The sequence below is a fragment of the Arachis ipaensis genome, chromosome B4 (genome assembly GCF_059453495.1).
Source record: "Arachis ipaensis isolate K30076 ecotype BB chromosome B4, ASM5945349v1, whole genome shotgun sequence".
NCBI classification, from domain to species: domain Eukaryota; kingdom Viridiplantae; phylum Streptophyta; class Magnoliopsida; order Fabales; family Fabaceae; genus Arachis; species Arachis ipaensis.
Window position 1 is genome coordinate 96,194,131 of NC_142439.1, and position 72,089 is coordinate 96,266,219.

The 72,089-nt window shown below is 35.3% G+C and overlaps 4 protein-coding genes and 4 non-coding genes across 8 annotated transcripts; 3 read left to right on the forward strand and 5 right to left on the reverse strand.

Moving 5' to 3' along the window:
* The first annotated feature begins 3,988 nt into the window (after positions 1 to 3,988).
* Positions 3,989 to 4,096, forward strand: LOC148568459 (small nucleolar RNA R71). The gene has a single exon (XR_015881760.1). It is a non-coding gene; the product is annotated as a small nucleolar RNA R71 (small nucleolar RNA).
* A 26,816-nt stretch (positions 4,097 to 30,912) lies between these two features.
* On the reverse strand, positions 30,913 to 32,552 carry LOC148568460 (uncharacterized). Its single transcript, XM_088483370.1, has 2 exons — positions 31,274 to 32,552; positions 30,913 to 30,947 (listed from the first exon to the last, which is right to left on the reverse strand). Exons 1-2 carry the CDS (start codon positions 32,316 to 32,318, stop codon positions 30,913 to 30,915), a joined length of 1,080 nt encoding a protein of 359 aa, XP_088339496.1. The 5' UTR covers positions 32,319 to 32,552.
* Positions 32,553 to 41,487: 8,935 nt separating this feature from the next.
* On the forward strand, positions 41,488 to 43,117 carry LOC107639450 (L-type lectin-domain containing receptor kinase VIII.2). The gene has a single exon (XM_016342945.3). The coding sequence runs from the start codon at positions 41,768 to 41,770 to the stop codon at positions 42,821 to 42,823; it is 1,056 nt and encodes a 351-aa protein (XP_016198431.1). The 5' UTR covers positions 41,488 to 41,767; the 3' UTR covers positions 42,824 to 43,117.
* Positions 43,118 to 45,258: 2,141 nt separating this feature from the next.
* LOC110271101 (small nucleolar RNA snoR109) lies at positions 45,259 to 45,365 on the reverse strand. The gene has a single exon (XR_002361240.2). It is a non-coding gene; the product is annotated as a small nucleolar RNA snoR109 (small nucleolar RNA).
* A 636-nt stretch (positions 45,366 to 46,001) lies between these two features.
* On the reverse strand, positions 46,002 to 46,091 carry LOC148568461 (small nucleolar RNA snoR27). The gene has a single exon (XR_015882754.1). It is a non-coding gene; the product is annotated as a small nucleolar RNA snoR27 (small nucleolar RNA).
* Positions 46,092 to 46,176: 85 nt separating this feature from the next.
* On the reverse strand, positions 46,177 to 46,269 carry LOC148568462 (small nucleolar RNA snoR26). Its single transcript, XR_015882755.1, has one exon. It is a non-coding gene; the product is annotated as a small nucleolar RNA snoR26 (small nucleolar RNA).
* A 2,491-nt stretch (positions 46,270 to 48,760) lies between these two features.
* Positions 48,761 to 49,708, forward strand: LOC110270684 (protein FAR1-RELATED SEQUENCE 5-like). Its single transcript, XM_088483351.1, has 2 exons — positions 48,761 to 49,140; positions 49,291 to 49,708. Exons 1-2 carry the CDS (start codon positions 48,761 to 48,763, stop codon positions 49,706 to 49,708), a joined length of 798 nt encoding a protein of 265 aa, XP_088339477.1.
* A 2,246-nt stretch (positions 49,709 to 51,954) lies between these two features.
* On the reverse strand, positions 51,955 to 53,902 carry LOC148568463 (uncharacterized). Its single transcript, XM_088484705.1, has 6 exons — positions 53,880 to 53,902; positions 53,274 to 53,790; positions 53,098 to 53,184; positions 52,859 to 52,987; positions 52,719 to 52,769; positions 51,955 to 52,134 (listed from the first exon to the last, which is right to left on the reverse strand). The coding sequence occupies exons 1-6, from the start codon at positions 53,900 to 53,902 to the stop codon at positions 51,955 to 51,957; spliced, it is 987 nt and encodes a 328-aa protein (XP_088340831.1).
* Positions 53,903 to 72,089: the final 18,187 nt, after the last annotated feature.

Below are 72,089 nucleotides of genomic sequence, written 5' to 3' on the forward strand. Positions count from 1 at the left end.
TAATTAAACTAAGTTCAGGGATAAATTTGAAACTCATGTACTTCTTGTTCTTTTGAATTAGAACATTTTTCATTTAAGAGAGGTGATGGATTCATAGGACATTTATAACTTTAAGACAAAGTTACTAACTACTAATGATCATGTAATGAAGACACAAACATGGACAAACACATAACATAGAAAACGAAAAATAGAGAAAGTAAGAACAAGGAATGAATCCACCTTAGTGATGGTGGCGTTTCCTTCTTGAGGAACCAATGATGTCCTTAAGCTCTTCTATGTCTCTTCCTTGTCTTTGTTGCTCCTCCCTCATTGCTTGTTGATCTTCTCTTATTTCATGGAGCATGATGGAGTGCTCTTGATGTTCCACCCTTAGTTGTCCCATATTGGAACTCAATTCTCCTAGGGAGGTGTTGATTTGCTCCCAATAGTTTTGTGGAGGAAAGTGCATTTGAGGCATCTCCGGGATCTCATGGTGATGAGCTTCATACGCTTCTTGAGCTCCCTTAGTGGGCTCTCTTGCTTGCTCCATCTTTTTCTTAATGATGGGCTTGTCCTCTTTGATGAGGATATCTCCCTCTATGTCAATCCCAGCCGAATTGCATAGGTGGCAAATGAGGTGAAAAAAGGCTAACCTTGCCATGGTGGAGGACTTGTCAGCCACCTTATAGAGTTCTTGAGGTATAATCTCATGAACTTCCACCTCTTCTCCAATCATGATGCTATGGATCATGATGGCCCGGTCTACAGTAACTTCAGACCGGTTGCTAGTGGGAATGATTGAGCATTGAATGAACTCCAACCATCCTCTAGCTACAGGCTTGAGGTCCAATCTTCTTAGTTGAACCGGCTTGCCTTTGGAGTCAATCTTCCATTGAGCTCCTTCTACACATATGTCCATAAGGACTTGGTCCAACCTTTGATTAAAGTTGACCCTTCTAGTGTAGGGGCGTTCATCTCCTTGCATCATGGGCAAGTTAAACGCCAACCTCACATTCTCCGGACTAAAATCTAAGTATTTCCCCCGAACCATTGTAACATAGTTCTTTGGATCCGAGTTCTTACTTTGATCATGGTTCTTGGTGATCCATGCATTGGCATAGAACTCTTGAACCATTAGGATGCCGACTTGTTGGATGGGATTTGTTAGAACTTCCCAACCTCTTCTTTGAATTTCATGTCGGATCTCCGGATACTCATTTCTTTTGAGTTTGAAAGGGACCTCGGGGATCACCTTCTTCTTGGCCACAACATCATAGAAGTGGTCTTGATGGGCTTTGGAGATGAACCTTTCCATCTCCCATGACTCGGATGTGGAAGCTTTTGTCTTCCCTTTCCCCTTTCTAGAGGATTCTCCGGTCTTAGGTGCCATCAATAGTTATGGAAAAACAAAAAGCTTATGCTTTTACCACACCAAACTTAGAATTTTGCTCGCCCTCGAGCAAGAGAAGAAAGAATAGAGGAAGAAGAAGAAGAAATGGAGGAGAGGGAGAAAGTGATGTGGTTCGGCCAAGAAGGGTATAGAGGGTTTGTGTTGTGTGAATTTGAAGAAGAATGGAGGGCTTTATATAGGGAAGGGAGGGGGGAAGGTTTCGGCCATATGGGTGGGTTTGGGTGGAAAATTGGTTTTGAATTTTGAAGGTAGGTGGGGTTTATGAGGTAGGTTTATGGGGAAGAGTGGATGGATGTGAGTGGTGAAGAGGTGACGGGGAAGAGGGATTGAGGTGATTGGTGAAGAGTTTTGGGGAAGAGTGTTTATGGGATTGTGTGAAAGAGGGGTGAGAAGAAGTGAGTGGAGGTAGGTGGGGATCCTGTGGGGTCCACATATCCTGAGATGATCCTGTGGGGTCCACAGATCCTGAGGTGTTCAAGGATTTACAACCTTGCACCAAATTAGGCATGTAAAATGCCCTTGCACACAACTCTGGGCGTTCAGCGCCAGGTTGGTGCCCATTTTGGGCGTTCAACGCCCATTTGTTGCCATTTCTGGCGTTGAACGCCAGAACCATGCTTGTTCTGGGCGTTCAGTGCCAGGATGCTGCCCATTTTGGGCGTTCAGCGCCAGAACCATGCTCTGTTCTGGCGTTGAACGCCAGGCAGATGCTTCCTCCAGGGTGTGATTTTTCTTCTGCTGTTTTTTATTCCGTTTTCAATTTTTATATTTATTTTGTGACTCCACATGATCATGAACCTATAAAGACATATAACTAAGAAAAATATAGTTAGATAAATAAAAATTGGGTTGCCTCCCAACAAGCGCTTCTTTAATGTCAATAGCTTGACAGTGGGCTCTCATGGAGCCTCACAGATGTTCAGAGCATTGTTGAGACTCTCCAACACCAAACTTAGAGGTTGGATATGGGAGTTCAACACCAAACTTAGAGTTTGGTTGTTGCCTCCCAACACCAAACTTAGAGTTTGACTGTGGGGGCTTGGGTTGACTCTGCTTTGAGAGAAGCTTTTTCTGCTTCCTCTCCATGGATGCAGAAAGGGATCCTTGAGTTGTAAACACAAGGTTGTCCTTATTCAATTGAAGGACTAATTCTCCTCTATCCACATCAATCACAGCTCTTGCTGTGGCTAGGAAAGGTCTTCCTAGGATGATGGATTCATCCTCTTCCTTTCCAGTATCCAGAACTATGAAATCAGCAGGGATGTAAAGGCCTTCAACCTTTACTAACACGTCCTCTACTTGTCCATAAGCCTGTTTTCTTGAATTGTCTGCCATCTCTAATGAGATTTTAGCAGCTTGCACCCCATAGATTCCCAGTTTCTCTATTACAGAGAAGGGCATGAGGTTTATTCCTGAACCAAGGTCACACAGAGCCTTAAAGATCATGGTGCCTATGGTGCAGGGTATTATGAACTTTCCAGGATCCTGTCTCTTCTGAGGCAATGTCAGTTGATCTAGATCACTTAGTTCATTGATGAACAAGGGAAGTTTAACTTCCCAAGTATCAATGCCAAATAATTTGGCATTCAGCTTCATGATTGCACCAAGAAACTTGGCAGTTTGCTCTTCAGTAACATCCTCATTCTCTTCAGAAGAGGAATACTCATCAGAGCTCATGAAGGGCATAAGGAGGTTCAATGGAATCTCTATGGTCTCTAGATGAGCCTCAGAGTCCTTTGGTTCCTCAGAGGGAAGCTCCTTATTGATCACTGGACGTCCCAGGAGGTCTTCCTCCTTGGGATTCACGTCCTCCTCTCCTTTTTTGGGTTCAGCCATGGTGCTTATGTCAATGGCCTTGCACTCTCCTTTTGGATTCTCTTCTGTATTGCTTGGGAGAGTACTAGGAGGGATTTCAGTGATCCTTTTACTCAGCTGGCCCACTTGTGCTTCCAGATTTCTAATGGAAGATCTTGTTTCATTCATGAAACTTACAGTGGCCTCAGATAGATCAGAGACTAAGTTTGTTAAATTAGAAGTATTTTGTTCAGAGTTCTCTGTCTGTTGTTGAGTGGATGATGGAAAAGGTTTATTATTGTTAAACCTGTTTCTTCCACCATTATTAAAGCCTTGTTGAGGATTTTGATCCTTCCATGAGAAATTTGGATGATTTCTCCATGATGAGTTATAGGTGTTTCCATAAGGTTCACCTAAGTAATTCACCTCTGCTATTGCAGGGTTCTCAGGATCATAAGCTTCTTCTTCATAAGAAGCCTCTTGAGTACTGTTGGATGCAGCTTCTATTCCATTCAGACTCTGAGAAATCATATTGACTTGCTAAGTCAATATTTTATTCTGAGCCAATATGGCATTCAGAGTATCAACTTCAAGAACTCCCTTCTTCATAGACGTCCCATTACTCACAGGATTCCTCTCAGAAGTGTACATGAACTGGTTATTAGCAACCATGTCAATGAGTTCTTGAGCTTCTGCAGGCGTTTTCTTTAGGTGAATGGATCCACCTGCAGAAGTGTCAAGTGACATCTTTGATAGCTCAGATAAACCATCATAGAATATATCCAGGATGGTCCATTCTGAAAGCATGTCAGAAGGACACTTTTTGGTCAACTGTTTGTATCTTTCCCAAGCTTCATAGAGGGGTTCACCTTCTTTCTGTTTGAAAGTTTGAACATCCACTCTAAGCTTGCTCAGCTTTTGAGGAGGAAAGAACTTGGCTAAGAAAGCCGTGACCAGCTTATCCCAAGAGTTCAGGCTATCTTTAGGTTGAGAGTCCAACCATATTCTAGCTCTGTCTCTTACAACAAAAGGGAAAAGCATGAGCCTGTAGACTTCAGGATCTACTCCATTAGTCTTAACAGTATCACATATCTGCAAGAATTCAGTTAAGAACTGAAAAGGATCTTCAGATGGAAGTCCATGAAACTTGCAGTTCTGCTGCATCAGAGAAACTAATTGAGGTTTCAGCTCAAAGTTGTTTGCTCCAATGGCAGGAATGGAGATGCTTCTTCCATGTAAATTGGAATTAGGTGCAGTAAAGTCACCAAGCATCCTCCTTGCATTATTATTATTTTCGGCTGCCATCTCCTCTTCCTGTTCGAAAATTTCTGAAAGGTTACATCTGGATTGTTGTAATTCAGCTTCTCTTAATTTTCTCTTCAGAGTCCTTTCAGGTTCTGGATCTGCTTCAACAAGAAGGTTCTTGTCCTTGCTCCTGCTCATATGACAAAGAAGAGGGCACAAAATAATAATAATAATAATATGGATCCTTTATACAACAGTATAGGGATCCCTTTGTGAGTGGAAGAAAAGAGGGAGACAAAGAATGTGATGTAAAGAAAGAAACACAACTGTAAGGAGGGTAGAGATGTGAGATGAGATGTTAGTAGATGCATGAAGCCAATAACCCTTAAAACCAAAAGGCAAGGGAAATAAAAAGGATCCCAAGGCTTTGAGCATCAGTGGATAGGAGGGCCTAAAGGAATAAAATCCTGGTCTAAGCGGCTAAACCAAGTTGTCCCTAACCATGTGCTTGTGGCGTGTAGGTGTCAAGTGAAAACTTGAGACTGAGCGGTTAAAGTCAAGATCCAAAGAAAAAGAAGAGTGTGCTTAAGAACCCTGGACACCTCTAATTGGGGACTTTAGCAAAGCTGAGTCACAATCTGAAAAGGTTCACCCAATTATGTGTCTGTGGCATTTATGTATCCGGTGGTAATACTGGAAAACAAAGTGTTTAGGGCCACGGCCAAGACTCATAAAGAAGCTGTGTTCAAGAATCATCATACTGAACTAGGAGAATCAATAACACTATCTGAACTCTGAGTTCCTATAGATGCCAATCATTCTGAACCTCAATGGATAAAGTGAGATGCCAAAACTATTCAAGAGGCAAAAAGCTACAAGTCCCGCTCATATGATTGAAGCTATGTTTCATTGATAGTTTGGAATTTATAGTATATTCTCTTCTTTTTATCCTATTTGATTTTCAGTTGCTTGGGGACAAGCAACAATTTAAGTTTGGTGTTGTGATGAGCGGATAATTTATACGCTTTTTGACATTGTTTTTAGTATGTTTTTAGTATGATCTAGTTACTTTTAGGGATGTTTTCATTAGTTTTTATGTTAAATTCACATTTCTGGACTTTACTATGAGCTTGTGTGTTTTTCTGTGATTTCAGGTATTTTCTGGCTGAAATTGAGGGACTTGAGCAAAAATCAGATTCAGAGGTTGAAGAAGGATTGCTGATGCTGTTGGATTCTGACCTCCCTGCACTCAAAGTGGATTTTCTGGAGCTACAGAACTCGAAATGGCGCGCTTCCAATTGCGTTGAAAAATAGACATCCAGGGCTTTCCAGAAATGTATAATAGTCCATACTTTGGCTAAGTTTAGATGACACAAACTGGCGTTCAACGCCAGCTCTCTGCCCAAATCTGGCATCCAGCGCCAGAAAAGGATCCAAAACCAGAGTTGAACGCCCAAACTGGCACAAAAACTGGCATTCAACTCCAAGAAGGACCTCTACACATGCAACACTCAAGCTCAGCCCAAGCACACACCAAGTGGGCCCCGGAAGTGGATTTATGCATCAATTACTTACTTCTGTAAACCCTAGTAGCTAGTTTATTATAAATAGGACCTTTTACTATTGTATTAGGTATCTTTGATCAGTTGTATGCTATCTTAGATCACGTTTGAGGGCTGGCCTCTCGGCCATGCCTGGACTTTCACTTATGTAATTTTAACGGTAGAGTTTCTACACTCCATAGATTAAGGTGTGGAGCTCTGCTGTTCCTCAAAGATTAATGCAAAGTACTACTGTTTTCTATTCAATTCATCTTGTTTCGCTTCTAAGCTATTCATTTGTACTTCAATCTGAATGTGATGAACGTGACAATCATCATCATTCCCTATGAACGCGTGCCTGACAACCACTTCCGTTCTACCTTAGACTGAATGAGTATCTCTTAGATCTCCTAACCAGAATCTTCGTGGCGTAAGCTAGAATGATAGCGGCATTCAAGAGAATCCGGAAGGTCTAAACCTTGTCTGTGGTATTCCGAGTAGGATTCAATGAATGAATGACTGTGATGAGCTCCAAACTCGCGATTGCGGGGCGTTAGTGACAGACGCAAAAGGATAGTAAATCCTATTCCAGCATGATCGAGAAACAACAGATGAATAGCCATGCCGTGACAGGGTGCGTTGATCATTTTCACTGAGAGGATAAGATGAAGCCATTGACAAGAATGATGCCTCCAGACGATTAGCCGTGCCGTGACAGGGCATTGGATCATTTTCCTGAGAGATGACCGAAAGTAGCCATTGACAATGGTGATGTATCACATAAAGCCAGCCATGGAAAGGAGTAAGACTGACTGGATGAAGATAGCAGGAAAGCAGAGGTTCAGAGGAACGAAAAAGCATCTCCATTCGCTTATCTGAAATTCCTACCAATGATTTACATAAGTACCTCTATCCCTATTCTATTATTTATTTTCGAAAACCCATTACTGTTTGATATCCGCCTGACTGAGATTTACAAGGTGACCATAGCTTGCTTCATACCGACAATCTCCGTGGGATTCGACCCTTACTCACGTAAGGTATTACTTGGACGACCCAGTGCACTTGCTGGTTAGTTATGCGAAGTTGTGAAGATATGTTTAGACCTTGGTCCTGTGCATCCGTTTTTGGTGCCATTGCCAGGGAATCAATTTCGAACAATAATTCACAACCCGAGTAGGATATTTTATACGCTTTTTGGAGTTAATTTCATATAGTTTTTAGTATGTTTTAGTTAGTTTTTAGTTTATTTTCATTAGTTTTTAGGAAAAATTCATATTTCTGGACTTTAGTATGAGTTGTGTATTTTTCTGTAATTTCAGGTATTTTTCTGGCTGAAATTGAAGGAGCTGAGCAAAAATCTGATTCAGGCTGAAAAAGGACTGCTGATGCTGTTGGATTCTAACCTCCCTGCACTCAAAGTGGATTTTCTGGAGCTACAGAACTCGAAATGGCGTGCTTTCAATTGCGTTGGAAAGTAGACATCCAGGGCTTTCCAGCAATATATAATAGTTTATACTTTGCTCAAGGATAGACGATGTAAACTGGCGTTCAACGCCAGTTCTCTGCCCAATTCTGGCGTCCAGCGCCAGAAAAGGATTAAAAGTTGGAGTTCAACGCCAGAAATGGATCCAAACCTGGCGTTGAACGCCCAAAATGGCCTTATGCACGTGAATTACTTAAGTCTCAGCCCCAGCACACACCAAGTGGGCCCCAGAAGTGGATCTCTGCACCATCTGTCATAGTCTACTCACTTTTTGTAAACCTAGGCTACTAGTTTAGTATTTAAACAACTTTTAGAGACTTATTTTGTATCTTATGACATTTTTTAGATCAAAAACTCTGTACTCTTTGACGGCATGAGTCTCTAAACTCCATTGTTGGGGGTGAGGAGCCCTGCTGTGTCTCGATGAATTAATGCAAGTAATTCTGTTTTTCACTCAAACACGCTTGTTCCTATCTAAGATGTTCATTCGCGCTTAACTGTGATGAAGGTGATGACCCATGACACTCATCACCTTCCTCAAACCATGAACGTGTGCCTGACAACCACCTCCGTTCTATATCCGATTGAATGAATATCTCTTAGATTCCTTAATCAGAATCTTCGTGGTATAAGCTAGAACTAATGGCGGCATTCATGAGAATCCGGAAAGTCTAAACCTTGTCTGTGGTATTCCGAGTAGGATTCTGGGATTGGAAGGCTGTGACAAACTTCAAACTCACGAGTGCTGGGCGTAGTGACAGACGCAAAAGGATAGCAGATCCTATTCCGGTGTGATTGAGAACCTGCAGATGATTAGCCGTGCGGTGACAGCGCACTTGGAATCTTTTCACTGGAAGGATGGATGGTAGCCATTGACAACGGTGATCCACCTACACACAGCTTGCCATAGGAGGACGTGCGTGCGTGAATCAGAAGACAGAGGAAAGTAGAGATTCAGAAGACAAAGCATCTCCAAAACTCCAACATATTCTCCATTACTGCATAACAAGTAACCTTTAATCCATGCTCTCTTGTTTATTCGCAATTCAACTGATCAATATAATTGACTTTCTAACTAAGATTTACAAAGTAACCATAGATTGCTTCAAACCAACAATCTCCGTGGGATTCGACCCTTACTCACGTAAGGTATTACTTGGACGACCCAGTGCACTTGCTGGTTAGTGGTACTAGTTGTGAAAAGTGTGATTCATAATTAGTGCACCAGATATCCTCCAGGGTGTTCTGTTTTTGCTCCTACGCATTCCTGTTTTTGTCCTAAGTGCCACACATGATCACAAACGTTAAAAAGAAGAGAAAAACTATGGGAATCAAAAGAAAATAAAATGATATGAAATCAAAAACCAAAATAACATAAAGATAAATTAAAGGTAAGATATACTATACATATGGTTGGGTTGCCTCCCAACAAGCGCTTATTTATCATCATTAGCTTGACGGACAGCTCCTTTATGGTGGTTGATAGGGGCTCAAATCTTCACCCCATGGTGCACGAAAATTACTTCACACTATGTAATTCCGCACAACTAACCAGCAAGTGCACTGGGTCGTCCAAGTAATACCTTACGTGAGTAAGGGTCGATCCCACGGAGATTGTTGGTTTGAAGCAAGCTATGGTTATCTTGCAACTCTTAGTCAGGATATTAATTTGTGGTTATCAATTGACTTGCAAATGAACAAGAGAGCATGAATTAAAGGTTACTTGTTATGCAGTAAATGAGAATATGTTGGAGTTTTGGAGATGCTTCGTCTTTTGAATCTCTGCTTTCTCCCTAACTTCTTCTTCACGCACGCACGTCCCTCCTATGGCAAGCAGTGTGTTGGTGGATCACCGTTGTCAATGGCTACCATCCTTCCTCTCAGTGAAAACGGTCCAGATACGCTGTCACTGCATGGCTAATCATCTGTAGGTTCTCGATTATACCGGAATAGGATTTGCTATCCTTTTGCGTCTGTCACTACACCCAGCACTTGCGAGTTTGAAGCTCGTCACAGTCATCCAATCCCAGAATCCTACTCGGAATACCACAGACAAGGTTTAGACTTTCCGGATTCTCAAGGATGCTGCCAATGAATTCTAGCTTATACCACGGAGATTCTGATTAGGGAATCTAAGAGATACTCATTCAATCTAATGCAGAACGAAAGTGGTTGTCAGGTACACGTTCATAAGTTGAGAAGGGTGATGAGTGTCACGGATCATCACATTCATCATAATAAGGCGCGAATGAACATCTTAGATAGGAACAAGCGTGATTGAATAGAAAACAGAAATACTTGCATTAATTCATCGAGACACAGCAGAGCTCCTCACCCCCAACAATGAAGTTTAGAGACTCATGCAGTCAAAGAGTACAAAGTTCAGATCTAGAATATCATGAGATACAAAATAAATCTCTAAAAGTTGTTTAAATACTAAACTAGTAACCTAGGTTTACAGAAAATGAGTAAACTATGATAGATAGTGTAGAAATCCACTTCTGGGGCCCACTTGGTGTGTGCTGGGGCTGAGACTAAAGCTTCTCACGTGCCTGGGCTGTTTTGGGCGTTCAACGCCAGGCTGTAACCTGTTTCTGGCGTTGAACTCCAACTTGTAACGTGTTTCTGGCGCTGGACGCCAGACTGCAACATGAAACTGGCGTTGAACGCCAGTTTATGTCATCTATCCTTGAGCAAAGTATGGACTATTATATATTTCTGGAAAGCCCTGGATGTCTACTTTCCAACGCAATTGGAAGCGCATCAATTGGACTCATGTAGCTCCAGAAATTTCATTCCGAGTGCAGAGAGGTCAGGATCCAACAGCATCAGTAGTCCTTTTTCAGCCTGAATCAGATTTTTGCTCAGCTCCCTCAATTTCAGCCAGAAAATACTTGAAATTATAGAAAAATACACAAACTCATAGTAAAGTCCAGAAATATGAATTTTTCCTAGAAACTAATTAAAATAAACTAAAAACTAACTAAAACATACTAAAAACTATATGAAATTAACCCCAAAAAGCGTATAAAATATCCGCTCATTACAACACCAAACTTAAATTGTTGCTTGTCCTCAAGCAACTAGATAAATAAAATAGAATACAAATGAGTCAAGAAATAATAATAACTCAGAATTTTTGAGTGAAGCTCAGATTCTAATTAAATGAGCGGGGCTAGTAGCTTTTTGCTTCCGAACAGTTTTGGCATCTCACTTTATCCATTGAAGCTCAGAATGATTGGCATCTATAGGAACTTAAAATTCAGATAGTGTTATTGACTCTCCTAGTTCAGTATGTTGATTCTTGAACACAGCTAATTTTATGAGTCTTGGCCGTGGCCCTAAGCACTTTGTTTTCTAGTATTACCACCGGATACATAAATGCCACAGACACATAATTGGGTGAACCTTTTCAGATTGTGACTCAGCTTTGCTAAAGCCCCCAATTAGAGGTGTCCAGGGTTCTTAAGCATACTCTTCTCTTTGTTTTGGACCTTGACTTTAACCGCTCAGTCTCAAGTTTTCACTTGACACCTTCACGCCACAAGCACATGGTTAGGGACAGCTTGGTTTAGCTGCTTAGACCAGGATTTGATTTCCTTAGGCCCTCCTATCCACTGATGCTCAAAGCCTTGGATCCTTTTTATTACCCTTGCCTTTTGGTTTTAAGGGTTATTGGCTTTTTCTGCTTGCTTTTTTTTTTTTTTGCAAGCTTTGTATTCACTGCTTTTTCTTGCTTCAAGAATCATTTTTATGATTTTTCAGATTACCAATAACATGTCTCATGTTTATCATTCTTTCAAGAGCCAACATATTTAACATTCAAGAACATCAAATTCCAAAGACATATGCACTGTTCAAGCATTCATTCAGAAGGCAGAAAGCATTGCCACCACATGTAATTAATCAGAATTTCTTGTATTAAAAACTCGAGAAATATTGCCTCCTTATCCTAAAGAAAATCTTCTATTTTATTCATGTTTAATGATGATGAGAAAAATAAATTATAGCTTAATTGGAGATAAAATCAAAACATAGATACTAATTACTTCTATATGACTCCTAAGGTAAAACTCAAATAATAAAAAAAATTATCACAGGGTTAAGGTTAAGATCAGAACACAACAACCTTGACTTTGGGAAGTGGATGCCTCTTTAGTCTGTGGAGTGCTTGGCCCTTCAAGAGATAGTTTCTGACGCTTTAGTTCTCTTAATTCACGCCCTTGCACTTCTTGTTCTCTGAGCAGTTTGCAAAGCATGCTGTTTTGATTTTGCTGTTTTTCCTTCATTTGGTCCATGGTTTCTTGCAACTTAGTGACAGATGCCTCAAGATGCTCCCAGTATTCAAATTGAGGGAGTTCTGGTAGGAATTCTTGCGCCCTCCTCTTGATGGGGTCATCTTGCATTTGTTGTTTTTCCATTGTGATTTTAGTGATTGGTTGCTCCACTGAGATATACTATGTTATTCCCATCTTTACTCTAGCATCTTTGCAGAGCATAGAGATTAGGCTTGGATAAGCCAACCTGGCATCCTTGGAGTTCTTGTTGGCAAGTATGTAGAATTCAGATGGGATCAGTTGATGAACTTCTACTTCTTTTCCCAACATAATGCAATGGATCATCACTGCTCTTCTAATATTGACTTTAGAACGGTTGCTGGTGGGCAATATAGAACGCCCAATGAAGTCTAGCCATCCTCTGGCGACTGGTTTGAGATCTTCTCTCTTGAGTTGATTTGGGACACCCCTCGTGCTGGTGGTCCACCTGACTCCAGGGATGCATATATCCTCTAGAATCTTATCCAAACCCTTGTTTGTTCTCATCATTCTCCTATTGAAGGAGTCTGGGTCATCTTTCAGCTGAGGTAGCTTAAAGATCTCCCTGATTTTGTCAGGGTAGATATGAACAATCTTTCCTCTGACCACAGTCCTATAGTCATAGAGGGCAGCTCCAGATATTCTCTGCCTGTCTGTTTGCCACAGATTAGCGTAGAATTCCTAAACCATATTCCTTCCCACTTTCGTTTCAGGATTAGCTAGGACTTTCCAGTTCTTGTTTCGAATCTGCTCTTGGATCTCCGGATATTCATCTTCTTTCAGATTGAACTTGACTTTCGGGATCACAGATCTTAGACCCATTATTTTGTAGTAATGGTCTGAATGTTCTTTGGTTAAGAACCTCCCTTGATTCCAAAGTGGTTTTGGAACACTCTCTTTCTTGCCTCTTGGAGTGGGTTGTTTTCCTTTAGGAGCCATGATCTTAGTGGGTATGGTTTAGTGATTACGGATAAACACACCAAACTTAGAGGATTGCTTGTCCTCAAGCAAAAGAAAAGAAAGGAGAGGGATAGAAGGAGAGCTAGTGTTGAATGGTGGATGAGAGGAAGGAGGCCGAGTGTGTTTTTAAAAGGGAGGGGTGGGTTTTCGAAAATAGGGAGAAAGATAAGATAGAAGATATGATTTAAAAAGAAATAAGTATGATAAGAAAAGATATAATTTAAAATTGAAGAGATATGAAAGATATTTGAAAAAGATAAATTTGGATTTTTGAAAAAGATAATATGGAGATTTTTTTTAAAAAAAAAGATATTGATTAGTTGAAAAGATTTTAGAATGAAAAGAGATAGATTTGTTTTGAAAATTTGAAAAAGAGTTGAATTGGATTGAAAAAAAAAAAAAGGATTTGTGCTTATGGATTAAGATACATTTGATATTTTTAAAGTAGGTTTTTTTTTAGAAATTAGGGATTTTAGAAATCAGGGTTTGTAACATGTTTATGCAAGAAATCATGAATTGAAACATGAAAATTAAGATTAAAATGAAAAATATGAAGAAAAAACGAATTTACCTCCTCCCCACCATCCTGGCGTTTGAACGCCCAAACGCTGCATGTTTTGGGCGTTCAACGCCCAACTGCTGCTTCTCCTGGGCGTTCAACGCCCAGCTGTTGCTTCTTTCTGACGTTGAACTCCAGGAACTCCTTTGTCACTGGGCGTTTTTCTGAACGCCCAGGACGCTGTAAATCTGGCGTTAAACGCCCAGAAGGAGCTTCTTTCTGGCGTTCAACACCCAGAAGATGCTTCTTTCTGGCGTTTAACGCCCAGATGGCTATCCTTACTGGAGTTCAACGCCCAGTGGATGCTTCTTTTGGGCGTTGAACGCCCAAAATAGACTTTTACTGGCGTTTTCTTGCCAGTGAGCTCTTTTTCTTTGTTTTGTGTGCAGAATCCTTCTGTAACCCTGTAAACTTATATAATTGACTCTTTACCTTAGTATCAATGAACTTTATATAAACAAATAAGATCAAGAATAGGGCAAAATGCTTAGAGGAAGTGATGCCCCATGGCTGGATTGCCTCCCAGCAAGCGCTTCTTTATTGTCTTTAGCTGGACCTTGCTGAGTTTTTAATCTAGCCTCAGCCTTGAGCACTCTTGCTCAATATTTCCTTCAAGATAGTGCTTGATTCTCTGTCCATTAACAATGAACTTCTTATCAGAATCAATATCTTGAAGCTCCACATAACCATATAGTGATACACTTGTAATCACATATGGTCTCCTCCACCGGGACTTCAGTTTCCCGAGGAATAGCCTGAGCCTAGAGTTAAACAACAGAACCTTTTGTCTTGGTTCAAAGATTCTAGATGACAGCTTTCTGTCATGCCACCTTTTTTATTTTTCTTTATAAAGCTTGGCATTTTCGAAAGCAGTGAATCTGAATTCCTCTAGCTCATTCAGCTGGAGCAATCTTTTTTCTCCAGCTAGTTTGGCATCAAAGTTTAGGAATCTGGTTGCCCAGTAGGCCTTATGTTCCAGTTCCACGGGCAGGTGGCATGCCTTACCATACACAAGTTGGTACGGAGAGGTCCCTATAGGAGTCTTAAATGCTGTTCTGTAAGCCCACAGAGCATCATCCAAGCTTCGTGCCCAATCCTTTCTACGGGTACTTACAGTCGATTCCAGGATTCTTTTTAGTTCTCTGTTAGAAACTTCAGCTTGTCCGATTGTCTACGGATGATATGGAGTTGCCACCTTATGGCGAATCCCATACCGGACCATGGCAGAGTAAAGCTGTTTGTTGCAGAAGTGAGTGCCCACATCACTGATTAGTACCCTATGGACACCAAACCTGCTGAATATATGTTTCTAGAGGAACTTCAGTACTATTTTAGTATCATTGGTGGGTGTGGCAATGGCCTCTACCCATTTTGATACATAGTCAACTGCCACCAGAATATAAGTGTTTGAGTATGATGGTGGAAAAGGGCCCATGAAATCAATACCCCATACATCAAACAACTCAATCTCCAAGATTCCTTGTTGAGGCATGGCGTAACTGTGAGGCAAGTTACCAGCTCTCTGGCAACTATCACAGTTACGTACAAACTCTCGGGAATCTCTATAGAGTGTAGGCCAGTAGAAGCCACATTGGAGGACCTTGGTGGCTGTCCGCTCACCTCCGAAATGACCTCCGTATTGTGACCCATGGCAATGCCATAAGATCCTTTGTGCTTCTTCTTTAGGCACACATCTACGGATTATGCCGTCTGCACATCTCTTAAAGAGATAGGGTTCATCCCACAATTAATACTTTGCATCAGTAATTAATTTTTTCTTTTGTTGCCTGCTGTACTCCTTGGGTATGAACCTTGCAGCTTTATAGTTTGCAATATCTACAAACCATGGTATTTTCTGAATGGCGAACAAATGCTCATCCGGAAAGGTTTCAGAGATCTCAATAGAGGGGGAGGACGCCCCTTCCACTGGTTCTATCCGGGATAGATGGTCAGCCACTTGGTTCTCTGTCCCTTTTCTGTCTCTTGTTTCTATATCAAACTCTTGCAGAAGCAACACCCATCTTATGAGTCTGGGTTTTGAATCCTGCTTTGTGAGTAGATATTTAAGAGCAGCATGATCAGTGTACACAATCACTTTTGATCCTACTAAGTATGATCTAAACTTGTCAATGGCATAAACCACTGCAAGTAATTCTTTTTCTGTGGTTGTGTAATTTTTCTGGGCATCATTCAAAACACGGCTAGCATAATAAATGACATGCAGAAGCTTGTCATGCCTCTGCCCCCAGTACTGCACTATTGGCGTGATCACTGGTATCACACATTAATTCGAATGGCAATGTCCAGTCTGGTGCAAAGATAACTGGTGCTGTGACCAGCTTAGCTTTCAGAGTTTCAAACGCCTGCAGACACTCTGTGTCAAACATAAATGGCGTGTCAGCAGCTAGTAGGTTGCTTAGAGGTTTTGCAATTTTTGAAAAATCCTTTATAAACCTCCTATAGAATCATGCATGCCCCAGAAAGCTTCTGATTGCCTTAACATTGGCGGGTGGTGGTAATTTTTCAATTACCTCTATTTTAGCTTGATCCACCTCTATTCCCTTGTTTTAAATTTTATGCCCAAGGACAATCCCTTCAGTCACCATAAAGTGACATTTTTCCCAGTTTAAAACCAGATTGGTCTCTTGGCATCTTTTCAAAACCAGTGTCAGGTGATCAAGACAGGAGCTGAATGAGTCTCCATATACTGAGAAGTCCTCCATGAAGACTTCCAGAAATTTTTCCACCATATCAGAGAAAATAGAGAGCATGCATCTCTGAAAGGTTGCAGGCGCATTACACAGCCCAAAGGCATCCTTCTGTAAGCAAATACTCCATATGGACATGTGAATGCTGTTTTCTCTTGATCCTGGGGATCTACTGCAATTTGGTTGTAGCCTGAATAGCCATCCAAAAAGCAGTAATAATTATGACCTGCTAGTCTTTCTAGCATCTGGTCTATGAATGGTAAAGGAAAATGATCCTTTCTGGTGGCTGTATTGAGCCTTCTGTAATCAATACACATGCGCCACCCTGTAACTGTTCTTGTAGGAACCAGTTTATTTTTTTCATTATGAACCACTGTCATGCCTCCCTTTTTAGGGACAACTTGAACAGGACTCACCCAGGGGCTATCAGAAATAGGATAAATAATCCCAGCCTCCAGTAATTTAGTGACCTCTTTCTGCACCACTTCCTTCATGGATGGATTTAGCCGCCTCTGTGGTTGAACCACTGGCTTAGCATCATCCTCCAATAGGATTTTGTGCATGCATCTTGCTGGGCTTATGCCCTTAAGGTCACTTATGGACCACCCAAGAGCTGTCTTGTGTGTCCTTAGCACTTGAATTAGTGCTTCCTCTTCCTGTGGATTTAAAGCAGAGCTTATGATCACTGGAAAAGTATCACCTTCTCCCAGAAATGCATATTTCAGGGATGGTGGTAATGGTTTGAGCTCGGGTTTAGGAGGTTTTTCCTCTCCCTGAAGAAATTTCATAGGCTCTTTCAATTCCTCTGAATCCTCTAGGTCAGGCGGAACATCTTTAAAAATGCTTTCCAGCTCTGATTCGAGACTCTCAGCCATGTTGATCTCCTCCACCAGAGAGTCAATGAGATCAACTTTCATGCAGTCTTTTGGTGTATCTGGATGCTGCATGGCATTGACAGCATTCAACTTAAGCTCATCCTTATTGACTCTCAGGGTTATTTCCTCCTGTTGGACGTCAATGAGAGTTCGTCCAGTTGCTAGGAAAGGTCTTCCTAGAATAAGAGTAGCACTCTTGTGCTCCTCCATTTCCAGCACAACAAAGTCAGTGGGAAAGGCGAATGGCTCAACCCTAACAATCATGTCCTCAATCACGCCTGATGGGTATTTAATGGAGCCATCAGCAAGTTGGAGACATATCCGGGTTGGTTTAACTTCTTCAGTTAAACCAAGCTTTCTGATGGTGGATGCAGGTATTAGGTTGATGCTTGCCCCAAGATCACATAGGGCTGTCTTGGTGCAATTACCCTCTAATATGCATGGTATCAGAAAGCTTCCGGGATCTTTAAGCTTTTCAGGAAAGCTTTTCAGGATGACTGCACTGCATTCTTCAGTGAGGAGAACTCTTTCAGTTTCTCTCCAATCCTTCTTATGACTTAAGATCTCTTTCATGAACTTGGCATAAGAAGGTATTTGCTCAAGTGCCTCTGCAAATAGAATCTTAATTTTAAGAGTTCTGAGATAATCTACAAAGCGAGCAAATTGCTTATCCTGCTCCTCTTGGCGGAGTTTTTGAGGATAAGGTATCTTGGTTTTATATTCCTCAACCTTGGTTGCTGCAGGTTTATTTCCTACAGAAATGGTTGAAGAAGCCTTTTTAGAGGGGTTGTCATCAGCACTTGTGTGTGTCTGATCCCTCACTGGCATTTGAGTACCAGAGTTAGAAGCTGGAGTGACGTTAGACGCCAACTCCTCATCTGTTCCTAGCGTCTGAACGCCAGAATTGTGCTTCTTTTGGGCGTTCAACGCCAGTTCCTTGCTTGTTTCTGGCGTTGAACGCCAGTCCTGAGCATAATCTGGGTGTTTAGCGCCAGTCTTCCACCCAATTTCTGGCGTTTTAACGCCAGAATTATCTTTCCCTGGGCTCTTACTGTCCTCAGATGGATTTTGGGTGGTTTGCTCATTTCTTGGCTTCCTGCTGCCTTGAGGTGGGGTATTTAATGTTTTCCCACTTCTTAATTGAACTGCTTGGCATTCTTCTGTTATTTGTTTTGACAGCTGCTGCTTTGTTTGCTTCAATTGTTCTTCCATATTTATATTAGCTATCCTTGTCTCTTGTAGTCTATCTTTGAATTTGGCTAACTACTGTGTTAGAAAGTCCAATTGCTGATTGAATTCAGTAGCTTGTTCAGCAGGACTGGGTTCAGTAGTCACTGTTTTAGCCTCTTCTTTCATGGAAAATTCGCTGCTTAGGTACAGATGCTGATTTCTGGCAACTGTATCAATGAGCTCTTGAGCTTTTTCAATTGTCTTTCTCATGTGGATAGATCCACCAGCTGAGTAATCTAGAGACATCTGAGCTCTTTCTGCAAGCCCATAATAGAAGATGTCTAACTGAACCCACTCTGAAAACATTTCAGAGGGGCATTTTCTTAGCATCTCTCTGTATCTCTCCCAGGCATCATAAAGAGATTCATTATCTCCTTGTTTAAAGCCTTGGATGTCCAGTCTTAGCTGTGTCATCCATTTTGGAGGAAAGTATTGATTCAGGAATTTCTCTGTCAGCTGTTTCCATGTCTTTATGCTAGCCCTAGGTTGGTTATTTAACCACCTCTTGGCTTGGTCTTTTACAGCAAATGGAAATAGTAATAATCTGTAGACATCCTGATCTACTTCCTTATCATGTACTGTGTCAGCAATTTGTAAAAACTGTGCCAGAAACTCTATAGGTTCTTCCTGTGGAAGACCGGAATATTGGCAGCTTTGCTGCACCATGATAATGAGCTGAGGATTCAACTCAAAGCTACTGACTCCAATGGAGGGCATGCAGATACTACTCCCATATGAAGCAATAGAGGGGTTAGCATATGACCCCAGAGTCCTTCTGGACTGTTAATTTCCACTTAGATCCATGATGGAGAAAGGGAGATGATGTAAAATAGAGAAGAAATATTTTATTTATTTAATTATTTATTTATTTCGAAAATAAAATAAATTAAAATAAAATAAATAAAAATGGGTGAAGATTTTCGAAAAAATGAGGAGAGAGAAAGTGGTTAGGAAGTTTTGAAAAAGATATGATTTTTTTTTAAAAAAAAGTTTTAAATTTTGAAATAAATAAATAAAAATAAATAAATAAAATCTGAATTTTAAAATTGATTTTCGAAAAATTGCTTTAACATAGAGGGAAAAGATATTTTTTTGAATTTAATGAGGAAAGAGAAAAACAATAAAATAACACAAGATCTAAAATTTTTAGATTTAATGCTCCTTGTTTTCGAAAATTTTGGAGGAAAAACACCAAGGAACACCAAACTTAAAAATTTTAAGATCAAGACACAGGGAAAACTCAAGAACGCCTTGAAGACTCACAAGAACAACAAGAACATGAAGAAGGAACACCAAACTTAAAATTTTTAGAAAACAAAACTAAAATTTTCGAAAAACAAAGGAAAATCAACAAGAAAACACCAAACTTAAAGTTTGGCACAAGATTTAATAGAAAAATTATTTTTGAAAAAGAAGATTTTGAAAAGAAAATACCCAATTACCAAGAACATAGACCAACGCTCTAGCCAACTGAATTATAAATATAACAATTGTTTTAAAGGAGTAAAATAAAAAAAATTTTGAAAAATTTTTGAAAAGAAAATAAAAGACTCTGACCCAAAAGACAAAAATTTCCTAATCTAAGCAACAAGATTCACCGTCAGTTGTTCAAACTCAAACAATCCCCGGCAACGGTGCCAAAAACTTGGTGCACGAAAATTACTTTACACTATGTAATTCCGCACAACTAACCAGCAAGTGCACTGGGTTGTCCAAGTAATACCTTACGTGAGTAAGGGTCGATCCCACGGAGATTGTTAGTTTGAAGCAAGCTATGGTTATCTTGCAACTCTTAGTCAGGATATTAATTTGTGGTTATCAATTGACTTGCAAATGAACAAGAGAGCATGAATTAAAGGTTACTTGTTATGCAGTAAATGAGAATATGTTGGAGTTTTAGAGATGGCTTCGTCTTTTGAATCTCTGCTTTCTCCCTATCTTCTTCTTCATGCACGCACGTCCCTCCTATGGCAAGCAGTGTGTTGGTGGATCACCGTTGTCAATGGCTACCATCCTTCCTCTCAGTGAAAATGGTCCAGATACGCTGTCACCGCATGGCTAATCATCTGTAGGTTCTCGATTATACCGGAATAGGATTTGCTATCCTTTTGCGTCTGTCACTACGCCCAACACTCACGAGTTTGAAGCTCGTCACAGTCATCCAATCCCAGAATCCTACTCAGAATACCACAGACAAGGTTTAGACTTTCCGGATTCTCAAGGATGCTGCCAATGAATTCTAGCTTATACCACGGAGATTCCGATTAGGAAATCTAAGAGATACTCATTCAATCTAATGTAGAATGGAAGTTGTTGTCAGGCACACGTTCATAAGTTGAGAAGGGTGATGAGTGTCACGGATCATCACATTCATCATAATAAGGCGCGAACGAGCATCTTAGATAGGAACAAGCGTGATTGAATAGAAAACAGAAATACTTGCATTAATTCATCGAGACACAGCAGGGCTCCTCACCCCCAACAATGGAGTTTAGAGACTCATGCCGTCAAAGAGTACAAAGTTCAGATCTAGAATGTCATGAGATACAAAATAAATCTCTAAAAGTTGTTTAAATACTAAACTAGTAACCTAGGTTTACAGAAAATGAGTAAACTATGATAGATAGTGCAGAAATCCACTTCTGGGGCCCACTTGGTGTGTGCTGGGGCTGAGACTAAAGCTTCTCACGTGCCTGGGCTGTAACCTGTTTCTGGCGTTGAACTCCAACTTGTAACGTGTTTCTGGCGCTGGACGCCAGACTGCAACATGGAACTGGCGTTGAATGCCAGTTTACGTCATCTATCCTTGAGAAAAGTATGGACTATTATATATTTCTGGAAAGCCCTAGATCTCTACTTTCCAACGCAATTAGAAGCGCATCAATTGGACTCCTGTAGCTCCAAAAATTCCATTCCGAGTGAAGAGAGGTCAGGATCCAACAACATCAGCAGTCCTTTTTCAGCCTGAATCAGATTTTTGCTCAGCTCCCTCAATTTCAGCCAGAAAATACCTGAAATTATAGAAAAATACATAAACTCATAGTAAAATCCAGAAATATGAATTTTTCCTAGAAACTAATGAAAATAAACAAAAAACTAACTAAAACATACTAAAAACTATATGAAATTAACCCCAAAAAGCGTATAAAATATCCGCTCATCACCCCACATGGTGAACTTTCTTCATGTGCTCTCATTTAATTCAACATGCTCCATGGACAGGATCTGGTTCACAGTATATGGAATGACTAGACTTCCTGTGAAGACAACTCTCATGCCAAGTGAGAAGTCCTCAGTTGGAATCTTCTTGTTCCTCCAGACCTTGGGTATTTTCTTCTTAGTGCCTTCTTCCTCAATGGTTGGTGATGAAGGCCCAACACCAAACCTAGGTTTGATAGCTAGGGGCTCTGTAAGGCTCTGCACTGAGAGAGAAGGCTAAAACACTAAGTGTTGCACAGTATTACCTCCTTTATCCAAGAGAGAGTGAGGTTTGGGAATCTTGAACAGAATATGATCCTCCCATAATCTCAGGATTAACTCTCCCTTTTCAACGTCAATTAAGGCCTTCCCAGTAGCTAAGAAGGGCCTGTCTAGGATGATGGAGTCGTTCCTGTCCTCTCCAATGTCAAATATCACGAAGCCTGCAGGAAGGTAAAGGTCTTCAACCTTTACAATGACGTTCTCCACCAGTCCATATGCCCGTTTCAAGGACTTATCTACCATCTCCAGTGAGATCTTGGTAGGCTGCACCTCTTGAATTCCCGGCTTCCTAATCACAAAGAGAGGCATAAGATTGATGCTTGATCCAAGGTCGCACAATGCTTCTCAAATGTGATCATCCCTATAGTACAGGGAATCAAGAAGCTTCCGGAATCTATCATCTTTGGAGGTAGCTTCCTTTGTACAAGGACACTGTATTCCTTGGTCAGCACCACAGTTTCATCCCCTTTCAGGGCTGCCTTTTCAGAAATCATACTTTTTAAACAGTCCATATAGGGGTTTTTTTTTTCCAACACCTCTGTAAAAGAGATATTGACTTGCAGCCTCTTGAGGACTGCCAAGAACTGAGTAAGTTGCTCATCATCAAGCTCCTTTTGCACATCTAGAGAGGGTTGGCCTTCAAGCTCCTTCATCTTTATGGGGGCGTGTATGAGTACACTTCCAGTCTCCTCCTGAGCCTTGTTCTCCTTCAGTTCCTCAACAACATTTTCCTCCTTGGATTTGGCCTCTTCTCCTATAGTGAGGGCTTTGCACTCTTCCCTTGGATTAACCTCTGTGTTACTTAAAAGATTATTGGAGGGTTCCTCAGGTAGCCTCTTGCTCAACTGACCTACCTGTATCTACAAATTTTGAATGGAAGACCTAGTCTCTGCCATGAAACTATTAGTGGTCTTGAAGAGGTTAGAGACTATTGTAGACAAGTCAGAGAGGCTCTGTGTGGGCGTCTCCATCTGCTGCTGAGAGGGTTAGAACTGTCTGTTATTGAACTTGTTTTGATTGGTTCCACCCTGATTATTGTTGAAGCCTTGTTGAGGCCTCTACTGATCTCTCCACCCGAAGTTAAGGTGATTCCTCCATCTCTAATTAGAAGTGTTGTAATAGAGATTATTATTGGGATTTCTGGAGGAATTTTCCATGTATTTCACTTCCTCCATGGTGGTCCAAGCATTGTCACCAGTGTCTCCTTCATAGGATACCTCTTGAGAGTTGACAGTGGAAACCTGCATCCCATTTAAGTGCTGGGAGATCATGTTGATTTGTTGGGACATAAGCTTATTCTGAGCCAAAATAGCGTCCAGAGTGTCCACCTCCATGATTCCTCTCTTTTGAGTAGTCCCAGTATTCACTGGGTTTCTCTTAGAAGTGTACATATACTGGTTGTTGGCAACCATCTCAATAAGCTCCTGCACCTCCTTAGGCGTCTTCTTCATGTGGAGTGAACCACCAGCAGAGTGATCCAGTGACATCTTGGACATTTCAGAGAGGCTATCATAGATGATCATATCAGGAGGGCATCTCCTGATCAGCTGCTTGTACCTCTCCTATGCTTCATAGAGGTATTCTCCCTCTTTCTATCTGGAAGTCTAGACTTCCACCTAAGCTTACTCAGCTTCTGAGGTGGAAAGAATTTGGTCAGAAATCCGTCGACAACCTTCTCTCATGTGTCTAGACTTTCCTTAGGCTGAGAGTCTAGCCGTAGCTTTGCTCTGTCCCGTACAGCAAAAGGGAAAAGTATGAGCTTGTAAACCTCAGGGTTCACTCCATTAATCATCTGCATGAAATCAGATATGAACTTGTTGGAGTCCTCCTGTGGGAGTCCATGAAATTGACAATTCTGTTACACCAGAGTGATTAGTTGAGGCTTAAGCTCAAAATTGTTGGCACCAATGGCAGGTATGGATATGCTGCGCCTATAGAAGTCAGATGTGGGTGTAGTGTAGGAGCCAAGGACCTTCCTTACGTCTCCTCCAGTGTTTGGATTAGCTGCCATAGTGGTATCTTCAGCTTCTTTCTCAAAAGATTCTGTGAGATTCCCTCCGGCTCTGCAAGCTTGAGCTTGTTGCAAACGCCGCCTCAAGGTCCTCTCAAGTTCAGGATCAGGATCAAGAAAGGTTTCCTTATCCCTATTCCTGCTCATAAATAATCAAGAAGCAAAGCAAGAAGAAAAGAGAAAACAGGGGTCTCTATGTCAGAGTATAGAGAGCTCCTTTGTGAGAAACTTTACTAAAGATATCAAATGAGATAGAATAATAAAGAAAAAACATCGAACATAAGGATGGGGGAATTAATTCAAGGATTTTTCGAAAATAAAGGAAAAGGAAGAGGTTTAAAAGTTTTTGAACAAAAGAAAGAAAAAGAAAAATTAAAGAGACACCAAATCTTAAATTTAAAATAGGATAATTAACTAACAAGATTTGAGAATAAAGATAAAAGATTTGATTTGAAAATGTTCGAAAATTTAGAGAGAGAAAAAGTCAAATAAAGATTTTGAAATTCAATTTGAAAGAAGAAAAAACTAAAGGAATGCCAAACTTAAAATTTGAATAAAGATAGGATAAGATAACAAGATTTGAAAATCAAGTAAAAGAAAAGATAAAAGATCTAAGATTAAGAAAGATAAACAAGATATGATTAAAGAAAATTAAATTTTAAAAACAAAAAAATTACTAATGGGACACCAAATTTTAAATTTTAAACCAAGATAAGAAAAAGACTCAAGAATTTTCGAAAATTTTAAAAGAAAAGGGATTTTTTTTAAAATTTAAAAAGAAAAGAACAACATTAAAAAGACACCAAACTTAAAATTAGAAATTAAGTAGAAAGGAGGTAGCAAAAATTTCAAAAATCAAAGGAAAAAAAATAAACAAGAAGGAAATCAAAATTTTCAAGAAAGCAAACAAAATCAAATTCGAAAATCAAGAAAAAAACAATTAACCAAAACTACTAAGAAACACCAAACTTAAAATTTCAAACAAAGTACGAAAAAAAGAGAAAAAGATTAATAAGATGAATTTTCAAAATATTTTTAAGAAAATAAACAAAACAAGGTTCAAAAATTTAAAAAGGAAAAACAATTAAATGAAAAAATAGCAACGGTACCTAATCTAAGCAACAAGACAACCGGTTGTTGTCAATCACGAATAATCCCCGGCAACAGCGCCAAAAACTTAGTGCACAAAAATTAACCTCGCACAACTTCACCGGCAAGTGCACCGGGTCGTCCATGTAATACCTCACGTGAGTGAGGGTCGATCCCACGAGGATTGTTGGATTGAGTAAGCAATAGTTATCTTGCTGGACTTAGTCAGGCAAATAGTAAAAGATGATGGTTGTTTGAAATCACTTAAAACAATATAATAAGGAAAAGCAATAAAAGGTTGGTATAGATTCAATAAAGAGAACAGTTAAGGTCTCGGAGATGTTTATCTTTTCGGATTAGTACTTCTTACTAACTATTTTAACAATGAATAATTCATTCTATGGCAAACTGTAAGTGATTAAACCCCAATTCCTTGGCAACTTAATATCCTCTAATCCTACTAAAACGCCACAGACATGGTAAATTACTTCTGAATCAGAGTATGAAGCTCAGCATTCTAGTCTATACCACAAAGGCCCTAATCACCCCAGATCCCGGCTGAAAAGATGTTCCCATGTCCCCAACGAGTTGTGGATTAGCCGTCTAGGAGGTGTATTCTCAAGCTTCGATCCCAGTTATCCTTTCGAGACTCACCAGAATCCATGTAGAAAAAGGGTAATACTTCTATTCCACCCAATTTCATTTAGATTAAGAACAAAAATACACCTTTGAATGGAATCAAACATAGATTAAAATGGGGAAGTAATAATATTAATCCATAGAATAAACAGGGCTCCTAACCTTAATCAGGAGGTTTAGTTGCTCATGACTTATAGAGAAAGCAGTTAAAAGTATAGAAGATCTGTGTCTAAATGTGTGTTCTTAAACCTAAGTGATCTCCTCTTTAAATAGTAAAATCTAAACCTAACAGATGTTAATTTAAATTTAAAAGTTACAAGGATAAGATAAGATAAGCTAAGGAGTGCTAAAATCCACTTTGGGGTCCACTTTGGTGATTGTTTAGGCTAGTTCCTGGCGTTCAGTGCCAATTTGGGCATTGAACGCCAATAAGGGAGGTGTGCTCAATGGTCCTTGCTCCCTGGCTGGCGTTGAACGCCAGTTTTGGGTGTTCAACGCCGGGGCTTGCTCCTCTTTGGGCGCTAAACGCCAGGTGTGGATGTTTAGCGCCATATTTGGCAGTGATTCTCGAAAAGAAGTATAGACTATCATATATCGTTAGAAAGCTCTGGAAGTTAGCCTTCTAACACTATTGAGACCGCATCAATTGAACCTTTGTAACTCATGTTATGCTCGTTGGAATGTAAGAAGGTCAGGGTTGACAGCATCTGCTATTCTTTCTTCGTCTCTGCACAAGACTCCGCCAAATTCGCCCGAAATTTACCTAAAATTATAAAAATAACACAAAAACTCAAAGTAGCATCCAAATATAAATTTTGCACTAAAACATAGTAAAACTAATTAAAATGTAACTAAAAATACTATAAAAATAACAAGAAAAAGGGTATAAGATACTCACGCATCAAACAGTTCTTCAAATCTTTTACATTTTTTGTTGTTGGAAATTTGACACATTGTGGAGACTACCTATGAAAACAAAAGACCCAAATGTTTTACATATATCGCACAAGAACTTATAAGAAATCCCTTAATGTTATAGCACAAGAACTTACCATATTATCTATATATTCTCTGGGTTTCAAAGACATGAAGTGAAATCTAGCTGCATGCCATTGAGATTCATGGTTCAGCACAAAAATATTTTCCTACTTATTGCTCGTCCTATCTTTGTTATTCTTAGTATATGTGGCTTAATTGTAGCATTTTTTTCTTGAGATCCTCTATTAGTTTCTTTCCTTTATCAGAGTGTTGAACTTATTATGGAAGCTCAGACTTCGCTATATATCTTCTAGATTTTTTTTGTTGAATTTGTCTCCTTAGCATCGTCCAATGCTGCTGCAATCCTAACATACATTACCTTAACCAAAATTTCTATCTCTTCAACTAACAATTGGCTCTCTTGGGTTCCAATTTTTGGTGATTTTTTCATGTTGGGTGGTGGCTCAACCTCTTGGGTAATGGCAGGTTTAGTACTTGATCGACTTATGCCAAGGTCAAATAATGGTGCAGAAAAGTCAATATCCAATGCAGTGTTAGCAACCATCAATAACCTAGCTTTCAGATCTTGAACTTGTGGAGGACTATAAGATAACACAGGAACGTATTTAATATAGCACCAAAATTCATTATGGCATAGCACCAAAATTATTAAAAAATAAATTTAAGTAGAACTTATACATTAAGAGATTCTTTTTGTTGACATTTCTTTGGGACAGATTCCTCAGGAGCTTGTTATTAAGGTTATGGAGGACTAGAGGTAGAGATTTTTACTTGTACTTGTTCTTGTTGATGATAATTTGGAGGAACAATTGCTTAAAGTGGCACTCTAACAAAAGCAAACAATAAAGAACTTAATATTCAGTAAACATTTAGGCATTTAGGTGCGATTCTAAACATATTTTGGTGTCCATCATTAACTCAATAACATTAAATATGCACATTCATTAGAATAATAAAAAGTAAATTAGAAAATTGACATATTCAGGAGATTCACTCTAGCTTTGTTTTTGAACCACAACCATATGTACTTCTAACTAGACTTCTTTTTTAGTAGTAGGGGCATTTTCTTCCTCAATAAGATTAGCTTCCTCCAGAATTTTTTTTGCACGTTTAACATGAACAGTATATAAATTATGTCAACATAGCAATTCAAGTATTGAATATGAATACAAATTTTGTTACATGAGAACTTATAAGGCTGCAAGCTATAAACTCCTTTTTTTTTTTGAAAAAAATCTTACAGGAATTTTTTGTGAATTTTTTCTAAGAAAAAAAATGAAATTATAAATATCAACTAAGATATTAATTGAAGTGTTTGAATGTATTGTATTATAAAATGTACAGGGAATCAGCCTCTTTATAGAGGAATTACAGAAATAGAAATAACTAGAAAATAGGAAAGAAGGAAAAAATACTAGCCTAAAATAAAGGAAAGATTTCTAATCATAAAATCCCTAAAATTAAGCTAAACCCAAAAAGGAAAAGATTTATAATTAATTCTATTTACATAAGATTCATAAAAGGAATTAGGAATCTGATTTTGATTTGATTTAGTCAACACTCCCCCTCAAGCTGGCTTGAAGATATCATTCATTAACAGCTTGCTTATTATGCTATCAAAAGTCTTCTTAGGTAATCCTTTAGTTAGAATATCTGCTAATTGTTCCGTGGTTGGAACATATGAGATGCAAATCTGTCCTCTCTCAATCTTTTCCCTGATAAAATGTTTGTCAACTTCAACATGTTTAGTTCTATCATGCAACACTGGATTATGAGAAATGGAAATTGCAGATTTGTTGTCACAATACAATCGCATTGGTGGAGAAATGGAAACTTTTAGTTCTCGTAGGATTTTCTCTACCCATATTGCTTCACATATTCCATGAGCCACTGCTCTAAACTCAGCTTCTGCACTACTTCGTGCCACAACACTCTGTTATTTACTCCTCCAACTAACCAGGTTTCCGCCAACAAAAGTACAATACCCAGATGTTGACCTTCTATCCATGACATTCCCAGCCCAATCTGCATCTGTATAAGCTTCTACTTGAAGATGTCCATGCTTTTTATAGAGTAACCCTTTCCCAGGCGACCCTTTCAAGTACCTTAGGATTCTAAAGACAGCATCCATGTGTTCTTGACCAGGTGAATGCATAAACTGGCTTACCATGCTCACAGCAAAGGCTATATCCGGACGTGTATGGGATAAATAGATTAGCCTCCCTACCAACCGCTAATATCTCCCTTTGTCCATTACATTTTCTGGTTCAGCTGGCTTCAATTTTAAGTTAGGCTCTATAGGTGTTTCAGCAGCTTTACAACCAAGTAATCCCGTCTCTTTTAAAAGATCTAGGATGTACTTTCGTTGGTTCATAAAAATGCCTTCCTTAGACCTTGCAAATTCAATTCCAAGGAAGTATTTTAATGAGCCAAGTTCTTTGATTTCAAATGCTTTGGCAAGCTTCTCCTTCAAGTCTTTTAGCTCCAAAAAGTCATCACCTGTCAGAATAATGTCATCCACATATACAATTAAGATGGCAGTTTTATTAGCTGCTGAATGCTTATAGAAAAGTGTATGGTCAGCTTGGCTTTGAGTATAACCAAGTCCCTTCACCACCATTCCAAGTCGTTCAAACCAAGCTCTTGGGGATTGTTTCAATCCATAGAGAGATTTCTTTAGTTTGCACACTTTATTCCTCCCTAGTTCAGCTTCAAATCCAGGTGGAAGTTTCATGAACACCTCTTCCTCTAGTTCCCCATTCAGGAAAGCATTCTTTATATCCAATTGGTGTAAAGGCCAATTGTAATTCGCAGCAAGAGATAAGAGAATCCGCACAGAACTAAGTTTGGCAACTGGAGCAAAAGTCTCTCGATAGTCTACTCCATAGGTTTGTGTATATCCCCTAGCTACTAACCTAGCCTTATACCTCTCTATGCTTCCATCAGCATTGCATTTGATGGTAAAAACCCACCTGCAGCCAACCAATTTTGTATTCTGTGGCAGATTTACAATCTCCCAAGTTTCATTTTTCTTGAGTGCATGCCATTCTTCCATCACTGCTAATTTCCAGTTGGGATCATCTAGTGCTTCCTCTATGTTCCTAGGCTCAAACAGATTTGTAATTTTAGAAGTAAAAGCTCGATGTTTTTGAGAGAGATTTTGGTAAGAGACATAATTGGAAATAGGATGGTTGGTGCTGGTTTTAAGTACCTTTTTGGTGCAGGTTCTGGTTTCTTTCCTAAGGGCTATTGGCAAATTATTATTAGAAGTGACAATTTCAGATTTACCTAGAAGTTCCTGAAGTACTACAGTTGAGCCGTCTTCCGGGTTTTCAGATTGGGTTGGTACAGAGATGATGGGCTGGTCTCTAGTCTTCTTGGGATATTTCCGAACATAACACCGAAGCTCCTTTTCTTGTGGTATTTCTTTTTCTGTTTGGATTCCAACTAATTCTGGCACAATTTCAGAATTGGTTTTCACATCTTGTTTTGCAATTGTTTCAGAATTTACTTGATTAGTGAAAGTTGTATCCTCAATATGTAAGATAGGAGTAGGTAAAGGTTCATGCAAAAAATTTTCTTCCCTTAGACTCTCCCCTTGAAGAGAATTTTTTTGAAAAAAAGTTTCATGTTCCAAAAAAGTAACATCCATACTTACATGAAATTTCTTGGTGTGTGGATTGAAACATTTATAACCCTTTTGACTTGGGGAATAGCCAATAAAAATGCATTTTTCTGCCCTTGAATCAAGTTTACTTTGATATGAAGGTGTATGTAAAAACACAGTGCAACCAAATACTTTTAAAGGTAAGTCAGAATGCAATCTACATGCTGGAAAATTCTTTTTGAAAGTATCCAACGGTGTGCAGTAATTTAACACACGTGTGGGCATTCGATTTATGAGATAGGCTGCTGTTAGAACAGCATCTCCCCATAAATACTTTGGAACATTACCCTCAAACATAATGGCACGTGCTACTTCAAGAAGGTGTTTATTCTTCCTTTCAGCAATGCCATTTTGTTGGGGGTGTATTGGGGCATGTAGATTGATGTTGAATACCTTTCTTTTGAAGAAATTCACCAAGATTTTTATTAAAGTATTCAGTGCCATTATCACTTCTTAATATTGAAATTTTTGTGTCAAATTGTGTTTCTACCATTGTTGAAAAATATTGAAAAATTTTAGAAACCTCAGATTTTTCATGCATGAGATAGATCCAACATAGTCGTGTGTGGTCATCAATAAAAGTTACAAACCATTTTTTTCCAAATTGAGTTGTTATTTTCGATGGACCCCATACATCACTATGAATCAAGTGGAAAGGTTTAGATGCATGATAAGGTTGAGAGTAATAAGGAACTCTATGACTCTTTGAACGAATACAACTTTCACATTTAAGTAAGGAAGAATCAATATTTTTAAACAAACTTGGAAACAAGTGTTTGAGATATGAAAAACTAGGGTGTCCTAGTCTATTGTGCCAGAGAATTATTTGGTCCTTTATAGGCATAGAACTTATACCACTAAATCCTTGAGCTATTTTATCCTCCGAAATATCCTCAAAGTGATAAAGCCCATCCATCATCTTAGCACTGCCAATCATCTTCCCCGAAGTCCGGTCCTGAAAAATACCATGAGTGTCAAAGAATGTCACAGCACAATTGGAATCCTTGCAGATTTTACTAATAGAGAGAAGATTACAAGAAAGCTTTGGTACATGTAGGACATTTCTTAGGTCAATGTTTTTGGACAGTTTAATTGTACCTTTTCCAGCAATAGATGAAAAACTACCATCAGCAACTCTAATTTTTTCATTTTCAAAGCAAGGAGAATAAGTTTTAAATAAAGGGGAGAGGCTGGTCATATGGTCAGATGCACCTGAATCGACAATCCATGGTGCATTCAAGTTTGAGGTGCAGTTAAAGGACATAGGAATACTAAAATTACCTGTTTGAGCCAAAGAACCACTAGGAGTACTAGACACAGAACTGGAATTTAACAGCCTTATGAGCTGCTCAACCTGTTCCTTACTCAATGATGATTTTTCAGTCTCATGAGCAGTTGGGGTAGAGCGTATTTTGAGACCAGGTTTGCTGCCTTTAAGGTGTGCTGGTTTTCCATGAATCTTCCAGCAGGTTTCTCGGGTGTGACGAGGTTTATTGCAGTGGTCACACCAAAGATTGGAGGGGTGCTTCTGATTTGATGAACTTTTAAGTGCAGCAGGTGCCATTAAAAGTGCATTAGACTCCAAAGAGGTCTGTTCAGTCTTGCCTTTTCCCATCATCACAGCTCTACGAGTTTCCTCTCTTCTAACTTCAGCAAATACTTCTCCAATTGAGGGTAGGATTGCTCTTCCAATAATTCTGCCACGAACTTCATCTAGCTCCACGTTGAGGCCTGCAAGAAACTGGAATATCCTCCCTTCTTCCACTGTTTGTTGGTGGTGTTTGGCATCAGCGGCTGAATTCCACTTGTAGTTATTAAAGTGGTCAAGATCCTGCCACACCCGCTTCAATGTGTGGAAATATTTGGTGACATTGTCACCCCCTTGTTGAATTTCTCTAACTTTTAGAGTAAGTTCATAAATCTGGGATTTATTCCCAAGATCAGAGTACATCTCCTTGACACTATCCCACAATTCTTTGGCTGTGGTATAGTACATGTAGTTACTGCTGATATCCTCCTCCATTGAGTTCACCAGCCATGTCATCACCATAGAATTTTCGGTATCCCACACATGATATTGTGAGTCAGTGATGTTAGGCTGGCTTCGCTCACCGGTGAGATATCCAATCTTCCCTCTTCCACGGATATACATCTGAACTGATTGAGACCACCTAAGGTAGTTTGACCCATTGAGTCGAAATGTGGTGATCTGAACTGAATGGGAGTCACCACTAACTAGTATCCGTTGCTCAGATTTTAAATCTGATGGAGTAGGAGTGGTGTTCTCCTTCTGTTCAGGATTAATGACTGAGGAACTGTCAGCCATAGCTATAAATCAGAGGCACAGTGCAGAGATCCTGCTCTGATACCAAATTGAAGTGTTTGAATGTATTGTATTATAAAATGTACAGGGAATCAGCCTCTTTATAGAGGAATTACAGAAATAGAAATAACTAGAAAATAGGAAAGAAGGAAAAAATACTAGCCTAAAATAAAGGAAAGATTTCTAATCATAAAATCCCTAAAATTAAGCTAAACCCAAAAAGGAAAAGATTTATAATTAATTCTATTTACATAAGATTCATAAAAGGAATTAGGAATCTGATTTTGATTTGATTTAGTCAACAATATTCTTATTAAATACACAGTAACTTTATATTTAAGAAAGAAATAAAATGGTAAGAGAAATGACATGGGATTACTTGGTGCATTTATAGACCCCTGAACGCTTGACTGTGTTTGAAACACAGGATTATTTTCACTCGACAAATTGACAGGTGATATTTTAAGGACAAAATAAACACTCAATAAGATTAGAGAAATAACATCAGTTTTTAGGAGATTTTAGTAAAGAAAGAAAAAAAACATTATAAGATATTAAATCTTACATTTCTGAAGAATCATGACGAACTTCTATTGAGCCTTGGCCACTTTTTAGTTCTTTAGGCTTAACAACCATTCTTTTTTTTTTTTTTTTTGTCTTTCTTTTAGGAACATCTTTCTTTTTGGCTTGTATCCTAGAAAAGCACAAAAATATTAGGCAAATAAACACAATAAATATTAACAAATGATACTGAAAAATAATACTTACTACGCTTATGTAGGCTTATCTTTTTTTCTTCATCCTTCTTTCTAGTTGTCTTTTTTTATTTGATTTTTCCTGGATTTCTTCTGTTATGACAATACATAGAAAAAATTTTGATTAAAAAATAGAATATATTTTTAAATAAATAGATCATTTCTGAATCTTACTTTTTATCAGAATCAATCTCTGAATTTAAAGATGAGTCCACTATAACAGGTTTCTTGTTTTTGGCTTTCATTCTGGAAAAACACAAAAACATCGGGCAAATAAATACAGTAACATTTACATATGACACCGAAAAATAACACTTACTCTTCTGCAAGCTTATCATGTTTTTGCTTCATCCTTCTTTCCGGTTGTTTTCTTTTCTTTGGTTTCTCCTACATTTCTTGTCTTCTAACAATATATAAAAAAATTATTGAAAAATAGAATATATTTTTAAATAAATAGATAATTTTTCAATCTTACTCATAGTTAGAATCAGTCTCTTTTTCTGAAGATGAATCTAATATGATATTTTTTTTTCTTTTTGTCCTTTTTTTCTTGTTTTTCTTCTCTCAACTCTGATCTTTTTACCATATCCTAAAATAGAAAATTATTTAATTATCATATTCAGTTTAAAGAAATGACACTGAAATTTTAAAGAAATAATTTTTTTTACCATTTTACATTTTTCTTACATTCAATTCTCTTAACCAGCTTCTCCCTTGTCCAATGTGCCACCCACAGTGGTTCAAGTGTTATATTTGTTAGTGTATCAATAAATTTGAATTCATGAAAGTATATGATCATTAGTGAAAAAAGACACCCATTAACTATGTATTTGTTCTTATTCCTGTGGCTTTTGATTCTAATGAGGAAGTTGATTACATGAATAGCTGGATTCCATTCTTATATAATGTCAACATAGAGAATTACTGGCATGTGAACCGGAAAAATTTTACTTACTATTGTTGGCAACAAGAAGCACTTCTGGATGAATAGAATGAATGTTTTCTTAAATTTCAATTGATTTTTGTTTTCATCCACACTCATTTGCAGCAAAGACTATGTCAAAAACAACAAAGAAGAACCTTTGATGCTTTCAACAATCTGCTATTGCTCCTTATTGATGTCTTTATAGATAATTTTTTCAAAAATAATCTCATACAATAGTACGGAAATAAGTTAATAACACCAAAGTAATGTAAAAATAATATCGAAATTTGATTGATAGAATAGATTACAGAAGAGAATTTTTACCAGTTGCATTAAACAAAGGTCATCCTTTATCTTGGTAAGGGTGATCTTGATTTCTCTATACCGTGTGTCCAGAGAGCCTTCATATAAATCAAAGGAATGAGCTAGTTCTTTTAGAAGTGTGCGTATTACATTTAAGCTTGGGATATGTCTCAAAGCACTAAATTCCAGTTCATTCACAAGAACTTTCTTTTCTTCACACATTTTTTGCTGAATATTTTAGATATTGTTCTTGTCGATTACACAAATTATGAGTTTTCTGCAAATAATTAAAAATTATTATATAATATATTTATACAATAAAAATAGAGTTGTTTTAATATGAATAAAAATTATTCATATGTTAGTGCCTCCTTCTTTGAGATGCTCTTCTCAGCAACTTCCTTCATTATCATTTTGGTAGTAAGGAATAAAAAATTTGGTTAATACATCCAAAATGCATTGAAATTATTTAACGATGACGATACACAAACTCAATTCAAAACAAGCACACAAACAATATTCAATTATCCACAAAAAAATATGCATATAAATTTTAAATTTAGAAAAGTCATCAATATGGCTTAAATGACACCAGAAACACTACAATTATTTTGCATAAATTAATTACACCAAATCCAAGTCAATGAGAGCAAATGTATTTTATTTAAATTTAGAATGCATTGAAATTACTTAATGATGACAATATACAAACTCAGTTCAAAAGAAACACACAAACTAGAGTCAGTCATCCACAAAAACACATGAATATAACTTTTAAATCTAGAAAAGTTATCAATATAAGTTAGATGACTACGACCTAGCACAATTATCACAAAATCAACACTATAAAGAGAATTATTGTTCGTAATTTCTACTTTATTACGAGAATACAAACTGAATCTACTAAATACACAAAAATATGAGTATCTAGTGTTTTGCGCAAGAGAAATCGAAAAGGAAAGAAAAAACAGAACATAAATCGACGACTTAGGTTTTGATTACCTTCAATAGTGCTACGGTGTTTTTTGTTGAAGATTTGAACCTAGCGCTGAGAGTGTCTCTGAATTTTTGCAGAGATTTTTGAGAGAGTTGTGGTTTTAAGTTTCTGTGTTAAAGTTATGATGAGTTTAGAAATCATTTTTCATATAAGAGAGCGCAACATGCTAAACATTAGCAAGGAGTTGGTGCATGTGTAACACGATCTCATTAGTAAAATTGGTTTTTGTGGGACTTGAATCAATTTAATTGGACTTAATTATCAAAAAAATTTGGACATATAGCATAACTGTTAAATTAAAAGGTGTTATTATATGCGTAGATATTACAACAATATGACCTTGTACATTTAGCTGTACTTTACAAGTAATATTAAAATTTAATAACTACCATAGGCACAGGGACGGATATACGCGGGCCTCGCCTCCCCCAAACTTTTTTAAAAAATGATTAATAGTAATATGTTATTATGATTTTATTTTTTTTAAATTTATTTAGTATTTAGTCTAATATAAATAAAAGTCCAGCTTAACCTAAATATTAATTATTTTTTTAATATCTAAAAAAGTAAGTAACAATATTAAAAAAATCTGAAAAGATATTATTACTAATATTTTTAATTAAATAAAAAATTTTAAATTCCATAAAGTAGATTTTTTTTCTTTTTGTGAGCATCCTTCTTGATTCATTTCGTATTAATTATTTCTGTTTCAACTATTACAACTGAGAGATCTTTTTCAACGATGAATATTGTGAAGAATAACTCATAAACAAAATGAAACGTTAATTTATTGCTAATTGTCTTTTCATTATATTGAAAAAAAAATTGTTGAAAAATTTGATAAAGATTCTATTATCGATAAATTTTATGATACGAAGAATCGACCACTTCATTAATAAAAAGTACATACATATTTTTTGTACTTTAAAATATATTCTCTATCGATATATTTTAGTAATATATTTTACATTATATATTTTTTTGTATAATTTTTTAATATTATATATATTATTGGCTCCTCCAAAATAATATTTCTAGATCCATCCTGCTATAATCATAAGAATTATCAAAGTCTTCGTATATTATAGGAAAAATAATGAGAGCTAACATGTTTAAGTTAATAATTCGTCAATATTTTTTCTTTTAAAGTTTTCTTTTCCTCTTCTTAACGTTTTGTTTATTTTCTATTTTATTGATTGATCAAAATAATTAATTTTAATAGTATAACCATATCTAATTTCTTTGGGTAATTTATCTTAATAAAATTATTGGAATCTAAAATTACGACACAAATATCTTCGTTAGAATTTGATTACACATCTATCCTATTTGAATCTATATAAGTCGAATCAGTTAAATTCGATTGGCACATATGTACGTATAGTGAAACACAAATTCAATTTATACTCGATAGCTCGAATCTATATATCTTATCTAGCTTATGTTTTTATAACAATTATATATTTGTCGTTATTATTATATGTTACATAATAATTGTATACTTTTTGCAGTTATTTAAAAAGTTTGTATCGATAATTGTGTAATTATCGCTAAAAGAGTACAAGATAGTTAATATCTAATATCGATAAATATGTTAGCGATTATTTTTATTATTACTAAAAATAAAATAAATAACCATTAAAAATAAATTTTCTAATCGTGAAAGTTAGGGGTGTGCATGATCCGACCCGATCCGAAGACCTGACCCAGCCCCGAATATTTTAGGGACTATTTTGGTGTGATTTCACTGGGTCTAGGGTCGGGTAAGGGTCTCAAAAATAGACCCGGTTATTATTTCGGGTCGGGTCCGGGCCATGGCTCGGGTCACCCGAAGTTGGTTCGGTGGCCCGGTCATCATACACAATTAATATTTTGTGTTATTAGTGATGGATTATGGCTATTCTTATGTGAAATTTAAGTATTGTAAACCTTAATATTTTGTGTTATTAGTTATTATAAGACTATAAGTTAATGTTTTATGTTTAAAATGCATAAGATTTTAGACTAATGTATAATATTGTGTTATTTATATTGATTTAAATATTTGGTGTTATTAAACAATATTAGTATTGATTATGGTTATGCTTTAATTTTAGAGAAGAGTTGATTCTTGTTATATTTTTCTAAGTGAATTTTACCATGTCAAATAATGGTTGGAGTCTTGGAAATTTGGATATTTTCACATGCTAGCTTATAAGAAGGTATCAAGGTAATGTAGTGTTAACGGCCCGATTTTCACCCGGTATAATCGTGGCCCGAAAGTGTATAGGTTTCATCGGGTCTAGGGCCGGGTTCGAGTCTAATAAATAGGCCCGGTATATATTTCGGGTCAAATCTGGATCACATCAAATCCGATTTCACCCGATCCATACACACTCCTAGTGGAAGCTTAAATAACTAAACATTCTTAAGATACGAAGTTTATATTTTAATAAATTTGTTTTAAATGTACAATAATAACCTATTTTTTTTTTTCTTAATATAATGTTTTCCCATACATACCTTAAATATGAAAGAGAAGTTTCATTCGATCCAGTACTCATTTTAAATGCTGAAAAGATACCATACATAACATACATCCTCACATATATCATGTGAAACTATTTAAAACCACTAGTCTGAAAACATCATCATTTCACCCAAAGCACCATTCCCATGTGTTTAGTCTCAAAAAACTGAAAAACCATCAAACGTAATATTTGATTAATTAAACATTAGCGCATACTACAAACAGAATAAGGAGAACAAAAACGTTGAATATCGCAAATTTATTGTACAAGAACTATAAGACGTTATGTGTCCTTGGTCCTTGCTATACATTTTTTTTTTTTTTCCCTTAAGTAGGAAACTATTATTTCTGCCCCTAATAAAAGATTCGTTTCCAAGATATCAAGGAGGTGGTTGTTTTTAAAAATGAACTCAATTTGACAAAATGTGTCATTTCTATAAGTTGTCAATTCGTGATTATCATAATTTTTTTTTCTTTTTGGGATAACATTTAGATGGTTATTTAGAAATGTTAATTAATACTCAAATTTGTTCTTCAAGATATAACTAATTCGTTCTTAAATTTGATTCTAAAAAAAATTATAAATTATATTAATCTTTGAAATATAATTGTAAGTCAAAATACTTGTTTTGTCAGTTAGACTATCACATGTCACATGATGACTCAGTAGAACTAAATAAAAAAAATAAAAAACTACTAATAAAATGTACAACTTAATATAAAGTTTCATTACTTGTTGAGCCACAATTTTTCTATGATAATCGAACATTGTATAAAAGTGCTTTAACTAGAACACTTGATATCTAACACTTTGAATAACATCAAATGAAAAAAAAAATTGATATTCCACTTTTCTGATGTGCTTAATTCATAAGCTCATGTTCACTAGAATAAAATTTATAAGTTCGCTCAAAGATTGCAACTACTAAATATGCATTATAAGAGGATCATTGCATTCAAAAAATACACAATTACAGTTGTATCTGATAGTTGCATTCGAATAAACAACAGATGTTTGCTAGCAATTTGAGTGTGTGAGAAACGAAATATGATCACATTATAGTGTTTGGAGATCTGATATTTATAAGGAAGTCTTTTTTTTCCATTACTAATACTTAAGGTTGTGAAAGGTTTAATTACGTAGTTTTGTGAAATTTTTAATTAGGTCTTTATATATTTTTTTTAATTGAGTTGTTACACTAAATTTTTTTTTAATTAGGTCTTTTTTGCAGTAATTGACTTAATTTTATAGGGACCTAACTAAAAATAAAAAAAAAATTAGTATAGAGACCCAAATAAAAAAAAAAGTGTATGACCAAATTAAAAAAAAATTAGTACAAAAACTTAATTAAAAAAAAAGTACAGAAACCTAATTAAAAATTTTGCAAAACTATAAAAATCATCGGAATAATTAAACCGTTGTGAAATAATGGTAGACTACACGTATTTCGCTACCTTAATTACGAAGTAGGATATACTCAATTTCTAATGTATTTTGCTGGTTACATGTATTTTGCTGACTTGTTAGCGAAATATTATCGATTTTGAATTGAGCCTATTTTGCAATTTTTACTACAAAATTGGAGTAATTTGTTTTAGTGCATTTTGCATACTAGCCCAAATACCCTCACAATATAATACATAAAACTGAAAATGTTTCTCACTTTATCCAAGTTAATAAATAATTTTTTATTTAAATAAAAAAAGCTTCAACCAAATTGGTGTAAGAATTTAGACAAAGAAATAAATAAAAAAACTGTAATAATTATATTACTCCAACTAAATTGAGGCTTTAGCTTAACATAAATAAACGATCGATTTAGTAAAATTTTTTTTTTGGAAGTAATCCATCGGAGCTAGTTTTTGAAATATAATTTTTTTTATAAGTTTTAATATTTATGTTTCGTAAATCAAACAAAAATGACTTGCAATAAATATGTAAACAACAATTATGTTTGATAAAATAATTTTTAAATTATAAATAAAAAAAACCATAATTGATATAAACATAAGGATAAATTTAAATATTTATTACATTATACATGAGATTATATTAAATTTTTTTACTTTAATAAATACAAACTAACTTTAAAAAAGATATTTTTAAATATTTCAAAAGTACTTCTAAATTTTAAAAATTTTAAATAAAAGTACATTTTTTTAATTTATCAAATATAAAATAAATTGATTATATTTTTAAAAACTACGCCTACTTCTCCAAAAAGTTTAACCAAATCAATTCTAACTTCAGGTCTCATTAAAAAGAAGGAAAAATTATATGTTACAATAAAATATTTTTAATGATAGAGCATGTTTAATTATTTTTTACAAAAATTTATGTGCATAACTGACTTTCACTAACAATATTGGATATGCATTTTAAATTTGTTACATGCAATTATAATGCACTAGTGATTTAATAATAATAATAATAATAATAATAATAATAATAATAATAATAATAATAATAATAAGATTAATCAAAATGACAATTTGTCAAGTTCTAACTAAAATATTTTATTTTCATGTTTTTCCAATATAATTTTTATAAATTATATATAATATTTTAGGAAAAATTTATGCACTAAACTTTTTCTTATATTAGAAATAGAAATAGATATCTCTATGTAGCATTTTGTTAGTTATTTATTCTTGATTCTATACAATATATAATTTCTTAACATTATAAGTAAAAGTAACTGCTTATGAATAATTGTAGGGTGTACAACAATTTCCCAAAAATAGTGAACATTGACAAGGAAAGGGTGGAAAAGGCCACAAATTGCAAAGAAGAAAACAAAAGATATATGATAATAATAAAATAAAAATCTTTATTGTTCTTGCTGAGGTTGACCGGTGTATAGCTCGTCCGTCGATGAATGTCTTCAAGCTTCTCGTCGGGATGAGTTATACGTCGGCAAGGAGAGAACAAGAGGGTGGGTACCTGCCTGCAAAAGACACTCCGACGCTCAAGTCAATAAGTGTTTAAGAGGTATAAGAATAATTCTATGAATATAGAATGTAAGACATGAAATGAAAGTTATCATGTGTTATGTTGTGTTTATAATAATTCTATGAATATAGAATGTATTATTGAGATTAGATATAGAAGGTTCTTTTTATAGGTATAAAATTGATGAATAGAATTGATGTTATGACCGTTTGGTCATTAAGATAGAAATGATGGTCATTAAGTCGGTAATGAAGGTGTCAGTTACAAACAAAAGAATGAATGATAGTTAACGCCGAGTTATAACTCATAATGCATAATAAAGACCGAGTTATAAGGTGACGGATCATTTATTATATTCCATTGTTCGGCAACCACAGAGGGAAAGTGTGGTGAAGCACGAAGTTGCAGAAAAAAGCAGTTAAAAACTTTTTTTTTTATGAAAAATATTACTTATACTCTAAATTTTTAGTCTTTAGTATTTAAATAATATTATTTAATTAATTTAAATATTTATTCTTAAAAAAAATTATTTATTTTTTTATAAAAAATTTACTTATTTTTTAGAGTTTTTTTTTAAATTAAATAATAGATAATTTTTAAAAAATATCTAATTACATTGGTTTTTTTTGTTGTTCATAATATCTCCGAACTCAATAGGTGAAAGACTATTTTTTGGCAGATAGAAATTCCATTTATAAGATACTGCATAAAGCGAAAATCGAAGCAGTCAAGTAAGTTGCCCACTCGACGATCCCACTTAACCCAAATTGATTTACTATTTCTGTTAAAAACCTTTTATTTAATTTTCACAAACCTCCAAACCCAACAACTTGAACTTCTCCCAATAATATTCTTTACTTTCTCGGCTACTTTCTCTTCTCTTCTTCACTCCACAAACCCTAGAAACAGAAAAGGAAAAGAAAAATTCACCTTTTTTTATGCAAATGGGATTAACTCACCAACACTAGAGAGCCACACACTTCAAGATTCAGCTCAAGCCCATTTCAATTATGGCCTCATTTTCCACTTCTCACTACATCGTTGCCTTCACATTCCTCAACTTGTTCCTCAAAATCCAAGCTTTGAACCCAGTTCCATCTTTTTCGTTCTCAGACTTCGGAAAAGATCCAATTTTCAAGCAAAGTGTAGCACTTTATGGTAATGCAAGGGTTGTCAATGGCGAGTCTGAGGTTATGCTCTCTGGGTCTGGTAAAGTGATGAGAAAGAACCCCATCAAGCTTGTTGATGCTGCATCAAAGGGTTTGGTCTCATTTTCAACCTACTTTGCTTTTTCAATTTCCTTCAATGAAGGTGGGGATGGCTTGGCTTTTGTTATGGTTCCAAGTGGTTCTGAAGGTGAGTTTTTTGGTAATAACTCATCAGGGTTCTCTCTTGGATTGAAAGGAAAAAGCGGATTCGATGTTGTTGGTATTGAGTTTAGTATTGCAAATAGGGGTTCTGCTAGTTTTAATGTGGCCATTAAGGTTGGTGATTCAGTTCCTGCTAAAAAAAGCAATGTTTCTTCTGTTGTAAGAAGTGGTGAAAAAATGCATGCTTGGATTGATTATGTTGCAAGTTCTAGGAGATTAGAAGTTAGATTGAATCAGTTTGGTCATTCAAGGCCATATGATCCAATTCTATGGCATTCAATTGATTTCCCAAGTGTTTGGGAGTCCAAAGAAATGTTTGTGGGATTTAGTCCAGTGAAAAAGGATGATAATATTAATAGCTCTCAAGCATGCTTTCTCTATTCGTGGAGCTTTGTTTTGAGGATTTTCCCGCATTGGATGCACTCTGAGCCCATCGATCCGAAGGTCCTTGCTACCAAGGAAACTGAGGCTCCGGTGGTGAAACCAAAGAGTGACTGCCTTTTGAGGATTCTTGCTGCTATGATATTCGGTGCCGGATGTGGAGCTTTGACAGCATTTGTTGTGCTTTATGTGTGGACCATCTTCGGCAATAGACGTCCGGTAATGCCGGAGGAGTTTGTTATGCAGCCAATGGATTTCGAGTACAAGAAAGTCGACGTTGTTGTAGATAAACCCATCAAAGGTGCTAAGGAGTAGATCTGCAGGAGGGAGCTAATTGCGCCATTCACAGTTGTGTTGTAAATCAATGTTGCTTGTATTCAGGTTTTGTTTTGTTGTAATCTTCTGGGAAAGAACTGGTTAGTTTACTTTTTCCTACGTTATTGTCTTTTGTTAAGATAATTGAGATCCAGATCCAACTCTGCATCCAATATTACATAGCTTACCCCTTTTTTGTTTATCAATATATTGTGTAATGTTGCTGATAGAGATTTATATATATGGTTATCACTAATAACCACAATCAATCTACTTATTCAATGTTGATTGGCCCATAGTACATTAGTACCAATGTGGATTTATATTTATTTGCTTAGGGATGCAAATATAAGAAAATTATGATACATGGATGAGTTGCTTCTACACAACACTATCTCCTTTGATTTGTTGAATCCTTTATGTTGATGTTATGTTGTTTTCCATTTACTGACACAGTAAATTAACTCAAGCATTGGTTGCCATAAAAAGGTGCAACAGTGAATGGAGTATTGATGTTAAGCATGGTCTGATCTGAAATTGTATTTTTTATCTTAAGATATTCATATTTAGATAGTCTTGTCTGTAACTTGATTTCTGGTTTCTGAAATAACATAGCCTTTCTGTACTCTTTCCTTCACCAATCTTAGTAATGCAACTATCTTTTGAGAGTACCAGAATTTCGATTTGTTTGTGCACTTCATAGTGCCTGTTGCTAACATCTAGCACACTTGAAATTAAGTTTTTTTTGGTTCATGAGACGCATGAAACATCAAACATTTTAGTTGCTGGTCTTTTTGTTTTAGTAAATTCCTTTAAAGCATCCTGCAAACCATTTACTTTGGATAGTTGCTTGCGGAAGAGAATTTGAATCTGCTTGACTGCTTGTGATAAACCTTTTTTGGATGTAAGTTTTATATATTCAAAATTCTAAGTCAGTAAACTTGTTTCCCTCAAGGTGGGGGTTAGGTACTAGAATCAATAGTTAGTTTTATATTATCTGGTTTGGTTACTTACTATATTTTTTTATTTGAATGCAATTGTAGGAATATTTTTAGTTGCCTGCTTCCTTTTGGCATGTTTTTATCACATAGTTTATTTATGTTTAGATTTGAGTTTTGAAGTTAGTTTCTTGTTCCTCGGTCAGCTTCGGTCGTAACACATCATCACATGGGTTTGGTATTTTCTTACCAAGTTGTGGCTTTATCATAATTCACAAATGTGTGTACTATATGTTCTGCCTTCGTCAATTAATGTTAACCATGTGACGTTGCTGGCTATGCTCGTCGAGAAGGTGGTGGCTAAGCGATTTTGATGACTTCATATGCCATTTTTAGGTCATCTATTGATTGCTTTCTATTACAGAGAATTTATTCATTGAAAGCAAATTACAGGTTGAACCAAATTGGTTATTAGTTTACAGAAACATTGAACTGTCTAACAAAACTTGCCTTCATAATGAAATAATAGAACTATAAAATATCTAAACAATTAGTTTCTTGGGGAAGAAGAATCAAGACATTTAAATTCATGGTCAATACTTGCTGCCAAAGAGATGATATCGGATGGATATACATGCTTATTTGCAAAAGATCTTGTCTATTGAAAATTCGCCACAAATAAACCAAGTTGGGTTAGTCGAATAGTCAATTTACTCATCAGCTGAACAATGCCATGGGAAACCCAAAAAATATTCCCCACAAAAATTAAGTGATCAACATTTCTCCTTTGTATTTACATTGCATTTGAAATAATACTAACCAACATAGAACACCCAACAAATGCATTGAACCCTGACCTCAACACCAGATCCGTCCAAACATATTTTTCATTTCAAACAAAAAACAACTAAAAAAATCAAATTTACATCAATTACAATTGTATTTAGTTGGCAAATATCAAAAGCTTTGTCCAAGATTCAACCGTTTTCTCAAAACAAAAATTAGAAAAACAAAAGACAAGAATCAAATATTGCATCGCATCAAATTAAAATCAATAGGTATTCATTTTCTTGAATCAAAATAAAGCAGAGCAATCTTAATAATCACTACATTTTAGAGTTAAAAGTCGGGTATAGCATAACATTATCAACAATATTTAGAGAAACGAATGGGACTCTTAATTTTCAGAGGCATTATCACTCTAAGGCTACAAAAAGAAGACTAACCATTATCATCCTGGTCAATTGATCATCAGCAATCACCAACCACGTTTTTTTAATCTATTTCTCATAGACTATATTTTCGAATTAATTTATGAATAACAGATGTAGCAACTTTTTTTTCTAAGAGTTTACTAATAACTGAAATCTACAAAGCAAAAATATGTAAGTACTAGGCAGGGCTGGGATTGAGGTGAAGTGAAGGTAAACGAGGCTGGTAGTCGTAGAGGTAACTTAAAAAACTACCAGAACCACCCCATAGCTATCCCTATTGAATGAGTGTGAGAAGCTCGGTAAGCAGATTTGTCGACGAGACCCAAAAATGGATCTAACAACAACCGGCCAGTAAACTTCCCTAACCGAATTTCAATTTGGCTACAGCCGGAATGGCACATTCAAGATGAAGAGTACTGAATTCACCCTTCCCTTGGTACATGTAGCCTACATGCATCTTTGACCAACAAAACTGAAATTAGATAAACTCGTTCATATTAAAGCATGCAAATTATGTTCTAGAAAGTATCGTTGTCTACAATTTTTTTTTTGTCATTCTAGACAATATTTAACCTTAGTTGGCACGGATGGCAGCACCTTAAAGAATCACTGAATTGTAGTAAGTCATATTACAGTTAGCTTCAGTTCCTTGGAAAAGAATTGCAAATACATTACAGTTTCTAACTGCCACTGTTGATCTCATATCTTAATCCAAATGTATCAAACACTAAAGACAATGAGGACATAAACTAGCAATAAAAACATAGTTCCTATCAATATCCGTTTGAGGCCTAAAGAATAACAGTTCTATCAGCGAAATAGATTCAAATCAAAGATATAAAATAGAGGTTCGAAAATTAAATTAAAATCTAAAAAATCAGAGTATCACACACAAACATGTCACTTGACATAACTTTCACTACCAATCATCAAACATTCGAACATCCATTTACCAAAGCATTTATGGCAACGATATTTAACAGCGAAAGGTAGTTACGTGATTAGGAATGAACAGGGTAAATAATCGATGGATCTCAGCAAGTTATGTTATCTTCAATTCCTTTAGGAAGTTTCAGATAGATAACGCAGTTTAAAAAATAACATCACGGATCCAGAAAATCCAACCACCCAATTCCTTTAACGAATAAATCACAATGATAAATTTTTTCGATAGTGAAAATGAGATATTGATTTGTAAACAGAGCACCTCAGAGAAATAATTCCCCATAAGCTTCTTCACGGGTAATCAAAGTGCAAGGATAACAATTTTGAATTTGCTCATCACTGATGCTCGTATATAACACTAAGAATCAGAAGTAAGTAAACATAAACAGTAAAACTTTGAGGATAGCTTAAATCTGAAACAAGGAACTATAGACTTAGATCTCATTCTTCGAATTCCGAATGAATGCTATGCGCCTCGGTGCTTATGAGGTATAAGATGTTGGTTTAACACTTAAAATATTGGGTTTAGGGTTTTCTGAAAATTTATAGAACTCTGGGGAACCCTAGAAGGTGTTTGGTCCAGCTGATATTGTATTCCTCTCCAAAATTCCCAAACGAATGAACGATTCGTGTTTTTTTCTTTTTTTGTTATTTTATTTTTTAGTGTATGTGTGTGTATTTTTCTTTTCGATCGGGCAAATATAGGCAAAAAAAAAAAAAAAATTTACATATGATTTAGTGGGAGGTAAAATCACAAAAATGAGAATCGTTAGTGTTTTTTAAAATATGAAAATAAATAGAACTTGTCTCTGAATTGTAAATTTTAATTTAAAATTTTAAAAAGTAAATTTACAGACCACAAATTATTATTTTTAATTTTTAATTTTTGAATAGTGAATTCACGCTTCAAAAATTATCTTTTTTATTTTTTAAATTTTTAAATATACAATATATCATAATTCTCATATTTCAATAAATAATAATATTTTTTTTTAAATCACAAATCTCAAAACTATATGATAATTAAAAAGTATAAAGGTATATATAAGCAAGTTTTGATAATCGAACGGGTTAATAAATTAGTCGAATAACTAGTTTAATAAATTAATAGTTCAACTGAGGTTAAATTGTAATTGAATTAGTTTAATTAAATATAAATAAAATTATTAAAAATTTAATATTAATATTTAAATTAATATTTTTAAATTAATAAAATTTAAAATTTTATAATCTTACTTAATAATTTATCTATAATTTATCGTTAGAAATTTATAAATAAGTTCAAATATCAAAATTTATAACTTCTAAAAATTAAAATAAATATAAATAATAAATACAAAATATTCTATCATCAAAAGTAATAACAATAAGGCTGCTTTTATTTACAAGCATAGGACACAGAGACAAGAACACAGAACTATAAAATTATGTTTGGCATATGACACAGATATTATATCTAGAGATATTGAATTAGTGTATTTTATATCTTTCTTAACAGAAATGATATAAAGACACTGACAAAAGACAAACTTATTTTTTTATTTTTTATTATTCGTATCAATTTTTCATAATTATATTTTTTATCTAAAGCTTTTGTATGAAAAAAATTAATTATCAATTAGACTTTCATAATTTATTTTTTTATATTGATTTTATCACTAAACAAAATACAAAAACATTAATTTTTGTATTTTTGTTGTTTGTATTTTATTCTTAATATCCTGTCTTATCTTGTTCTTACAACCAAACATAGCCTAATAAAAAAGTTTTCATATAAATAAAAAATCAGAAAATCTCCACATACAAATGTTTCCCTATACAAGTCTTATAAGTCCTCCATACTCCTTATCCCTAAAACGCGCTTCTCTCTGGACGTATGTTTCACGCGCCTGTTTAACAGATTTTTCAATTAAGGAACGTGCGAATATATAACTTCCTTTTTCAAAAGGATTTCGTTTCTTTTTTTGAATTTCTTCTCCGTTTCCTTGCGTTCTCTCCTCGGTCTCTTTCGAGCGTTTCTCTGTGTCTTCTTCTTCCTCCTTTACCTGCGTTCTCGCTTCAGTTTTTGCGAATTGTTTTGCGTTTGAAGATAATGGATGATTTAGCTTCAGATTTTCAGCTGAACCAGAGCGAAGTGGATTTTGAGACTGTATCCAATGAAGTTCCTGAGGTGTGATTTAGATTGAGTTATTAATTGAATGTGAATTTGAATTTGATTAGTAGTTTTTTTTATTGTGTAGCTGAATAATCTATGTACCTTTGCTGTGATATTTTCTGTTTGTTCTTCCTTATTTCAACTGAATCTAATGCACTAGTTCTCCTTAGAATTAAAACAATTTTTCCATTTTATATCAGATATTCGGGTGTAGATCAGACAAATTTGGGTGCATTGAAGGAAATTTTGGGTGCATTTACAGTTTGTTACAGTTTATTATTTTAGTTGAATTTTTTCGTTTCTGTTTTAATATAGTCTATTTTTTTAGTGTATTTTTGCAGACCTTCTGTGCAGTTGATGACCAGTTTGTTCCCAAGGTTGGGATGACTTTTAGAACCCTTGACGATGCTGCAAAATTCTACAAGGATTGTTCAAAGCTTGCAGATTTTTCTACAAGAGTTCGGTGCACAAATAAGAAGGAAACGAAATTAAGAATCAATTGATTACATGTACTAGAGAGGGAAAATGCAAATCGAAAATATCTCCGACCGAGAAGACGAATCTCTCAGTTGGTTTAAATTATCCTGCAAGAATTTATATACACGTATTGAAGGATGTTGGTATTTGGATCATTTCGAAGGTCGTGTTGCATCATTCACATCCTTGCTGTCCAGATCAAGCACAGATGCTCAAACAGCACAGGGAACTAAGCTTCTCCATGCGTCGTACAATAGAGAATAACGAGGAAGCCGGTATCAGACCTAGCAAAACTTTCCAATCATTTGTTGCAGCAGCCGGGAGTCACCGCGAGTTAAATTTTATCGAAAAAGACGTGAGGAATTACATCACTAGAGAAGTGCGGAATGTTTCGGAACAAGAGGATACAAAAGAATTCGGGAAATACTTATTAAGAATGAAAGAGAAGAATCCGAATTTTTTTTTCGAGCTTGAACTCGAGGACAATCAGTCCATTAAGCTTGCTTTTTGGGCAGATGCAAGGAGCAGAGCTGCCTGTGAGTATTTTAGAGATGTTATTTCATTTGACACCACCTACAATACAAACAGGTAACATGGTGTTCTGGTTTATGATGCTAAATTAATGTTGTTTTATGAATCTGCTGCAGAGGTGTATATTGGCAGTTTTTGGGTGCACAGAATCATTATTCGGGTGCATTTTGTAGATAATAATTCTGTTTTTGTGGTAATCTGTTTCAGGTATAATCTGGTTTGTGATTTTTTTGTCGGGGTGAATCATCACGGTCAGTCAATACTTCTTGGATGTGCTTTGATGAAAAACGAAGAAATTAAATCATTCAAATGGTTATTTCAATATTGGCTTCATTGCATGGGAGGAAATGCTCCAAAAGGGATTCTCACCAATCAATGCGCGTCAATGAAAAGGGCTCTCGAGGCTTGTATGCCCACAATAATTCACCGTTGGTGTATTTGGCACATCACGAAGAAGATTCCAAGCAAATTAAACGGGTACAAGGGACATGCAGAAATCCAACAAGAAATGAGCCAAGTTGTTTGGAACTCTCATAACGAAGATTCATTTGATAGGAATTGGAATAATTTTCTGCTGAAGTATGGTCTTGTGGACAACAAGTGGCTTTCAGGTAATGTTTTTTAAAATCTACAGCAGAGGTGCAATATGCATGTTTTTGGGGTGCATTTTTGTCTGATTTGGGTGTATTTTGCAGATCTTTATGAAGACCGTCATATATAGGTTCCAATTTATCTGGATCACCACTTCTAGGCTGGGATGAGAAGCACACAAAAGAGCGAGAGCATGCATTTATTTCTTACAAGTTTATTACCCGAAACAGCTCGCTTATTCAATTTGTCAAACAATATGATAATTGCCTCGGAAGCAGGGAGCAAGCAGAGAGAGAATCAGATGCTGCAGATTTTCATACGGTGATACCGTGTGCAACAAAATCCTCCATTGAAGCTCAGTTTCAACATGTGTACACTCACCAAAAGTTTAGGGAAGTCCAAGCACAATTCAGAGGGAAGGCGAATTGCATCACAAAATTAACAAACTCCGCTCTAGGCTATTCAGTATACGAAGTTGGAGAACAAGCTTCTAGTTCAATATTCAACAAGTTTGTGGTTACTTACGACTCAGTAGCAGCCCAAGTGAAATGACAATACTTATTATTCGAGTCAAGAGGGATATTGTGCCGTCACACACTAAGTGTGTTAAGCTTTGAACGAGTAACCCAAGTGTCACCAACGTATATATTGGAACGATGGAGTAAGACGGTAAAGAGACGACACATACACATCAAGAGTAGCCACGACGAGCCACTATTGGAGCCAAGAAGCAAGGGATTTGACGAATTGGTGTTTAGTTCGCAAAATATTTGCGAATTTGCATCAGAATTGGAGGAGCTGACTGCCATTCTACACCGTTCGTGCCATAACGTCATGGTTGAGATGGAAGAACTGAAAGCCAAAAGGAAGGGGACATGTTCGTTATCTCACGAAGATGCCAAATTGGAATCCGTTAACGAGCTTCAAAGCCCTTCAAGGGTTCGAACAAAAGGACATCCAAAAAATAGGTTAGGTTCAAAGTTGGAAAAACAGATTGCAAATGCCTCAAAGAAGAAGAAAATGAAAGCTTTAAATGAGGTAAAAGTCATGTTCTTTAAATATGTGGTGATTGAGTTTAATTTTCTTGTTAATAGTTTTGCTAATATGTGAGTTTATTATTTCCAGTTAAACCTCTTTGATTCTACATCAGTGGTGCGTCCAAATTCCAGCCAATATCAAGGATGTGTTATGAATTATAAGGTTCAGGGAACCAGCAGCAGGGGATAGTTTTTTGGGTGTATAGTTACATAATATGGGTGTAAAGATTAGTTTTTTGGGTGTATTTCTGAATTTTCTTGTGTTTGACATTTTACATTTATATATTTTTAGATGCTGCTGTTTGTGTTATAAATTATTATTTTGTTTAGTTTTTATGGTTTAGGGTTTAGAGTTTAGGTTTTAGGCTTTAGGGTTTTAGGTATTTAGGGTATATATTTGGGTGTTTATGGGTTATATTTGGGTGTATATTTAGGGTTTAGGGTTTAGGGTTTAGGGTTTAGGGTTTAGGGGTTTAGGGTTTATGATTTATGATTTATGGTTTTGGGGTTTAGGATTTTAGGGTTTATGGTTTTGGGATTTAGGGTTTAGGGTTTAGGGTTTAGGGTTTTGGGATTTAGGATTTTAGGGTTTAGGGTTTAGGTTTTAGGGTTTAGGGTTTAGGATTTAGGATTTTAGGATTTAGGTTTAAGGGTTTAGGGTTTAAGGTTTAGGGATTTGGTTTTAGGGTTTAGGATTTTATGGTTTAGGGTTTAAGGGTTTTAGGGTTTAGGGTTTAGGGTTTAGATTTGGATTCTCTAAAGTTTAAATTTCACTTTAGAGAGTAAAGTGTGATCTCTCACCATTTATTTTATAGGTGGGACCAAGAATAAATATGAGAGAGAAACCATTCAAGGGTAGAAGATCACACTTTATCCTCTAAAGTACAAATTTAAAATTTAGAGGATCCAAATTCTTAGGGTTTAGGGTTTAGTTTTTAGTGTTTAGGGTTTTAGGGTTTAGGGTTTAGGGTTTAGGGTTTAAGGTTTAGAATTTTAGGGTTTAGGGTATTTAGGGTATATATTTGGGTGTATACGGGTGATATTTGGGTGCATAACTAAAGTAATTGGGTGCATTATTTGGTTTGGTTTTGTTTTTCTTTATTTTCTATGTACCTGTAATTTACAGCCTTTGAATACAGCACAGACAGTTTATTTATCCAAACAAATTTTATAATACAAATCAATAAAATATTCACAAAATTTACAAGTGTTCAAACTATTTCAAAACTACATAAAACTGAAGTCAATCACTATCACTTTCAATGTCATAAGAATCTACTTGACAATATGGGCTTAACAAAGCTACAGATGGCTTCGACAATCTCATTGTTTCACTTCCCTTGATCGCTGCATCTCTGTCGCGATTCATGTCATGAAAAAGAATTCGGGAAGCAAATTCAACTCTGAAGTAGTCGACCTCCGCCTATAGTTTGAAAGAATATTATTTGAATTAAATCTATTAATTCAGAAAAGTAATAGAGAGAGATATATAGTTTTAAATATAATTACTTGAGTCCAATTGTCCCACTCATACTTCTCCTTTTTAATGTTTTGAGGCTCAATTATTTCAAGTCATTTCATGACATAAATAGCACAATTATAGCTGAAAACCAAAAATAATTTAACAAATTAAAATAGGTCAGCAATTGAAAACACAATTTTTCAGAGTGAAAGATATGTACTCTGTGTTTTGGCCTAAAATGTCAATGTAAGGAGGCTCAATTTCACGATCTTTTTTTTTAGAGGTGCCCCCAGCATATACTCTAATTCTTGAAAGCACATACCCCTAAAAACAAAAAACAAAGCCGAATATAAGAAGGAATAAGTCAAATAAATCAATACACCCAAATATAAACAATATACACCCTACTTTGATTTGAAATGCACCCAAATTTCAGAACGCAAAAAACATGTCCAACTTACAATAAACTTATTTATCTTCATTCTGTCTTTGGAGGGACACGTCTTGTGGTAAGGGTCAAGTATATAAAACTTTTTCTTTCTTACATCAGCCACCCACATCCACCAATGATTTGAACAGCAAACAGGCGCAAAAATCTAAAACATCTCCACATTGAACAATGTTTTAGTTTAGTTCATAGATAACCAAAGAATTGTGATAAGAAGTTTTAGAAATAAAAACTTACATATGGATGTGATGCTAATTTTTTCCGGTCCAAAAAGGATAAAAACATTGGGTAGTCTTCAACATTAAATGGCTTTTTGGACTTTGGCTGTAAGAACTCCCCATTTGGATGATTACCAATGGCCATGTTCTGCAGCATTTGTGAAACACCCAAAGAAATCGTTTAATGCACCCAAAAGATAACAAAATGCACCAAAAAGATAACAAAATGCACCCAAAATTTTAAACATTACACCTTACCACAATATTAGGTGGGAGACAGTAGATTTCTTCCTCGAATCTTTTAATATTCTGTTGGTTGAGGATTAGGCACATGACAGTCACAATCTAGAAAAATAAAACAGCCAAATTAATTACATCAATTAATATTGCAGCCACATTTCATAAGATAATCATTAATCTTGTTCTAATCTTATGTCAGCTTCAATATATGAATTAGCTTTTAAGGATGCAAAGTGGACTTTTGACAGCACCAACGGTTGTTGGGCGTTCAATGTGCAAATTGAATCATACTCATCAGTACTGTCGTCCGCGTATGTCCTGATACATGTCACCCAGAGGTAGCATTTTTCTTTCATTTTGGGAGACATTAAATTTCTCCTCACAGGAGTTTCAAATTTGTCAAAAGTCTGGCCCACGGTTTGTTTTTCAGTTGGTGGAGTTTTACCTTCTGGGAAATCTGGTGTTTTCTTTTCTCCACTCTTTGCAATCTTTTCTACTAGCACATCTAATTCTTCCATTAGTATTTTGGTTTCTGGACTTTTTACCACCTGAGCTTCTACTTGCCCAACACCTTCTTGGGTCTGTATTTCTTCTTGGCTTGAATCAGTCAAGCCAAGACTGAATGATGGCAACGGTAATTCTTTAGGTACATAGGACGCTGTCCTGGCCATCATCAATAGTGCAGCAGCAGTCACTTCAGGGGCTGGATCCCTGCGTGTTAACTATTAACATATATCGTACTATAAGAATAAGAATAAACGAATAATTTTAAAAATCAATTTATATTTTGATGAACTTACATTTTAGATGGAGCTGGTGGCATTGTTGGTGTGCTTTTATCAACTTTTGGTGGTTCTGGAGTGCTGTGGGGTTAGAGAAAATGAATCAGGTTAAAAAAAATCGATTTCAGCTCAATTATCAGGATATATATCCAAATAAGATAACAATATACCCAAAAAATAACAAAATGCACCCGAATAATGTTGCTCACCTCTCTGTTGGTGGGGATGGTTCAAATGGTGGGACAGGGCTTTCAGAATAAATATCATTTACTATATCAAAATTCTATCAATTAACAGAAGATAAATAATCAGCAACCAAAACACCCTAAAAAAAAGTAATATGCACCCAAATTCAACATACCCTTGTTGACGTTTTCTTAAAAATTCTTCTATTGTTTCAGTTCCAATTTCAGTTCTGACAGTACATTCAAAATTACATGTTAACAAAATATAGTTCTGATTACAAAGTTTAAGATAGGTTTAGAAAGTATCTTACCCATCGTAGGAATGATTTTCTTCTTCTGAAGACGAATCCTCAATTACGTGCTTCCTTTTTCTGGATTACGTCCTGAAAATCAAAAAATTATGAATCAGACAAATACAATAATATTGATGATGAGATACTGTCGAAGGCAGTTCATACTTTTTGGCAGCAGTGTAAATTTTTTTGCTTGTTTTTTGTTTTTTAACTGGCAAGGATTCTTCACTCCTGAAATTAAATGAGAAACAATGTGTTAATACATTAAATTTTGATAGAAACAGGAAAGAAAGTGATGATAATTTCAGAATCTTACTCATTAGTAGATTCACTTTTGCTCTCTGAAATGGAATCCTCCAAAATCTGCTTTCTCTTTCTGGATTCCATTCTGGAAAGCAAACACTTATTAGGGAAAAACAACTTAAAATTGACAAAATGCACCCAAAAATATTACTTACATTTTGGCTCCCTTTTGGGTTGTTTCCTTGTAGGCTCCTCTTTGTCTTCTTCCGACTCAGACTCAGAGGAAACATCAACATCAGTCTCTGATGAATCATTCTCAGAGGAAGAACTTGGTTTCTTTTTTTTTTTTTCTTTTCTTTTTTCTTTTCTTTTTCTTTCATTTCTTTCAGTTTCTTTTTTGTCTTCGCCATCTTGATGATGCCCTGACATAGTAGAAATGTTAGTTTACAACATCTAGATAAATAAGAGAACGTATTCTGTTTGCTTACCATATGGCCATCTATCTCTCCTCTAATTCTTGCAACCAGCTGCTCTCTGTTCTAGTTGCTAACCCAGGGAACTGCAGCTTTTTTCTCTCCTTTCTTCTCCTTGTTTTTAGCGAGATAGAAATATATTATCATCAAGGCATAGAGGCACCCATTGATTGATTTTTTCTTTTTCAGACAGAAATTTGTTATGCCTTTAACGATGAAATTCAGCACATGGGCTCCCCAGTTGCCCTCTGTTATTTTCTCCATCTGAAAAATTGGAGCTATGTGCGCAGGTGATACTTTGGTTATTGTACTTGGTAGCAAGAACGCCATCTGAATATAGAGGATGAAAATCCTCTTAAACATCAGCCAATCTTGTTCATTTTCAACACCGATGCTCATCATCTCATCGGTCAGCTGCTTCAGAGTGTTGCCCTGGAACCTTCTAAAAATGAGTTGGTTCTCTTCGGAGAGATTCTTAAAACTCACTTTTTCAGAAAATAGATCTCCTACAAAAAAGAAAACAATTTATTACTTGAAATGCACCCAAATATGATTCATATGAACCCAAATATCACTCGTGTGCACCCAAATATCACTCACATGCACCCCAAATATTGCTCATGTGCACCCAAATATCACTCACGTGCACCCAGATATCACTCATGTGCACCTAAATATCACTCATATGCATCTAAATCTATTACTTGATTACATGAGATTAGAATAAGATAATGCGAAGAATACATTACAGATAATGGAACTATAGAGGTTTTCTGTAACCAGTTACCTGATGCATTGATGCCAAGGGCATCCCCTATTATTTTCGGTCTAATCTTAAAGGAACCATAGCTGGTTTCCAGTGTGTTTTTCTCCAATTTAAAGGAGTTATCCAACTCCTTTAAAAGTTTGTGAGGCACATTCATAGGCGGGATGTGCATGAGTCCCCCAAATCCTAATTCACAAACAATTACTTTCTTCGGTTCACTCATCTTTTGAAATTTTTTGCTCAGTAGTCTGGTAGCACACTTCAAGTCTTTGGTTTGCTGTAAACAAAGTAAAATTAGAGTCATTTAAATAACCTATATTTGTATTAGGAAAAATTGACTTGTTGTAAGATATATATATATATATTCACTTACGTTGTATTTTTTCCACTTTGGTTTTTGGTTGTCATTTTTTCTGCAAGGAAAAAAAATACTGTTAATAGATAAAAAAATGTACCTAAATACCAGAGCTATACACCTAAAAACCAGTCACGTGCACCCAAATTCCAGCCACAAACACCCAAATCCAGTTCTATACACATTTTGTTTTTTTCAATTAAACAAAACTAAATGAGTTCAAAATCACATTCAACTCAACCAAACAAGTAAAATTATAAATTAAACGAGTTCAGAATGATATTTTAGTTCAAAATGCCACTAGAAGCACTAGTCGCATTCTATACTGACATATACACCCAGAAATGCTCCATACACAGTTTATATGTATACAAACCTACTTAAAAGGCCTCCTAACATTCACAAAACAGAGTTTATATGTATACACCCAAATATCATTTCTCTTGAACTACATAAAATAGCATAAACAACTTGAAGAGTTTCATTAGAACAGTAATATGAGATCTAAACCTAGAATAGTCAAACAGAAAGAAAAATACCACAATATAGTACTTCGATTTCGAAATCAGAAATAGAAATGTGAAAAACCTAAATGAAAAACGAAACAGTATCTTGAATGATGTTTGTTCGTTCTTTTTGGTGTTATTTGATGGAGATTTGAATATTTGCTTCTTGATTTGTTGTACTTTTTGCGAGGACTTGGACGGTTTCTTCAGAGCTTTTTTTTTGTTTTGAACGTGGCTTGAATCTTGAGCGTTTGTGTATTGATTGAGGAAGAAGAGGAAGAGTTTTTTATTATGAACATGCTTTGGAGCAAGTGAAACGGTTGAGTATCGCACGTGGTTTTCACGTTCGAGTGTGGAGTGTGGGTGCGCGTCATTTTTTGTTGGGCTTGGACAGCTTGTATAACTTGTAAGCCAAAAAGGCTTGTATGTGTAGTAGGCTTGATAAAAAATACTACTCATCACACATCATAATCATTATTAATTATCAAAATATCTTCATCATTATTAAAAACAGTGACAATTGGTGAGTTGATTTGGGGCTGAGTTTAAAAATAAATTTGCTGGTTTGTAGGCCTGAAATTTAAGAGCCTCAACAGATTTATCTAATCACAATTAAACTAAATTAAATTTTCATGTATCATTTGTAAACACAAGTCTCAACTTATATGTAATACTCTCTAAAAATATATACTTGAAAATGAAATTCAAAGGCTACTAGTAGTGTTTTTCTTTGTCAGGAAGAAATACTAGTGTTTTGTAATGCCATAAGTCTATAGGTTTGAGCTAACCTCTTTTTAGCTGTCCCTATGTTATACTACTCTTAAAAAGCCATTGAGTATGGAGATCTTGCTCTTGAAATGATGAGATGGGCCTAACTAAATTTATAGCTAATATGATGTAAAAAGCAAGAAATGATGAGATGGGCTTAACTAAATTTATGGCTAATGTAATATAAAAAATAAGATTATCAAACTATTTTAGTGATTATTTTATTGGTCTAATTGGTTTAACTATTAGTTTAATCAAAAAATGATTTTATAATAAATAAAATATAAATAAATTATTAAAAAATAATTATAGTATAATATAAATTTTAAAATATCATTCAAATTTAAAATATTATATCAATTAAAGTCTTATAATTTTATTAAAGTACAAACTCAAAAATCAAATAATAAAAAAATATCTAAATACAAAAAGGCTATTACTACCATCACTATTTCGACGAAAATCAACATTAATATCATCTAACAAAATAAAAAATACACATTTTTATCAATATTTTAAAATTAACATTCCAATAAATAATTAAAAAATAAATATTTATAATTAAATTTTAATTGATTTAACTATTGTTTTTTAAAAATTATTATATTAAATATTTTTTGTTTCATAATAATAATAAATATGAAAAATTATATTAGAATATATTACTTTACTATTTTACTCATGTAGTGTCTTTTTGGATTTGGCTATTTTACTTATATTGTACTTTTGGAATTTCAGATACAACAACAACAAAGCCTTGTCCCACTAGGTGGGGTCGGCTACATGAATCAAACGATGTCATTGTACTCTGTCATATATCATGTCTACAGAGAGACCGTTTACATGTAGATCTCGTTTGACCACCTCATGAATGGTCTTCTTAGGTCTTCTTCTGCCTTTCGCCCCTTGTCCATCTTCCATCTCATCCACCCTCCTGACTGGGTGTTCTATCAGTCTTCTTCTCACATGTCCAAACCACCTGAGACGCGATTCAACCATCTTTTCCACAATGGGTGCTACTCCAACTCTCTCCCTTATATCTTCGTTCCTTATTTTATCCAATCGCGTATGACTACTCATCCATCTCAACGTCTTCATCTCTGCCACATTCAGCTTATGTTCGTGCTCCCCTTTGGCTGCCCAACACTCCGTACCATAAAGCATAGCCGGTCTTATAACGGTGCGATAGAATTTACTTTTAAGTTTTAAAGCCACTTTTTTGTCGCATATAAAACCAGATGCACTCCGCCATTTTGACCAACCTGCTTGGATCCTATGATTTACATCCTGTTCAATCTCTTCATTATCCTGTATGATGCACCTAAGATACTTAAAACTTTAAATTTTTGTAGGATATTTTCTCCAATCTTCACCTCTATATTAGGGTTTTCCCTTCTCAGACTGAACTTACATTCCATATATTCTGTCTTGCTATGGCTTATGCGCAGACCATACACTTCTAGAGCTTCTCTCCATAAGTCCAACTTCTTATTTAGGTCTTCCATTGACTCTTCCATAAGGACGATATCATCGGCAAAAAGCATGCACCATGGTACAGGCTCTTGAATGTGCTCTGTGAGTACTTCCAAGACTAATGTGAAAAGGTATGGACTTAAGGATGATCCCTGGTGTAATCCTATACTAATAGGAAATTCCTCTGTCACACCACCTTGAGTCTTCACACTAGTTATGGCCCCATCATACATGTCTTTAATTGCACGAATATATGCGATCCTTACTCTCCTCTTTTCTAAAACCTTTCATAAGACCTCCATTGGCACCCTATCATACGCTTTTTCCAAATTAATAAACACCATATGTAGATCCCTTTTATTACTACGATACCTCTCCATCATCCTTCTTAATAGGTATATCGCTTCAATAGTAGATCTGCCTGGCATAAATCAAAATTGGTTCTCTGTTACTTGTGTCTCTTTTTTCAACCTCCGTTCTATCACCCTTTCCCATAACTTCATAGTATGACTCATGAGCTTGATCCTTCTATAGTTTCTGCAACTTTATATATCCCCCTTATTCTTGTAAATAGGTACTAATGTGCTCTTTTTCCACTCATCAAGCATCTTCTTTGACCTTAAAATCTCATTAAAAAGCTTGATTAACCAGTTCATGCCTTTTTCTCCAAGGCCCTTTCAAACCTCAATCGGGATATTATCAGGTCCTACTGCCTACCATTTTTCATCGGCTTTAGAGCCTCTTTTACCTCGAAGTCTCAAATCCTTCATAGTAGTCAAAGTTTTGATCTTCTTCCCTTGTGCATAACTGGCCAAGGTTCGGAAGAGTCTTCTGTCCCTCATTAAATAACTTGTAGAAGTAGCTCTTCCACCTTTCATTAATCTTTTCCTCTTGAGCCAACACCTCTCCATCTTTACCCTTTATGCACTTAACCTGATCCAGATCTCTCATTCTTCTTTCACAGCTCTTTGCGATTCTATATATACCTTTTTCTCCTTCTTTCGTACCCAAAGACTGGTAGAGACCCTCAAATGCTCTTGTGCTTACTTCACTTACAACCACTTTTGTCTCTTTCTTAGCCGCCTTATATTTTTCCCAGTTATCTGCGTTTCGGCATAAAGACCACTCTTTAAAGCACTCCCTTTTATCTTTATCTTTTCTTGTACACTCGTATTCCACCACCAGGACTCCTTGTCTCTTGGTCCTATTCCTTTAGATTCACCAAAGCTTTCTTTTGCTGTTCTTCTAATAACTTCTGCCATCTCCCTCCACATCTCTTCCGCGTTTCCATTCCCATCCCACTTTGCCTCTTCTCCTACCCGTTTTAGGAAGCTTCTTTGTTCCTCACCTTTCATCCGCCACCACCTCATCCTTGGTTCTTCATATGATATCTTTTCCTCAACTTTTGCTCAATGCGAAAATCCATGACGAGCACCCTATGTTGTGTTGTCAAACTCTCTCCCGGGATAATTTTACAATTAATGTAAAATTTCTAGTCGACTCTCCTCAACAAGAAGAAGTCAATTTGAGAGCTTGTCATGCCACTCTTATAGGTTATAAGATGTTCATCTCTCTTTTTAAAACATGTATTTGCGATGAGAAGATCAAAGGTTGAGGAAAGTCCAAAATAGTTTTACCCTCGGCATTGATCACCCCGAAACTATGGCCTCCGTGAATACTCCCATACCCAGTCACTTCTCTCCCAACATGGCCATTTAAATCTCCTCCTAAGAAAATCTTATCTCCCGAAGGTATGTCTTGAACCAAACTCTCTAGATCCTCCCAAAACCTTATCTTGTGTTGTTCGTCCGAACCCACTTGTGGTGCATAGGCGCTAATCACATGGAAAGCACCTCCCTCCACCACAAGTTTAATTTGATAGAGATGATCCGATCTCCCACCCTCTTGACATCCACTACGTCCTTCTTCCACTGCTTATCCACAATAATTCCAACCCTATTCTTATTCTTCACCTTTCCTATATACCAAAGTTTGAAACCAAAAGTATACAACTCCCTAGCCTTCGCACCAACCCATTTTGTTTTTTGTAGGCACATAATGTTAATCTTCCTCCTTGTCATGGTGTCAACCACCTCCATGGACTTTTCTGTTAGAGTGCCTATGTTTCATGTCCCAAATCTCAATCTTTTGTCGCTCCGACCTTTACCTTTTACTTTGTGAACTAGCTTATTTACCCTCGTCCGTTCATAAAAATGAGAGAACCCTTGCTCATTTAACACTACATTCGGGCACCGATGCAGTGGCTCTTGCTCATTTGACACCGTACTCGAGTCATACAGCGCGTTGCTTCTGGACAACGACCTAGGTTTAGCGCAATAATGTCTTTGATTCATGTCATGGGGATTCGACTATATTTTTATGTTGGTTGTCGAAGACTTAACACAACCCTCCTCCTTTATCCGGGTTTGGGACCGGCTATGTATCACAAGTGTAACATAGGCGGAGTTAGATTTTGGAATTTTAGATGATAAAACCAAAATAATTGTTATATGTAAGTGCAAAGTCAAGTGTTTGGAGTCTAACAAAAAAACAAATCAAGTGTTTGTATTATTTCTATCTAGTCTCTTTCAACCCAAAGATTAAAAAAATATGCTTATTGAGCCAATTTCAAGGCCAAATATCAAGCTATAGCTTTTGTATTATATTGTATTTTGTGTAAAATATATAGGATTGAATTATATTCTATTTGGTTTGAAATAAAAATATAAAATAAAATGTTTGAAATTACTAAAATACTTTTATTAATTAAAAAAATAAAAATCCTTAACTTTGCCACCTTTTTCTCTTTCCTTCTTTGCGTGTGCTCAGTAACGGATCCAGAAAATTTTATCAGTGGGAGCAAAATATATATAGTATAATAATAACTTTTATAATTATACTATAGTATTATAAAATATGATTACTCCTCAAATTATTTAACTAACAAATTAAAATAATAAAATAATAATTTAAATAATAAATAATTTAAAATTCCATTCTTTTGGGTTTCATATTTTGAAAAGATTGAATAATCTTTTCATTGTCAATACAATCAAATATCTCTCTTTCTATGTATTTCACTAAATAATCATTTAAAAATTCATCTTCCATACGGTTGCAAAGCCGACTCTTTATGATGTTCATAGCAGAAAAAGTTCTTTCAACTGATGCAGTTGCTACAGGCAAAACTAAAGCTAACTTCAAAAGAAGAAACACTAATGGATAAACAATATTTTTTCGAGTCTCTACCAATTTCTGAGAAAGAGCACCAATCCTATTTAAGTTTGAGAATTGATCATCAGAACACACATCTAGTATGAAGTTCTAAAGTTTACTATCAAATGCCAAAAGTTGAGTAGAAGAAATTTCTAATGGATAGAATTGAGCTACCTGGATTAACTTCTCCTTATCAAACGTAAGAAATGAGTGTCTTGGATTCAGACAAGCTATACAAAGAAGTAATTCAATATTCACCTTTGTAAAACGACTGTTGAGTTCTTGAAGTTGTCTATCAACTACTTGATACTTGAAAATGATGCAAATTTGAGATCTTTTGAGCTTTGCGTCTTGATCTTCCTTGTGACACAAATATATCATCCATTTTTGGAATAGTAATATTATATTTTTCACAAAATAATGAGACTTCGTCAAGTAAAAGAGACCAACCATCATCTCTTATAGTTTGCAACCGTTGCTTAGACACTTTAACCAATGCCATAGCATTTACAATGTCTTGATCATTCCTTTGTAACGCTTGAGATAATTCATTAGTAACTCCCAAGATATTTTTCATCAAGTGCAAGTTGAAAATGAATTCAAAGGATCGAATAACATTCAATAAATGACATGCTTCAGCTCTTTGTTCTGAATTATTTTCATCTTCCTCAACATATTCAAGAACATTGACCACGGAAGGAAACAAAGAAATTAATCTAAGTATAGTTCCATAGTGTGAACCCCATCTAGTATCTCCAACTCTTTTCAAAGCTATTTCTTGATTCAAACCACGTCCACTAGCAATTTCTCCACTTTGTAATGCTTCAATTGTCTTAGTCATCTGACTATCACGAAGCATATCTCTTCGTTTACACGAAGCTCCAACAACATTACACAAATCGGTTAACAAATTAAAAAGCAAAGCAATTTTAATTTTTTTTGCAACCGTTACAAGAGTTAACTGAAGTTGGTGAGCAAAGCAATGTATATAGAAAGTATAAGAATTTTCTTTCAATATCAAAGTTTTCAAACCATTGAATTCTCCTTGCATATTACTTGCACCATCATATCCTTGGCCACGTACTCTTGATAAACTTAAATTATATGTTTCTAATAATGACTCCAATGCTAATTTTAGAGATAAAGCATTAGTATTAGAAACATGAACAAGACCAAGAAAATGCTCCCTAACTTGTCCTTCTTTATTCACATACCTTAAACAAACTGACATTTGCTCCTTAATAGAAATGTCATGGGCTTCATCAACCAAAACAGCAAACAATTCATTCCCAAGATCATTAACAATAACTTTTGTCGTTTCACTTGCAGTAGCTCTTACAATATCTTTTTGAATTGAGGGAGCTCTTAGTTTAAGATTCCCATGAGCATTTTTGAAAGCACAATCAATCTCTTTATTATGTTGCGCAAGAAAGTTTAGAAGTTCCAAAAAATTTCCTTGATTAACAGAGTCATATGTCTCATCATTACCATGAAAGGCTAATCCTTGTCGCAAAAGAAATCTAAATTGAATGGGTTTTATCAACTATTCTCACACTTATTCATGTAAATTGCATGTCTTTAATTTTCCTTCTTAATTTTGTACTATGATTGAAAACATGCTTCTTTGGCCTTAAACTTGCTAATTTTAATCCTCTCTTATTACTATTCGATGCCGTGATATGCGTGCTAAGTGTTTTCAGGTTTTACAGGGCATGGATGGCTTAGAAAATAGAAAGAAAGCATGCAAAAGTGAAAGGAACACAAGAAATTAAGAATTTCAGAATCTGGTAGTGACGCGCACTCATGGGCAACGCGTACGTGTGACCAGTGCATCAAATAAGCGACGCGTACGCGTGGCCGACGCGTATGCGTGACGAGTGTCACGTGCTGCAATTTACAGAATTTGCTGGGGGCAATTTCTGGGCTGCTTTTGACCCAGTTTCAGGCCTAAAACTACAGATTAGAGGCTGCAGAGTGAAGCTGAAAGGGAGAATCAATCATTCACTATTCATTCACATAATTTTAGGTTTAGATGTAGGTTTCTAGAGAGAGAGGTTCTCTCCTCTCTCTAGGTTTTAGGATTTTTAGTTTTATTTCTTTTTCAATTCAAATTTTTATCTTGTTTTAATTTAGTTTCTCTTCTACATTCTATTATTCTAGCATCTTAGTTTATTTTTCCTTGTTGATGTCTTTATTTTCCCAATTTAATTTATGAACTCTTCATGTTAGATTCAATTTCCTTTCTAATGCAATTTGAGGTATTTCATGTTTATTGCTTCTTCCTTTATTTGTTATTATTGATTCCTTGTAATTGTTGGTCTTAGATTTTACATTCTCTTATTACTTTCCTATGTTCTTATTTTATGCCTTGCAAGTGTTTGATAAAATGCTTGGGTAAATTTTAAATTAGATTTTTTTATTCTTAGCTTGGATTGAGTAATTTGGAGACTCTTGAATTGTCAAAGGCTCTTGTTGGTTGGTGATTGAAAGTTGCTAGTTGGCTTGAGCTTTACTAACTCTAGTCTTTGATTAGGACTTGTGAACTCAAGTTGATTTACTCACTTGACTTTCCTTCAATTGTTAGAGGTTAACTAAGTGAGAGCAATTTGCAATTACCATCATAATTGACAATGATAATGAGGATAGAAATTCCGATTCTCAACCCTTGCTAGGATTTTTCTTATTTGTTAGTTTATTTTCGTGCCATTTTACTTTCTTGTTCCTTATTTCAAAACCCAAAAATATACTTCCCATAACCAATAATAACTACACTTCCCTGCAATTCCTTGAGAGACGACCCGGGATTTGAATACTTCGGTTAATTTTATTGGGTTTGTATTTGTGACAAATAATTTAAATATTGATTGAGGTTTAATTGTCGATTTAGAACTATAAGCAACGCGACATTTTTTTGTGAAAATCTTTACCGATATTTTTCCTCCATCAAGCACTAATGTGTTGTTTTGGTTTCATAAGTGCTTCACATTTTCTCCAAACTTGATTATGAGCACTATCATGAATCCCAACATGAGTTTGTAATATCTCCTTTTTTTCCAATTTGAAAAGCCATTGGTTACAAAAGTATCGCCACCTTCAGTCTCAGGTTTCATAAGATAACAACAAAGACAAAAAATAGCATCTTTTGATATACTATACTCTAACCAATTGCCATAATCATCAAACCAATTAGGATTAAATCTTTGAAAAGAAGAACCACAAGCAGTTTGCAGAAAATCATGAGTCCTTGGTTGACAAGGACCTTTTTACAAATATGCACATCTAACTTTGTCTCTGTCATTCGGATGATAACTTGAAATCTTTGGTCGTTGTCCTGGATCTGGTATGAGACTCTCTACTTCAAATTCTAAAAACCTCCTCTTGTTAGAAGAAGTCGATGAATTATTTTCGGATCCAATCTCCAATGATGAAGTTCTTTTGAAATATTTTTCCATTAGTAGTAGAAGAAAATTATAAACCTAAATTAATTCATAATTCTATACAAATTGAGAAGTTTAGTATAAAACTATAAATACAAAATTGATCAATTAATAAAATTAATGAAAGCTATATTAGAACTCCATCAGAACACAATAACATCAGAACTCCATTAGAATTCCATCAAAACACAATTACATCAGAATAAATTCAATCACATCAGAACAAATTAATGAACTATATCAAATTGAATGAATTAATGCACTATATCAAATTAATGAGCTATATCAAATTAATAACAATGCAGCAAATGAGAATAAAAACTGGATGAAGCAACTAAGTGAACTAACTATATGAATTATGACCAAGAGGCTAAGAAAACCAACATAAATACCATCTAAGAGGCTAAGACCTAACCAATGCCATGTTACACAAACCATTCCTTTATTCTGAATCTCCATTCGGCCATTTCCCACCCCCAAAGCTTATTTATTCATAATATACATATGCTATAATTAATTAGTTATAGGGTAGACTTGAGAATTGTTTGGTATTTATCACTCTTGATAGGTTGATTTGGGTTTTCAATTATGTACCAAGAGGCAAAAGTCTAAGACTGAACTTCAGAAGAGGAACACAGGTATGCAGCGGTAGAACCACACAAATCATAAGCAGTACCCAACGGCAGAACCAGCGGCACCCAGGAGGCCAGGACCCAGCGGCAGAACCAATGACACCCCGCACCCTGAACTACTGAAGACAGAACCAAATCCAGACACCGAAGGAACGGGAAGATAGAACCAGATGAGGATTGAAGGCAGCGGCAGAACCAGACGCAGGCACGCGGCGATGCAAGGAGAAACCGACGGAGCCGATGCGGGAGAAAGGCTGAACGAGACAGCGACAAAGAAACTGGCGGAGTGGGTGAGTGACGGCATACGACAGTAACTCTAGAGGGCTGGAGTCTGGAAGCAGAGGTTGGAGGCTAGAGCCTGGAGCAGAGGAACAAAATTTAAAAAGGGGGAGAAGGAGAAGGGTTAGCCGGTTAGGGATTTGGAGGATGGGGAGTGGGGTCAAAATTAATTGGATGGTGGGGGATAATTAGACAATTCACTAAGAACTACTAATTAATTTTTTTAAATTCACTGGGGGCAGTTGCCCCCACTAGCTGCTGAGTAAATTCGTCCCTACGTGCTCTCTCTCTCTCTCTCTCTCTCTCTCTCTCTCTCTCTCTTGCTCTGCCGACACCGTCGAGCTTTTCCGTCACCATTGCCTTTACCGTCTGCGAGGTAGACGAAGCTGAACCCGCCGTCGCCGATCTTGCACTTGGGGTCGAATCTATTCATGGAGCACTCAAGCTTCTCGTAGGTGAATACGAGAGGGAGGAGACTGCGGTTATTGCGCTTCTATTCTTTGTGCTCATTGATGGTCCGTCGTGTCACCTCTATGTCCCACTATTCTCTTTTTTATTGAGATTGTTATTTTTTTTATGAGATTGTTGTTGTTTTGGTATTATTATTGTTATTGAATTTGATTTATGAAATCACAGTTGTTGTTGAATATGATTTATGAGATTATTGTTGTTATTATTGTTGGTGGTGGTAGTGGTGGTGGTGGAATGAGAGGTGGAGTGGGATTGGGAGTGAAAGATAGATTTGGAATATGAAATTTTGAATCAGGGTATTTTAGGAATAAAATGTTATTAAAATTTCAGTCTCCATTTTTAAAAATTTTAGTTCCTTGTGTCCCCACTTTATAGAGGTACGAAAGGGATTGAAATTTTAGAGACAGAGACTAACATTTTAGTTTCTGACTACCAAACACAATATTGAGTTTCAGTCTCCTAGTCTCAGTCGAGTACCTCAAAACAAGCTACCTATATGTACATGATATTTACAAAATCAATTATAGTGATAATAATAATAATAATAATAATAATAATAATAATAATAATAATAATAATAATAATAATAATAATAATAATGCATTAATTAATATATTATGTTCACAAATCTTTTGTTAATTATTAAAATCTTAAGTGTATATGATGAAGTCTAATTTTATGTGAATTATTGTATGTATTTTTAAGAATTTTATGCAATTTTTTTTTACTTTTTGTACATAAATGACTAGATTTGTAATTCTTGATTTCAATTGCGATTAATAACAAATTAGTATAATTTTTTACCATAAATTAAATAAGTTTAAATCTTTAATCATCCACATAGTATCTTGATATGTTTGTTAGTGTTTCAGGTTAGTTTAGATTCAAGTGTAAACATGAAATATGGCCAAAAGAGGAAAGAATAACAAAACAGGAAGTTTAGCATAATAAATCTTGTCCAGGCAAAATCTCACCAGGCGAAATCTCGCTCAAGCGAGAATTGTCACCAAAGCGAAATGTCGCTCAGACGAGGTTTTTTGCCTAGTCAATAGGGTTGCCATGTGCCTAGATTAATGAGCATGTGGGCTCACGATTCGGGTCCTAAAAGGGCCCTAAATATCATATTTTTGAAGTATTTCAAGGGAAAGTACATGGGAGAATATCAAGTAGTTTTTAGGTTTTAGTTTTGAGTATATTTTAGTGAATTCTAGAGAGAGAATCTCTAATTTCTCTCTAGAATTCTTAAGGTTTCTATTTTAATTCTCTCTTGTTTTAGTTTTTAATATTTTAGTTTCATTTATTTTTTCTTGTTTTACTATCTATAATTCTCTTGTTAGTTTTTTTTATTTATATCATTTTAGTTTATGAATCTTTGTTGAATTTTTAATTTTTTTAATGAATTTTATGTTTTATGTTTTATTGTTGCTTATTGGATATGTTATTATTGCTTTCTTGAATTATGTAGTCATAAATTTTATTAATTCTTCCAATTTATGAAATTTTAAGTTTATTCACTCTAGATGTTTGATAAAATGCTTGACTTAGTTATAGGATAAATTTTCATTATTGATTTGGGTTAGAAACTTGGGTGACCTTGAGTTATTGATATCTAAGTTGATTGATAATTTAAATGTATTAATTAATATTGTTTTCACTAATGCTAATATTTTACTAATTTAATTAGTAAGTTGGTTAGGACTTGTGGATTAAGGTTAATTTAGTCTAATTAACTTTTCTCAATTTATAAAGGTTGACGAATTGGATTTGCTATTTGTAATTATCATATTGTAGTTAGTGATAAATATAATGATCCTTAACCCCCAACCCTTACCAAGACCTTTTATAATTTGAATTTGCTTTCAATTTTTAGTTAATTGCCTTAATTGTTCTTAATTTAATTTCTCTTGAAATTTAAATATTGTATTGCTTTTCTAATTTCTTGGAATTAATTTTTTGTCAATTTCAATTAATCTCCCGATCTCTCTAGCCGATGATAATGCACTCGATTGTGATTCCAAGAGAAAACGACTCGAAGTTAAACTCACAGTTATTATTTTGGAATTTGTGACATTTTTAACTAAACTTTGAGAGTATTGAATTCCAGTTTAGAACTATCTACAACGAACTTGAGCTTTATAACTTGTGAATTTTTAAACCGGTCTTTAACGCTCGTTAGTATAATTGGGCAAAAAGGTTCTTCTTCGTCGTCGTCGTTACCTCCACCACCACCTCCTCCTCCTCTTTCTCCTTCTCCTCCTCCTCATTCAATTTCTTCTTTTCTTTCTTTTTTCTCCTCCTTCTTCATTATCATCATCGCATCATCATCATTATCATCGTCATCTTCTTCTTAGTTAAATATAACGCAATTAATTTAGCGATTTATTTAGTTGTAAATGACTTGGTTAAGAAATTTCGATGTCAAAATTAAGAAATTATTTGTCACGGTTAAAATATTTTGGTACTATTTTTATGATAAATTCTGCAAAATTTAAAATTCCTCTTCTTTTTTCTTAACAAGAACCTATGTCACAGTTAAAAAATTTTGGTGTCAAAATTAAAATTTTTGTGTCATAGTTAAAAAATTTCGGTGCTATTTTTTGGTAAATTCTGCATAATTTAAAATTCCTCTTCTTTTTAATACCACACAATCAATTTAGTAATAGCAAAACACATTATTTAGTTAGAAATGACACAAGATTTTTTTAAAGAATCACAAGTCCAAAACCTTAACTCACCCAACTAGCAAAATACATTTAAGTATGTTTTAGAACAAAAAGTACATCAATTTGTTGTAAATGACACGAAAATGGTTAAATTTTTATATATGAATTCAATACCACCCAACTTGTTCAATGATAAGAAAAGTACATCATTTAGTTGGAAATGACACGGTTAAGAAATTTTCGTGTCACGTTTAAGAAATTTTGGTGTCAAAATTAAGAAATTTTTTGGTTGGGTAAAGAATTTCGGTGCTATTTTTTTTGATAAATTCTGTAAATTCAAAATTCTCTCCTTCTTGAAATGGATCCTCTCAAATTTTTTTTTTAATAACTGAGGGAGTAAAGTGTGATCTCTCACGGTTAATTTTATAAGTGAGACCAAGAAAAAATATGAGAAAGAGCATTAAAGGATTAGAGATCATACTTTACTCCGTCTAGGGGTGTTCATGGGTTGGGTGAAACCAAGTTTGATGTGACCCAGACCCGGCTCGAAATATATACCAGGCCCATTTGTTAGACCCGAACCCGGTCCTAGACCCGATGAAACCTACACACTTTCAGGCCACGATTATATTGGGTAAAAACCGGGCCGTTAACATTACCTTCTTGTAAGCTAGCAAGTGAAAATATCCAAATTTCTAAGACTCCAACCATTACATGATAAAATTCACTTAGAAAAATATAACAAGAACCAACCATTCTCTAAAATTAAAGTATAACCACAATCAATACTAATATTGTCTAATAACACCAAATATTTAAATCAATACAAATAACACAATATTATGCATTAGTCTAGTTAGTCTTATACATTTTAAACATAAAATATTAACTTATTGTTTTATAATGACTAATAACACAAAATATTAAGGTTTACATTACTTAAATTCCACATAAGAATAGACATCATCCATCACTAATAAGTAATAACACAAAATATTAATTGTGTATGATGACTGTGCCACCGGGTCGAGTTCGGGTGACCCGAGTTATGGCTCGGGCCCGACCCGAAATAATGACCAGGTCTATTTTTTAGACCCTTACCCGGCCCTAAACCCGGTAAAATCATACCAAATTAGCCTCTAAAATGTTCGGGGCTGGGCCGGATCTTCGCGCCGGGCCGGGCCATGCACACTCCTATCTCAGTCAATTCTTTTTAACAATTGAGAAAATTCTTCATCATCATCATCATCATCATCATCATTGTTCTTCTTCTTTGAGAAACTTCTGTGTCACCGTTAAAAAGTTTCGGTACTATTTTTTTATAAATTTTGCATAACTACATTGAGAAACTTCTGTATCACAGTTAAAAAATTTTGGTATTATTGTCTAATAAATTATGCATAACTCAACTTCTATTATTATTATTATTATTATTATTATTATTATTATTATTATTATTATTATTATTATTATTATTATTATTATTATTTCACATTCTCGTAATTCTTGTTTTACCATCTTAACAAGAATCTATGTCATGATTAAGAAATTTCGATTTAAAAACTTAGAGATTTCTGTGTCACGATTAAAAAGTTTTAGTCCTATTTTTGATAAATTTTACATAATTCAAAACTCATCCTCCCTTCTTTCTTTTCTTATTTATCTTCAACTTCTTGTTTCACCTTCTCATAACTATCTTGTTTACTTTCTTAATAAAAATAAAAATAAGAAAAAGATAAACAAAGAAAAAAAAATACATAATGATAAAAAATCACCAGAAAGAAGAGAAAGAAAAGTAAAGAAAAATGCAGTAACAATATCAGCAATAAAAGAATGACGATAAGAGTAAAACACACGAAGAAGAAAAAAAGAATACAAAAAAAAATATTTATATTAAAGAGCACGGATATTTGCATTAGTAAAAAATTGGAATGTGAGATATGCCCTTAGTTTTTGTTAAGTTTAAATCAAGTTGATTGGACTTGGTTACCTTTGATATATAACAAGACAAGACTAGAGGTGGCAATGGGTAGGGTAGGATAGGATTTGGATCCAACTCTAACCCTACCCGCGGGTTGAGATTTTTATATAAACTCAACCCTACCCTACCCTATCCGCGGGTTGAGAATTTTCTAACCCTAACCCTACCTGCTCTTAACCCGCGGGTACCCGACCCTACCCGCGGGTTATAAAAAAGATACAATTTTATTATATAACTTGATGATAATTTAAAATATAACTAATTTTTAGGGTAAAAAACAAAAATAAGCCATGGGGAGAAAGAAATTACGTGAATCAGCCAAAACAAAATCTGATTCACGAATCAACCAATGCACAAATATATGTAGTTTGAATCAAACCGTTTCGAACTTGGATTGAATGTAATTCGAATTGAGCTACTTCGAATTACATGCAAAGCTGAAACATACATAATTCGAATTGAGGCAATCCGAATTAGTATGAAACCT

Excerpts from the sequence above, each read along its gene's own strand:
- LOC107639450 (XM_016342945.3), top strand. The coding sequence starts at position 41,768 with ATGGCCTCATTTTCCACTTCTCACTACATCGTTGCCTTCACATTCCTC.
- LOC110270684 (XM_088483351.1), top strand. The coding sequence starts at position 48,761 with ATGCTCAAACAGCACAGGGAACTAAGCTTCTCCATGCGTCGTACAATA. Across the intron at positions 49,141-49,290 it reads ACCACCTACAATACAAACAG|GTATAATCTGGTTTGTGATT; the intron begins GTAACATGGTGT and ends AATCTGTTTCAG.
- LOC148568460 (XM_088483370.1), bottom strand. The coding sequence starts at position 32,318 with ATGGCTGACAGTTCCTCAGTCATTAATCCTGAACAGAAGGAGAACACC. Across the intron at positions 30,948-31,273 it reads TGGTTCTTTGGCTCAAACAG|GACCGGACTTCGGGGAAGAT; the intron begins GTAATTTTAGTA and ends GGTATTTTTCAG.
- LOC148568463 (XM_088484705.1), bottom strand. The coding sequence starts at position 53,902 with ATGCCACCAGCTCCATCTAAAAT. Across the intron at positions 53,185-53,273 it reads ATTCATATATTGAAGCTGAC|ATTGTGACTGTCATGTGCCT; the intron begins ATAAGATTAGAA and ends TTATTTTTCTAG. Across the intron at positions 52,988-53,097 it reads GTCTCCCACCTAATATTGTG|AACATGGCCATTGGTAATCA; the intron begins GTAAGGTGTAAT and ends CAAATGCTGCAG.